Source organism: Pinus tabuliformis, chromosome 3_1 (assembly GCF_031772625.1).
Source record: "Pinus tabuliformis cultivar Carrire ecotype Pingquan chromosome 3_1, CPIR1, whole genome shotgun sequence".
Classification (NCBI taxonomy): domain Eukaryota; kingdom Viridiplantae; phylum Streptophyta; class Pinopsida; order Pinales; family Pinaceae; genus Pinus; species Pinus tabuliformis.
The window spans coordinates 152,324,881-152,396,969 of record NC_142301.1 but is presented as its reverse complement, the minus strand read 5'-3'; the positions used below and the strand labels follow the sequence as shown (position 1 = coordinate 152,396,969).

Genomic DNA, 72,089 nt, shown 5'->3' with positions numbered 1-72,089 from the left:
TTTTTAAAATCGTTAAAACGGAACTAAAAAGATGGTCCACTTACAGCTCTTTTTATGACCGTAAAAACATGAAAAGATTGCCGGATTTTTGTCGTTTCAAATTCGATATTGGTTATAAAATGACGTATCGTTGATCGCTTTTTTACTTTTTCGGATCAGAGGCACTAATTACGAAAAGTACTCCTTGGTTGTAATAATCAAGCAGTTCTCTCAAGTATTATTTTATACTTTTTTGAGCTTGGGAGACACAAATTTACGAAAAAGGTCAACCCTGGAGTCTTCTTAAGTTTTTCAGACTCTCTAAAATTGAAAAACGTCAAGTTTCTCCTATACTGGACTCGTTAAAATTTAACAGTAAAGGACCTGTTCAATTACAAACAGGAACGAACCACTCCTTCTTAGGGTTCGAATTTAAAATAAGTTGGACTCATCCAAAGGATGAGCTTATAATCAAGCAAATGTTATCCTCCTCAAGCTTGTCAAAAATAAAGAGGTACTTGCCAGAAATGGTGGGGGAAAAGAGAGAAAAATGAGCCTATTTGTCATACTTTGTAACCACTCTTGAACACGACAATTTTATTCACCTGGGTTGGGAAATCCTTTGCCTAACAGTTGATCAAACCATATTGAAATTCTTCAGCCGGTTTCTGGGTATTAAATTTGGTTTAATTGTCACCAAGCCATCTGTTGTGTCGTTATGTGTTCAGGAGGTCACTGACAATAAGCCATTCATCTGCAAAATATCTGTCATCCATCTTGATCATCCTTGAGTCAGTCCTTGCAACTAAATTTCTTCAACTTGATCTATGATTTCGTGCTGTGGGCTTGCCTACGACGGATCACTTTCTATCGACTTCATCTCATTATCTAGAAAGATGATCTAGAAATCATCAGTACCTTGGGATCTGCATGCCTCAATGGCAGGTTTCTCGCCTTTGACGACAGGTTGTATCATTGACCTTCGATCAAAGGATTCCGTGACATGTTCGACATCAACACATTTATTCACATCTCATGGATTGTACTGGGTACTTTGAGAGCCATTGACATCACTGGTGGTTTCTCTCACACTTGTTAACAGTTTACATCATTGACTAGTAATCAAGTGGTTTCTACCATGTTCGACTTCAACACATTCATTCGCATGGATAGAATCGTACTATTTTGGGAAGTAGAAATGAAGACCCTGGATCTAGTTTCCACAATCCAGGCTGCGAGGAATTTTGTATTCATTATATAATGGACTATTCATAAACAGATGGCTGCATCCATACTATGTCCACATGATTTTATACTTGTGATGTCTTACAAGATCATTCCTGTATCAGAGCAGTAGTTAGTTTTCTAAGTCAGTTTTGATCTGAGTATGGGAATGCCTACCTCAGCGATGATATGATCTCATATATATATCTTGCATTGAATATTTTTACAGGTTCCAACCGGGCTCTCCACAAGATGATCCTCGAAATGATAAAGTACTTCACTCTTCCTAAATGATAAATGAAATCCTCATCTATTACAGACTTAGCACTTTAGGGGGCAATCTGTTACACAAAAATATCATCACCATGATTATTTGTAGTCAGTATGAGTCTATCATCACTTGTACTGTCCTCCTAAGCAAGTCTCAGACCTCAGCTCTTCAAGTCAAGCTTTGAAAATAAGAGAAAGACATTGAAAATCAACAAAGCTCTGGTTCTGCACTTTCTCTCACTATTGTCTGCGGTCCCGCACCTTCTGTTTACAAAAACTGCGGACCTGCCCGCTCTGTCCCTAAAGGCGTGGGTGTGGACCCCTGTGAAAGTCAAAAAGGCGCAAGTTTATTCTAAAAAACTCACTTTGGGTTAATTCTAGATGATTCTAGAAGGAATTTTGACGTGGATTGGCCGCTCTTAGGTGGTTCATGCATCCCAAAAGAGAAGGAGCTAATCCCTTGATGAGAGGAGCTATCCCTTTGAAGGAGGGATTTATCCCTTTAAATGAGGACCTAGTAACTTCCCTCCATTTCACTATAAATTAAGGCATTGGGTTGGTTGCTAGGGAGGTTAGAAGCTGAACATTTTTAAGGGTAAATGCTGGTGGAATTAAGACTTCCTAGTTAATCTTGAGAAGAGAGATCACATACCTTTTTGGCTTCATCGGGAAGAGAGTGAAACTTGTCAAAGTAGAGGAGACTTCTTGCTGGACCCTGGGAGGAGCTTGTACAGCGTCAAGGCACAGGTTGTAAAGTTCTTCTTTGATTTGAATTAATACAATCAGATTCATTTTTCTCAACAAATTGTCTTATGTCATTTGTTTCATGAATTCCTTGACTTTCATGTTAAATATGTTTTATGATATTGGCTTTTCAGGTGCTATTTAATTTGTTTTCTTGTTTGTGTTTGTAGATTCGCGACAAGGGAGCTCATTTGGATCGAAGGAGCAAGGCTTCCACAAACTTGCGTTGGACCCAAGGTAGGCCTAAAACACTTGTTTGCCTTCGTTTATAAATGCATATTTAGAGAAAGATAGTTTTTGATTGGCTTGCTTGTCACTAGGTATCATTAGATTCTAGGAAGGTCTATCTTGTCCGCAAGATCGACTCATTCCGTGTGACAATATCTGTCATCCATCTTGACCATCCCTGAGTCAGTCCTTGCAACTAAATTTCTTCAACTTGATCTATGATTTCGTGTTGTGGGCTTGCCTACGACGGATCGCTTTCTATCGACTTCAGCTCATTATCTAGAAAGATGATCTAGAAATCGTCAGTACCTTGGGATCTACATGCCTCAATGGCAGGTTTCTCGCCTTTGACGACAGGTTGCATCATTGACCTTCGATCAAAGGATTCCTTGACATGTTCGACATCAACACATTTATTCCCATCTCATGGATTGTACTGGGTACTTTGAGAGCCATTGACATCACTGGTGGTTTCTCTCACACTTGTTAACACTTTACATCATTGACTGGTAATCAAGTGGTTTCTACCATGTTCGACTTCAACACATTCATTCGCATGGATAGAATCGTACTGTTTCGGGAAGTAGAAATGAAGACCCTGGATCAAAAATAAAGAGGTACTTGCCAGAAATGGTGGGGGAAAAGAGAGAAAAATGAGCCTGTTTGTCATACTTTATAACCACTCTTGAACACGACACTTTTATTCGCCTGGGTTGGGAAATCCTTTGCCTAACAGTTGATCAAACCATATTGAAAGTCTTCAGCCAGTTTCTGGGTATGTAAAAATGAAACTACTTTGAAGCATAGTTTTTCTCTGTTTCAAGCTTTTGTAAAAATGAAACCTATCTCGAGTCAATTTCAGTTATTTTCAAGACTCGTTAAACTCATGAAAATCCCGAGATTATTTTGCTATCTTTCATTATCGTAAAACAAATGAAAATGCCGAGTTCTTTCCATCTTTTACTACTCGTAAATTAAATTGAAAGTCGGCCATATGAGTACATTTTTATCATTTTTTCGAACTCGTTAAAACTTACGAAAAAGTGAAACCTTGGAGTTCTCTTTTAAGCCCTTTTCAGACTCTCAAAACATGAAAAGATCGCCGAGTTTTTCTTTTTAAACTCGTTAAAAAGGAACTAAAAATACGGTCCACTTACAGCTCTTTTTCTGACCATAAAAACATGAAAATATTGTCGAATTTTTGCCGTTTCAAATTCGATATTGGTTATAAAACGACGTGTCGTTGATTGCTTTTTTACTTTTTCAGATCAGAGGCACTAATTATGAAAAGTACTCCTTGGTCCTAATAATCAAGCGGTTCTCTCAAGTATTATTTTATACTTTTTCGGGCTTGGGAGACACAAATTTACGAAAAAGGTCAACCCTGGAGTCTTCTTAAGTTTTTTCAGACTCTCTAAAATTGAAAAACGCCGAGTTTCTCCTATACTGGACTCGTTAAAATTTAACAGTAAAGGACCTGTTCAATTACAAACAGGAACGAACCACTCCTTCTTAGGGTTCGAATTTAAACGAAGTTGGACTCATTCGAAGGATGAGCTTATAATCAAGCAAATGTTATCCTCCTCAGGCTTGTCAAAAATAAAGAGGTACTTGCCAGAAATGGTGGGGGAAAAGAGAGAAAAATGAGCCTGTTTGTCATACTTTGTAACCACTCTTGAACATGACACTTTTATTCACCTGGGTTGGGAAATCCTTTGCCTAACAGTTGATCAAACCATATTGAAAGTCTTCAGCCGGTTTCTGGGTATTAACTTTGGGTCAATTGTCACCAAGCCATCTGTTGTGTCGTTATGTGTTCAAGAGGTCACTGCCAATAAGCCATTCATCTACAAAATATCTGTCATCCATCTTGACCATCCCTGAGTCAGTCCTTGCAACTAAATTTCTTCAACTTGATCTATGATTTCATGTTGTGGGATTTCCTACGACGGATCGCTTTCTATGGACTTCAGCTCATTATCTAGAAAGATGATATAGAAATCGTCAGTACCTTGGGATCTACATGCCTCAATGGCAGGTTTCTCGCCTTTGACGACAGGTTGCATCATTGACCTTCGATCAAAGGATTCCGTGACATGTTTGACATCAACACATTTATTCACATCTAATGGATTGTACTAGGTACTTTGAGATCCATTGACATCACTGGTGGTTTCTCTCACACTTGTTAACAGTTTACATCATTGACTGGTAATCAAGTGGTTTCTACCATGTTCGACTTCAACGCATTCATTCGCATGGATAGAATCGTATTGTTTTGGGAAGTAGAAATGAAGACGTTGGATCTAGTTTCCACAATCCAGGCTGCGAGGAATTTTGTATTCATTATATAATGGACTATTCATAAACAGATGGTTGCGTCCATACTGTATCCACATGAGTCTATACTTGTGATGTCTTACAAGATCATTCCTGTATCAGAGCAGTAGTTAGTTTTCTAAGTCAGTTTTGATCTGAGTATGGGAATGCCTACCTCAACGATGATATGATCTCATATATATATCTTGCATTGAATATTTTTACAGGTTCCAACCGGGCTCTCCACAAGATGATCCTCGAAATGATAAAGTACTTCACTCTTCCTAAATGATAAATGAAATCATCATCTACTACAGACTTCGCACTTTAGGGGGCAATCTGTTACACAAAAATATCGTCACCATGATTATTTGCAGTCAGTATGAGTCTATCATCACTTGTACTATCCTCCTAAGCAAGTCTCAGACCTCAGCTCTTCAAGTCAAGCTTTGAAAATGAGAGAAAGACATTGAATATCAACAAAGCTCTGGTTCCGCACTTTCTCTCACTGTTGCCTGCGGTCCCGAACCTTCTGTTTACAAAAACTGCGGACCTGCCCGCTCTGTCCCTAAAGGTGTGGGTGCAGACCCCTGTGAAAGTCAAAAAGGCGCAAGTTTATTCTAAAAAACTCACTTTGGGTTAATTCTAGATGATTCTAGAAGGAATTTTGACATGGATTGGCCGCTCTTAGGTGGTTCATGTATCCCAAAAGAGAAGGAGCTAATCCCTTTATGAGAGGAGCTATCCCTTTGAATGAGGGATTTATCCCTTTGAAGGAGGACCTAGTAACTTCCCTCCATTGCACTATAAATTAAGGCATTGGGCTGGTTGCTAGCGAGGTTAGAAGCTGAACATTTTTAAGGGTAAATGCTGGTGGAATTAAGACTTCCTAGTTAAGCTTGGGAGGAGAGATCACATACCTTTTTGGCTTCATTGGGAAGAGAGTGAAACTTGTCAAAGTAGAGGAGACTTCTTGCTGGACCCTGGGAAGAGCTTGTACAGCGTCAAGGCATAGGTTGTAAAGTTCTTCTTTGATTTGAATTAATACAATCAGATTCATTTTTCTCAACAAATTGTCTTATGTCATTTGTTTCATGAGTTCCTTGACTTTCATGTTAAATATGTTTTATGATATTGGCTTTTCAGGTGCTATTTAATTTGTTTGCTTGTTTGTATTTGCAGATTCGCGACAAGGGAGCTCATTTGGATCGAAGGAGTGAGGCTTCCACAAACTTGCATTGGACCCAAGGTAGGCCTAAAACACTTGTTTGCCTTTGTTTATAAATGCATATTTAGAGAAAGATAGTTCTTGATTGGCTTGCTTGTCACTAGGTCTCATTAGATTCTAGGAAGGTCTATCTTGTCTGCAAGATCGACTCATTCCGTGTGACATAAGGTTAAAGAAGAAATTCTACAAACCTCTAGTAATAATTGTTTGCTTCAAACAATGAACATTTTGAAGCAATCTGAGTTTATAGCCGCACTAAAAGCTGGTCTCAATTTTGCTCATTTTGGTCATTTCCAAATTGGAATTCATCCACTACATAGAAAAGGTCAAGACGTTTCTATCTTCTCTTGTGTTTTTGATTACCGATGGAAAACTTTTCATAAAGCTTTAATTGGAGGATGTCAAGGAACATTAGCCTACGTCCAATTTCTTGGTCCTGTGTTCCTGATTTTTCTATTTCCTTAGATGATCCTAATGCCATCAATGCTCTAATGCTCGGCATCCAAACACATGGATATGATGATTTTGAAGATAATAGCAATAATGTTGCTATTCATTGGTGATGTGTCATCAAATTTTATAAGAAGACCACTCCTTATATTGTCCAACAAGTTTCTGAAACCTCTAAGTTCACTACTCTAATCACTCATGACTATGGCTTAAATCTTGTTGCTTGTCAAATGATATCTCGTCGAGATCTTAAACCGCCAATAGAATGGGTCACAAATTAGGCTTCTATTCATACTTCTCCCTGTCCACAGCCTATCACTGCTCAAACCTCTATTCGAGAAGATAATAGCCTTGTTTGAACTCGTTTCTTTCCCCAATCAAAGTGAGCACAGTCTGAGCATGGTGGACCTCCTCCTCCTCTTGTTATACAAAACCCTGTAAAATCTAAAATCGCGGTAAGACCACAAATGTCCTCTATTGCATCTATTCCTGAAGGATCACCAAGTCCTTCATATGATCTTACTTCTGGATATGTTATCAAATATGATTGCACAAACTCTTCAGTCTCAACATTTAAATATTGTTCCTCCTAGAACAATTAATATGCAATCAACATTCCAATTTCCACAATTTCCACAACCATCTGTATGTAATCATCCTCATTGTTCTCCTAACTTTTGTCAGCAAACTCCTAGTCTTCCAAAACCCCATGAAAAAGAAGAATGGGATAAAGACAGGAGAAGAATAAACATGATTCGTTTTGTTCCAAGTTCTGGAAATCAAACACAGGAATATACAAAGTGTACTCCTTTTTCATCTCATGAAGAAATTTTTCTTCAATTAGTAGGAAAATCTGCCACAAAAGGCTTATGATATCCAGAAGAAATCCCCAGCTACAGATTGAATCCTAGGAATAAGATTCCTACTAAAATACAACTTCCTTCTGATGAAGAAATCATTCAATTTCTTAAGATATACAAAGGAATAAGTCCTTATGATCCCTCAAATGAATGGTATAAGAAAATGTTTAACTTGGATCTATATAATCATCAACAAGAGTATAGATACTGTGAAGAAATGAAAACCTATTCAAAGAAATATAGGTCAACAATCAACAAAGTCAACAATGAAAATTGGAAGCTTGGATGGAACAAAATAACCAATGGATTTCTTTTTATGAATTCTATTATCCAAGTACAAATGAAGTAGAAATGGCTTTGATTAAAAATTTCAAGAATCTATCTTGTGAAGATATAAAAACAAAGATTAAGGAAAATCAAGTTGAAATTCCTGGACCTCTCATCATCCCTCACATAGATCATAAATATAAAAATATGTTGCAAAAATCAAATGTTCTGAAACATTTAATTCTATCAAGATGAAAGGGAAACTTTCGTTAGAACACATCTATCAAACCCTTAGAGTGAATATGATGCAAGGGTCAGCCTTACAGACAGAAGTTCCACAACACAAATGGGAATTAATAGATGGCACTATTCTTAGCACTGAGACAACAATTCCTCCTTGGAAAAATCTTGCTATAAAACAAGACAATAAGATTTTTAAGTCACTTCCACTTCTGTCTAACGAGTCTCATCTTTTAGACAGGGAATCGGTTGCCGCAACAAACTGGACAAACCTTGCTCTAGATAGTTTGATTTAACATCTAGAAAGAAAACATCAATTTGTAGCCAGAGAAAATAAAATGCTCCAAGAAATAATTGAAAAATTCTTCAAAAGGTATATTTTACTAGAGATCAATTACTATATGGAATAAAAACTCTTGGATCAAATGATTTGCATATTGCTAAAACTATTGATGTTTTAGAAAAAGGGATTAATGATAATTCCAAATGGATTGGCAAAGTACATTCGGTCGCAGATAAGAATCAGGATATGATGACAAGCTTAAAAACGTCACTTGAAGTAGTAAAGAAACAAGTTTGGGTTTTCTCTACTTTTGTTTAAAGTCTGAAAAGGAAAAACACTCTTGTTCCTACTTTTAAAGCTACTACTTATTTCTTAGATCTTCAAGATCAATTGCCTTTCCATGTTGTTACTACTACTCTTCAATAAAAAATGAAGAATCCTAGTGATATCATTTTTCCTAAACCAGAAACTACCTTTGTTTATGCTCCTATGGCTAATCTTGGCATGTTTTCCAGTCTAAACTCTTCAAGCCCTGGACATAAATTGACAGTTTCTAAGTGGTTGAAATTAGGAGATGATCCTGATAAGCCTTCTAGTTCTGATACAGAACTCAACAAATTTGAAGCAGCTCCCTTTGATCCTCCTACTCTAAAAGATTTAGAGTTTCTTGTGAATAATTTTTCTCCTACTGATAAAGAAACTTTTCAGATAGCAAAAGACATTCCTGATCTGATTTCATTTTCTAATGAAGAAGAACCCAAAGATACAACTGTACATAAAGTTACTGATAGAAGTTCTTGGAATTCTTCTTGGTCACCTGCTCCTGATAAAAGGGATGTCATGAAATCAGAATATCATAAATATTGGTCTGCCTCTTCCACATATTCATGGAGTATTGACAATTGTTCTGAAGCGGAAATATTGTCTACATTGAGTTCCATGTTGGTGCGCTACCGCACATATTTAGAAAATGACATTTCTTGAATAAATGCAACCAGGAAAATCATCAGTGGATTCAAAGGACTCCTTGATTCTTGGCTTAAAGCAGAAATTCATTATGATCATGTCCTCATTCCTTCTTGGGAAACATCTGTGGTAATGAACCCAAATAATACTACTTATATGTATCCACAGACTTCATTACCTATGAATAACATGATTGGTTGAATAATGCATGGCATTCTTGTCAATTTTTGTGGTTATCCTCAGATCAATAATGAACTTGTTGCAGTCACACTTACATCCATGAAGCTTACTAATATGCAACATTCTAATGAATATTTTATGGAATATCTCCATCATCTGCATACTCTTTCTTCTGACATGGTTCTAGATCCCAAATGGAAAGAAATCTTCATTGCTTCTTTACCAAATTAGGTAACTACTACCATTTTGAATAAGCTTCCTAGCAATATTGGTGCCTATAAATTTGGTGTTATAGGACAAGCTATTAAAGCCATCATTGTTGAACTCTGCTCTTGGATGAAAGTTGCTTGAGCTACCACCAGCTCCACTAAACCACATGGCTATCAAAAACTATGTAAACAATGACATTTACATGGCTCTAAAAGTTTAGGGGGATATGATCGTCGTCACTCTAAAACGAAAGCTTACTCTAAGAAAACTTTTAGATCCACAGAAAATAAAAAAATCATTCATAGAAGGCCTCCCAAAGAATACAAAAAAAAACACTCCAGTTTCATCAAACGCCAAACTTGAAGCAAATATTTTGCTTCCATTGCAATGAAAAAGGACATATTGCTCCAAATTTTCCAAAAGTGAAAAAAGAAAAACAACACTCTGGTAAGAAGAAACAATTTATCTATAAGAATAGATCTGGCAAGGTAAATATTATTGATCTCCCTTCTCGCTGTGAAGAATTAACAGATTCAGAAAATTATTATGATCTAAATGACCAGATACATGTTGTTTATGAAGAAGAAGATTCTAAAGTTGAATATTGCAAAGATCCACACTGTAATGAATGTTTTCAATAACTATGTGAATGCAGTGATCCTGACATTTGCAAATGTAATGCAATCAGGATGTCCTAACCACTATCAAATGAAATCTTAGATCATGATGAGATTTGTAGAAATTATTTTACACAAATGGTTAATGCTGATGATCAAAAACTCAAAGAAATGTATAAAGGATTGCTGATGACCCATCTTCAACAGTCCAAGTCACAACAATATCAAGAACAACAAAAGACACAGCTAAATCATCAACATAGCTATATTCCTTCTGCAGCTTTATTTTCAGTTGATGGTCTAACAAGACAATTTAGACAATAAACAATTGAAGATGATCTTCCTCAAACACTTCTTGCAATTAGTCAAGCTATCAAAGATCCCAGAAAAGAAGTCAAAGAGAATAGAAGGCTATGCATTGAAGCATATCAGGGGCACATTATACATTCTTTACATGCACAACCCACAAAAGGAGAATCTTCACAGACATAACAAAAAGAACCAAAAAGACAGCCTGATCCATATCATGATCCAATGAAAGGGATTTTCAAATATGAAGACTTTGAAATTCCAGATGAAGAATTTGAAGATCCTAGATTTGGGTTAGGAATGAATGAAATGAACACAGATTTAATGTACTATGTAAAAATGAAAATAAGAATTGGTTCTTCCATATAATGGTGGAAGGTTCTAATTGATACAGGTTCAAGATTGAATATAGTAAGCGGCACTTTAATTCCCTATCCTCAAAGACAAAAGATAAAGTGTCTAGGAGTTGTTACTACAAGTGGAGAAATCAAGACAATGGAAGAAGCTATAATAGATGTCTTCGTTTCTCAATCTGAAGGAATTCAAGTTCCTGCTCCATTAGTCACAGGGCTTGATTGTCTTGTGTACTTAGGAACTCCTTTCCTGAGCAATTTCAGAAGACATGGAAGCACTTATGATGAAAAATCACAGAAATGGGGATATTTTCTTCTCTTCAAAGGTATAGATTATTTCTATCCTTTTATTCATTCCAATTCTCCTAATAGATTGAGCAGAATTGACAGGTTATAGAATACCTTGGCAAATATGGAGAAGAAGAAAGAAATGTTCAAGATTGATGAAAATCTTCTGAAAGGAAAATTTGAAAAAGAAATAAGTGAGATCTCTCAGAAACTAAAATCTTGTTGTTCTAAAGATCCAAATACATTTTGGCATATTCATAAACATGAACTAGAATTTCCTTTCAGAAAGGAATTTCATGGAAAACTCAGAAGATCAAAAGAAATACCAATGAATTCTAAACAACTCAGGTATTGTAAAGAAGAAATAAAATCCTTACTGCAAAAAGGTTTGATCAAAAAATCTCGTAGCCCTATTGCTTGTTTTGGATTTTATGTCAACAAACACTCAGAGATTATTAGAGGAAAATCAAGGCTGGTAGTAAACTACAAGCCTATAAATAATATTCTTGATTATGATGCTTATCCCTTGCCAAAGCCCTGAGTGCTTTTGTCTCAGATATCACAGTGAAAAATCTTTTCCAAGTTTGATTTAAAGTCTGGTTTCTAGCAAGTAGGGATAAATGAAGAAGATAAGTGGAAAACAACTTTTTCAATACCAGAAGGACATTTTGAATGGAATATTATGCCCTTTGGACTAGTAAATGCTCCATCTGCCTTCCAAAGGATTATGGATGAAGCTTTTGAATGTATGGATGATTTCTTGAAGAAATATATTGATGATGTTCTAATTCATTTTGCAGATATTCCATCTCATATAAAGCATCTTAATATATTCTACACGAGAGTCAAAGGAAAAGGTATAGTTTTATCAGATTCAAAAATGAAGTTATTTCAAACTATGATAGATTTCTTGGGAAATGTGATTCAATATGGATCATATTACATTATGCAACATAGTCTTGATTTCATAGATAAATTTCCAGACAAAATCACTGATAAAACTCAACTACAAAGATTCTTTGGTAGTTTGAATTACATCTCCAAATTTCTTAGACATTGTGCCCAAGACAGAGTCTTATTGAATAAAAGATGGCAAAAAGATCCAATTCTGTGGACTGAGGATTTAACAGAGGCAGTCAGAAGAATTAAAGGAAAAATTAGGAATATTTCTCCTTTAAGCACAATCAATGAAGAATGGCCGAAAACCATCATTATAGATGTCAGTGATATTGGATAGGGTGCAATTTTCTGCCAACATGATCCTAATAAAAAGAAAATGGAATATGAAATTTTCCAGTATTCCTCCGGAATTTGGTCAAATACACAAAAAACATTGGTCCAGCCTAAAGAAAGGACTTAGAGTTGTCTGCCTTGGCATTGGCAAATTCAAAGATTTTGTGATCTATAAACATTTTACAGTCAAAATAGATTTCCAAGCCCTTAAGTTTGCTATCCATAAATGTGACTTTGAAGATGCAACAATGGTTAGATGGATAATGACATTGGCCCAGTATCGTTTTGATGTAGAGTTCATTTCTGGAGTTGAGAATTCCTTCACAGATCTTCTCAGCTGGGATTTTTTACAGAGAAATGATGTAAATAATCTCAGATGTAACGTCATAATAAGATTAGAAAATGAGATTCACATTGAATGTGTTGATGGTTCTCACACTTTGAATTTGCAGAAACCTCTACTCGATTATCAAGCAGATTGGTTTCCAATGAAAGAAATCAAATATCGGCATGGAACTGGACATCATTATTTCTCATGGGATGATCAAATGTAAAGAAATGATGAAGCTTTTGAAGCTTTAAGTTTTCTTCAAGATTTGAGAAATCTTGATTTCACATTACACAAAGATGCAGATGAAAATATAATCTACTGTGAAATCTACATTGATCGCTTCCTATTGCCACCCAACTTTCAGAACTCTAAAGATCATGAACGCCAAGGCAAATCTTGGTATACAGGTATGTGTTTTGAAAATAAAACTAACTCGTTTTTCTATAATGTGCAGTTTTCTTTTAGATATCATGGGATGCAAGTTACACAAATTGAAGAACAAGACCCCACACCTGAATGGTTTAAAGAATGGTGGAACATTTATGGTATCAGTCCTCTATGTTTTTTCCCATTCTCTCTCTGGCTATTACAACTTTCTGGATTTACAGAACCACAAGAACATCAATAAGGAATTTTATACAAAAGGATTTTGGATATCAGCAATATCACCAATTATCACATGCTTGCAGCACTCCGCGCTAATGGATCCTTTCATTGGTTTATTACACGAAATATTTTCTTCAGAAGATTCAGGGGAAATATGAATGGCTCTTCACATGACTATGAGTCATTTCATGCCATGACAGATCCAGATTTAAATCCTTTTGGCCCACTACTTTTTCAGGACAAAGTACCAGAATATGTTGAAGTACCAATTTGAGAATGTGAGGAAGATATTTACTCACAGTATTTTAATAATGACTCCTTGCCTAGGTTCAGAGAACATCATTATTCTCATGAACAACTAGAACATTTTGTCATTTTGTAATGTCTTTCTGTCCGACTTTGGTGGCAGACAGGTTTTTCGTAAGGTTCCCTGAAAAAGAATCTCTTACGCTGTAATCAATCCGACATATATAATTAAATAAAGGGATAAGAATAAATATAAAATATTTTATGATTGAATCACTGTGGGGATGTCCTCCGAGTTACCCGAAAGCAGGATTCTCTCATATCTGATGCAAGGATTTGATTTTGATGTAAAGTAAGATATTGTGCGAATGTCCTCCAGGTTACCCGAAAGCAGGATTCTCTCATATCTGATGTAAGGATTTGATTTTGATGTAAAGTAAGATTATCTCATATCTGATATGGAGGTATCACCAAAGCCAGAACTAGGAGGATCTATAAATAGATGAAGACTAGGGAAGAGAGGCATTCAGGTTTTGAGAAATTTAGAGAGCCTTTCTGCTGGAGAAGTAACTTTGTATTGCTTGAGAAGAAACTTTGTAATACTTGAGTTTTGAAGTTCATTAATAAAGATTCCTCAATTTCTGGAAATCTATGTCTCCTTTGTAGATTATTTTGGATTCTATTATTGAACTTGTATGAGCCTTATTAAGGTTGAAGAAGTTGCAAAGTCGCAAAAGTAGACCGTTGGGCCAAAGTTTGTGTTTCGGCACAAGGATATTGTTCAGAAGAATTGTCAGATATTGGAGCAGTTAAGCAGACCTAGTATTTATTATGCACTAATACTCTTGTTGGCAGATCTGCCACCAATAATCAAGCTAAATATGATGCAAGGATAGGTTTTTTAGTTGATGCCCTCGCTCATCACATCCTTCATCTTCATGTTCGTTTAGCTTCCTTGCTACCTATCATGCAATTGAATGGTGTGTATCATGTGCATAACCAAGTCCTATTTAGAAAATATCTATGAGTTAAGTTGTTGGTACGTGAATTTGCAATCACTACATTCATTCATATTCCTAGAGCCCAATATAAGGATATAGATGCCATTGTAGATAACATTCTAGATTGGAATTTATCACAAGTATACCACAAAATATAACCATAAGCAAAACACATGGTGAACCATCATCATCATATCAAAATGCATAATCATATTATGTATCATATAAGTGTTTGGAGCTCCATAAATCTAAATACATCCAGTACGCCCATAACATACTGGCGGGGCACATAGTGTTACAGGGAAAAGTGTCTATGCAGAACTGCTAATCCCACTAAGGTGTGGTAGCTACCTTAGAAACAAACAAAGTCCTTTATGAAAGATAAATGAGAGAAGAATAAAGGAGACCAACCTCTGTCTTGCGCTTGGTTCCTAGTTCGATTCCTCTATCTTCTGATAGTCCTTTGCTACTTGCTTCCTTGTACACCCAGCTTCATAGAGTACCTGTAGAATCAAAGTAGCATAACACTATACAAGAATGTGGATCTATTATCATAAACAATCTAGGATCAGATGTAAATTGACCATACAAATGCATGAAACATAAATGACACAAGAGTATGGAGCAAAATTTGAATAGCTTTATTAATAATCAAGAAAGAGCCAAGAGAGTTACAACCAGTTGTTCTGACCCAGCATCATCCTCTCAGCAAGTAAGCCCTTCTTCACCTCATGCAAAGCTTAGATCACCCAACACTATGATGTTGCCTCAAGAAACCAACAACATTTCCTTATAAGATGTAAAATTCCAGCCTCTAACCTCCGGATCTCTGGGATGAGAGATCTATATATAGATATTTGTAAGGTAGATGAGTCAGCTTGTGATTTGATTAGTGTCTTCCCTCTGATAGTTCTTGCTTCCACTTGGAGATTGATGATCTCTTACTCATTCTTGGCCAAATGCAGAATGGCAAGTGTCACAGGAGAACTTTCTGGAAGATTCCATGCTTCTCCACCTCGCGGATTGACACTGCCATTTGTCTCTTCTCGCCCATCGCACCCCATAGAAGGGCTTTTTGAAATTCAACGCACCCACTAAGTGTGCTTAGGTGAGATGCAATGCACTTTGCCTATGGTGCAGGTGAAATGATCCTGTTTTGACCAGTTCTGAGTAGTTTTTCATGGAGAACTTTTGGGAGAAGCTGTAATCAGTTGACCTTGTTCCTTTGGGGGTTGGAACAACACTTTTAGGGACTTAGGAGCCCTTGGTTTATGGAAATTTTATGCTTTGGGTTGCAGTGCCCAAAAATGTCTATAACAGTTTCCCCCTAAAGCATGAGGTCGTTAATCTTTTTTGATGCCGGGTGAAATGCTTTATCATGAGGGTCTGAAGTTCTTTCAAGCTGGGAGGAGACCTGTAATAAGATACAATACAATACATTATCTTCATAATATTTTCATGATCTAGCTGAGGCAGGCATTCCCATGCTCAGCTTTATAAATTCATTTTCATGTACATAGGACAGACAATCGTCTGAGTGTAGACTGATGATTCTGGTAGAGCCATCATCCCTTTGATTGGATGATTATCTGTGCAGCAATGATGTACATTTGATGTCTTTATTTCCCTGAATATATATCGCAGCCCGGATGGATGAAACTAGATCCGGGGTCTTCAATCTCGTTTGATCTTCACTCAAAGTACAAGTCGATCCATGTGAGAGATGTTCTGGAGTCGAGCATGGAAAGACATCGCCTGATTACCAGCCAATGTTGTAAGTTGTTAACAGGCGCGAGAGGAATCACCGATAATGATAATGACCCTCAAGGTACTGCAGTACAATTCACGTGGTGTGAATAAAGGACTTGGCATCGAACACCATGCAAAATCTTTCGATCGAATTCCATTGATGTAAACCTGTCGCCGGAAGTGAGAAACTTGCCATTGAGGCATGCAAACTTCAAAGTACTGAAAGGGGTGTCCCTAGATCGACTTCTTGGATAATGAGCTGATGTCGACAAGAAGCGATCCGTCATAGGAGGGCCTTAATGAATCCCACATCAATAACACGGAACGGAGCAAATGATTTTAATGGAGGTGAAAACGATCTGGTGATATAAGGTTCAGGGTGGCGGTCATGAAAGAATGGAGCGTAAATGTATTGCAGCGGGTGAGACACAGGTGAGTTCTCTGAGTGACTTCTCTTGAACATATCGGTGACACTGACGTGATGGATTGGTAGCATTAACCCCAAATTTGGATGGTGTGATGGGACCATGGTGATGTGACCAGTGAATGAAACAACCCAACCCGACTTGGATGCGGAGTGAAATTGTTATGTTCAAGAGCGACTTGCTACCAACAAAGTTTCTTCAAGTTTTCTTCCCAATTTTCCCCAGTCATTGCTGACCAGTACCTCTTTATTTTTGTCAAGCTTGAGGAGGATAACATACGCTTGTTCTATTATTTGCCCTTCGGGCAAACCCATCACTATGTTTTAACGAGCCTAGCAATAGTGAAACTCGTTCTTGTCTGCTATGGACAAGTTTGTCGCTATTAGGTTTTAACGAGTTTAACGACAAAGATAACTCGGTCCTTTTCAATTTTAGAGAGTCTAAAAAGGGACGTAAAGGAAACTCCAAAAATCCTTTTTTGTCATCTAATCCCTTAAGTCCGAAAAAGTATAAAACAATACAGAAGGGATGAATTTTCGATACTTTTTAACAATCCGAAAAAAACAAGCGCTCAATCTTTTTGTGTAATAATCCCTTAGGTCCAAAAAGATTAAAATCTAAAGGAGGGATAACACTTCTGGTCCCTTTAACGAGCTGGAGAGGCCAATGGCTCAGCAATCTTTTCATATTTTACGAGTCAGTTGAAAAGAGCTTAAAGGAGACTCGTCTTTGAGGAACGAGTGATAACTTCGAGTAGCAGCTGATTCCAGGTAAGGTTTGGAATTTTCCAATCACGGCAGTGTTACAAGGATGGCTAACAGGATCACTCTTCGCAGTTGTTCCTCAAAAGGGGTAAACAATCAAATGGAGGTGATGATGAGAACACGACCAAGGCTTTAAAGGCTGAAGTACTACATTCACGATGGTTATTTACCGGAAATTGGTTCATTTTTTAATGAGCTTAAATTCTAGGGGAAACATTTGCTCATTGCTAAGGTTTAATTTTTAACGAGCATGAAGTCCGCGTTAAAACTACTTGATGCGGGTTTATTTTTTAACGAGCTTGAACCCTGCAGTAACACTGCTCGTGATAAGTTTGCATGCCCCCAGCATAATAACGCAAATCGAGGTGCATGCCCCCCAAGCTTCATTGCAGTCAACTCAGTGGTTGGAATGAAGGTTTACCTTTGAGATTTGGAAAGGGGATTTGTTTCATTTTTTAATGAGGTTGACACTTTAAAAGAACTATCCTCATGACTCCTTGTTTCATTTTTTAACGAGGTCGACACGAGATAAGAACCACCCTCGAAATCCATCGTATTTACAGTATTTGATAGAAAATAAAAAACTGATGGATGATTAAGGTTGCTGGAATAATCTTCGTGGTAATCCGGAAGATGGGAGCGATGGTGGTAATCTTCCCATGGTGCCTCTCCTATCATCATTGTTTGAATGATTCCTTCGTCTGTAGAATGTACATGCAACCAAGGATCTGCAGAGGTGCCATATTCCTTAGACCTATCTATCCAAACACTCGATGAGTGTTGATTTGGGTTTGCCCCCCAAGCCAAGAAAATTGATTGCTACAATATTTCTAAAATGGCGATGATCCATGCTGACAAAATGTTTAGGAATCTTCTGAATCCGATAGATATAGAAGATTTCATATTGTAGGTTTCCATTATGGCCACTTTCGCCAGATTACTCGGAGGCGGTAGGGAAAAAGTACCCATTAAGGTAGGGTCTTTTAGGAGACCTACTCCAATATTTTCAAGTGAATGATTGCTTCCATGGATCATTGGAATGCTTCCCGTAACTTGTGAGCTGTTGGGGAGAAATGTTTGTTGGTCGACGATTGTAATTCCTCCTTGAAAGGGAAATGAAATCTTCCTAAAGTAGGTTGACACAACTGCGGCCATGGCATATATCCAGAGCCTTCCCAGTAGGATGTTGTAATTGAGGTTTCCATCGATTACTTCAACATCAATTTCTACTGTTTTGCCCCCTAGTTCAACTTGCAAGTTACTTAAAATCCCGTATGGAGTGTATGATCGTCCATCAAATGCTTTTAACATTGTTGATGATCGCGACAAGGGTGGTGAGCCTAAATTTTCCAGAAACTCATCGACATAATACATGTAGATGCCCCCCATCAATAATTGTTCGATGAACAGTTTTGCTGAGGGCTTTCACTTGAATAAGGAAAGCTAGTTGAGCTGGTAACTGAGGGTCATATCCTTTGTGATTAAAGGATACAAGATTGGAATCCGTTGGGTCAATCCCACCTATTACTGATAATAGATCCTGCTTTTGGGAGAGGCAATTTTGCGGTACCTCAAGTGTCGACATAGCGGACGACGATTGGACAGGGTCCTCTACTATATTATAATTATGTGCTACTTTTGCACGAGGATTAAATGTCGATTTGTGTACTACTCCCTTTGGCGACTTTATCATTGGTTCAGGAATGATGGGTGGCACAACTTTGGTCAAAGTTGTTGTCGAACTACTAGGTTGTTCATTAGCCTTGTTATTCGACAACTGTGGATTCCCGTAATCTTTATTCCTTAGCAAAGCATCATTTTGCTGTTTTGAAACGGACAGCATAAGTACTTGGGATCGGGAAGCATTTTCACTAGCAACCATATTTGTTCCTGGATTCGGAAACGGATCAGTTAATACTACCGAGGTTTTTTTATTCTTGAAGAATTTTCTAAGCTCAGCTTTATATGGACAATCTGATGTTCAATGATCCTCATCACATATAAAGCATGGATGATCTAGTTTCCTATTTCCAGAAGGGTTTACAGAAGATTTTTCAGGAGATGACTCCTCTTGTTTCTTCTTTTTCCCTTTCTTTTTCTTCTTGCCTCTTGGTTGCTTCAGTTGTATGCCCTTGTCGGTTGACACGGCATTTACCTCCGAGGCAAGAAGTTTTTCATTTGCATTTTGATCAGAAATCTTACGGGATTTCTTAGATGTAGCCTTTGTTGATTTCGTGTCTGTCGTACCAATCACGCCATCGCCGGCATGAGAGTCATTGTTCGATTTAGGATGAGGAGGTACGGAAAATTCCGGTCTGGGAGCATCAAGGATTTTATCGTAGAGCGTGCCAGACTGAGTATAAATCAAGTCTAAATATTGTGCACGAGCAATTACTTGCTCTTCAGTGACGACTCCTCCTTTTGCCACATCTTCTGTAATGGAAGGTAATAATGACTTAATAAACCATTCAGCTAAAAGCTGATCAGGAACATACGTTTTTACCATTCTACGACGACGTCGCCACTCATGAATATGATCAGATATGTGAGTGGCCGTTGTTTGCTTGAAATTGGTAAGAAGTTCTGTTCCCGTTTCGTACCTTATCGGTAACTGAAAATGGGTTAAAAAGGTTGTGGCTAGGGTACTGAAGTTGTCAAACGAAGCTCTGGGTAACTCGATATACCATTTTGCTATCGGACCAGTTAACATCCTCTGGAAAAGGCAGAGCCTAATCGAATCATCGTTTAGGGTGTTTAATGAACACCACAGATGAAATGTCATCACATGATTCGATGGGTCTTCACCCAGATTTCCATTAAACTTAGGAATATCTGACGGAAGTTTATGCGGAATCGCCGGCCACCAAGGGGCATAAGCAATTGGATCATTCGTCAGCCGGTTTAGATCTAGTAATTCTAGAGTTGCTACAAAGGGCAACTGTTGATTCAGATTTGGCGAAGCATACCCAGGATAAGATGGAATCGCCTGAGCAATGGGTCTTTGCATACCAGCATAATGTATTTGATGCTGGAAACTTTGACAAGGTTGATGGGCATAACCATTATAATATGGTTGTTGATAACTGCTTTGGAAATGCGGTTGCCCATTACTTACAAAGACTTGTTGCTCAGGTCCATGATATGATTGCTGGAATGGCGGTTGTTGAGTTTGAACCAGCCATGGTTGTTGGACCATTTGCTGTTGCCTAATACTGGATGATTGACCAAGATGAGGAGTCATAGTACTTGTTTGAGCCTGAGTCGCTCCAGATAAGGAGGCACTAACCTGAGGTTGTGATTGAGTTGTCGAGACAAGAGGCTGTTGTATTGCAACCTGAGAAACTTAGGGTTGACATACAACAGGTAGCGCTTGTACTTGCGACGCAGTCACCACAGCAGGTATAGTGGGAATATTCGACACAGGGTGGACTGGTTGCATTGAATATACAACCCTTGGTTGCTGAGGCAGTATTGGTACCCAACCGCTGGATGTAATTCTAGTTTGACCTGAACTTTGTTGTAAACTCCCATATGGTTGTTCTCCAGGAGAGAACAATGAAAAGGAATACTGCCCTCCATATGGTGGCAATCCAGTACTTAAAGGGTAGATTGGCCTTTGAAGACACATTGGATCAATTTGTTGAGTTTCAACATAAGAAATACTAGATGATAATCCGGATGAAGAAATAGAAACTGACCATGTCGTCGAAACAGTCCCTGATTGGACTCCGGCTTGTTGTCAATAACTTGCCGGGACAGATGGTATGCCGGCGAACATCGTTGGAGTAGCAGCAGGAGGCTCTGCCGCTGCTGCGTCGGATGACACAGTCATGGATGTTGATGGTTGTTCAGACATATCTAGTCTATCCAAAAGACTTTCTAGCGATTTCGATTGACTTTCTTCCACAATTGCGGATTACTCGATCAACTAAAAATCAGAGGGAAGTATGTTTCTGAATTAGATGAATTTTAGACGCTTTTACACAACTTGTGTTTTCAATTTTTAAGAGTAGAAAAAAAACAAAAGATGACTCTAGTTGCCTTTGATTTTTAATGAGCCTGAAGTGACAAGTGCTCAGATGGACCTTTTCCATTAAAGAGTTGAAAAGGAACGAAAGGGACTGCTCTGGAAATCTAGGCAGAGGGATTACCAAACCAATCGCAAAACTGCATAATATTTTTTATGATACGGTAGTCAATCTTCCCGAATCCTGTGTTCAGTGCATTGTGATCGATAGGGCGGCAGACACGGCTTCCTATGGATAAAGGATTAAGCCTATTGTGGTCTCCCAAAATATACTCGACGGTACGTGGGAGCACAAGTCTGTACTGGCACTTATCGTCTCAAAGTGGAGGAATCACGCAACCAACAGTGAGAACAATAGTTACCAGGCTTTACGACGCCGGAATACGTCTCTAGCCTAGACTTCTAGATGTTGTGCGTTAGGTTCCAAAGCATTGTTAGATTCATTAAATTTATTTTATAGTTGATCTTGCTTAAGAAATTTTCCTTTCAGGTTCACCGTGTGATGTAGATGTACAATTCCTAAAATGCAATCTAAGCTGATAAACAGTCTTTTTATCTTCTTTGTGCAATGAAAATCCTAGCTACTAAGGAAAGAGAGACAGTATTCTTTCACAAAGAGCATAGAGCACACATTATATGCACCGTCCTAAATCAAACCAATCAAACAGTCTAAATGCAAATGCACATGCATGTATTTGTTTTCAGCCTTCTTAATATGTGAATGATGAAAAGAAAGATAATGCGCAAATCTGAATTACTTTTCAAGCGACAATTACTAACAAGCTTCTTTTCAAAATCAAAATGAAGACAATGACAACGCTTTGCGATTTGGAAATGAAGACTTGCTTTCGACACTAGAAAAACTACTAATTCAGATCAAATACAATAGTAACAGGGTAATCGACTATCAAGAGCAATTAGACTCTCTTCTATGACTGAAACCGACACTTGAGACACTTTCAAATCAAGAAACGACAATACAATTACGTTACTTTTTTGCAAAGGAGAACTGAAAATGACACAACAAATACACAAAAACATTTACAGTTCTTTGCACAATGGAGGCGGAATATCAGCAAGGAAAGGGGTTTCAAACAGAGGTGTACTGACTACAAGCAGCAAAATTCTTGAATAGATCTGAAAAGAGTGAACAGAAACCAAAATTCAGGAACAATGTCTAGTCTGATCAGCACACTTGTAACACAATGAATTTGAAATGCAGCGCACCTACTACACTCAGGATGTGCGCTGAATTTCAGATTCACAAAACAGAGAGTGTGCTGGGCCAGAGACGAGACTTTGCTTGGGTTCCGGGTCACAGTTTGCAGTTCAATTCAGGGATTTTGGCCGAGCAAGTGGTAATCAGTAAATCAACAACAGGGGTAGATCTAAGGAGGTTACTAGAGCCACCACAAGGGCAATTAGAGAGTTTGTAAATCAGTTGTTTAATTCATAAACAAAACCCGGAGATTGACTGAAGCGGCATTTATCTACTTTGCATTTGCATAGCAAATGCAGTTCGAAAGCTACCTGGCTCGACTTCAAGCTCCGTCTGTAAGTTTATAAAGTAAACAAATGTAGATAAATAAACAACCTAGTCAGTCCCCAGCGGAGTCGCCATTTTGTTACAGGGAAAAGTGTCTATGCAGAACTGCTAATCCCACTAAGGTGTGGTAGCTACCTTAGAAACAAACAAAGTAAAACTACTTTCGTTTTCCTTTATGAAAGATAGATGAGAGAAGAATAAAGGAGACCAACCTCTATCTTGCGCTTGGTTCCTAGTTCGATTCCTTTCTCTTCTGATAGTCCTTTGCTACTTGCTTCCTTGTACACCCAGCTTCACAGAGTACCTGTAGAATCAAAGTAGCATAACACTATACAAGAATGTGGATCTATTATCATAAACAATCTAGGATCAGATGTAAATTGACCATACAAATGCATGAAACATAAATGACACAAGAGTATGGAGGAAAACTTGAATAGCTTTATTGATAATCAAGAAAGAGCCAAGAGAGTTACAACCAGTTGTTCTGACCCAGCATCATCCTCTCGGCAAGTAAGCCCTTCCTCACCTCATGCAAAGCTTAGATCACCCAACACTATGATGTTGCCTCAAGAAACCAATAGCAATTCCTTACAAGATGTAAAATTCCATCCTCTAACCTCCGGATCTCTGGGATGAGAGATCTATATATAGATATTTGTAAGGGAGATGAGTCAGCTTATGATTTGATTAGTGTCTTCCCTCTAATAGTTCTTGCTTCCACTTGGAGATTGATGATCTCTTACTCATTCTTGGTCGAATTCAAAATGGCAAGTGTCACAGGAGAAGTTTCTGGAAGATTCCATGCTTCTCCACCTCGTGGATTGACACTGCCATTTGTCTCTTCTCACCCATTGCACCCCATAGAAGGTTTTTTAAAATGCAACGCACCCACTGAGTGTGCTTAGGTGAGATGCAACGCACTTTGCCTATGGAGAAGGTGAAATGATCCTGTTTTGACCAGTTCTGAGTAGTTTTTCATGGAGAACTTCTGGGAGAAGCTGTAATCAGTTGACCTTGTTCCTTTGGGGGTTGGAACAACACTTTTAGGGACTTAGGAGCCCTTGGTTTATGGACATTTTATGCTTGGGGTTGCAGTGCCCAAAAATGTCTATAACACATAGGCCCCTAAATCTCCTTATCATCCTTTGGAGGATCTCATGCCAAGTTGGGCCAAGATGCGTGAATATCTTTTTTGAGCACTCAGAACACAGTGGTGCTCCACAAATTCCTCCTGCTAGGGGGCATCATTCCCACCTTTGCATACCATATCTACCCCCTCCATCACATATTTTTACGAGCAGTATCCCATGCTTGGGGGCATGATGGTTTTCCCCTCGCCATCTTCTCACATAAGTCTTGGTCTAAATCCCACTAGATCTAGGTATGGTTGACTATCCTCCCATTCCTTGGATAGTTTGTCCTACTAGACTTTCCGGAAAGAAATATGCACATCGCTTATCGTAGAATTTTGATACCATATCTTCAAATATTATACTCTATGTCCACATAGTCCCCATGTTTGACAGCGTCGGTGAAGATGATTCTAGACCTCCTATAGTAGTTCATTATCATTTTCCTCTTCCCTTAATTCTTCACTAGGAACCATTGTTCCAAGAAACATTAAGGCCATATTTAGAAAAGTAAGGCCACTTGCTTGAAAGTCACAGATCCTAATTCCGATGGTCACTTTTTCCGCTACGATCTCCGCAATATTTAGGGCCTTCTCCTCTTCTCCAATTGGAGGGAAAAAACCCTTTTTATAGGAAACCCCATAGTTTTTCTATCGTACACTGAAACCATACCATAACTCAGTTTGACGAACCATTAGCACCATTGGAAATATCTCATTGACATCTATAATGGGTCTTCCTCTGTTTTTTATGGTTTGACAGTTCACCAGGAAATCATTTTTCCAAGAAAGGTCACTTCGTCGCCTCTCAAAATTTAATTTTGTCATAAAATCCTCCTCTGAATACTTGTCGTACCATGCGTCGATTTTCATGATGAGTAACCATCATTTACTCGTGTTTTGATGGTCCCCACCAGGCCTATTCTATGTGGCAGCGTGATCGAGTCACCCTTGTGATGAGCCTCAGAAATGGGTAACTATATGGGCTCGTTCTGCCTATTATTTTCATTTAATCCACCATTCTCCATATTTTTGTGCATACTTTTGAATATATTTATGTTAATTGAGTGAATGGGGATAATCACTTTACCACAAAGTCTAATACGTGTTTATTACAGATTGTTGGACATTTTTGGACCAATACCAAGCATTTATGAGCAGATTGGCAGCCAAACTCGAAGAAACAAGGCTAAGGATTTATAGGAGGGGTGTCTCCTACACTAAATGACCCCTTCCTCGAGTTCTCCATCAACAACTCGGAGTTCAACAACCCACAAAAGATGATTTCAAGGGGCAGCCGAGTAGGTCTAGTGAAGTGGCTGTTATCTGCAGTTTTGGGCAGCTGAGTTCCTAAATTTTAGGAAGACTGTTGGGAGTCCTCACTTGTATAAATAAGAAATCTTAAATCCTTAGTAGGTTAGCCATTTTATAGTCTATTTTCGCACTTTAGTGCAGCCTTGTACTCAGCTCATTTTTTAGCTCCCTTTGCAGACAGTTTTGTGATGTAACTATTATTTTTTGATCAATGAAGATGAATCCAGCTTTGAACCAGCATTGATCATTCCTAGGGGGCTATACCTCTTGGGGTTGGGCCAAAACCAAGTGCCCAAAACCTCCTTTGTGTACTTATATGTGTTTTTCTTGCATTCATAGAATAATTTATGTTATTTAGGTTAAATCTTGCTTTGTTACTTAGGTTGTTTTTGATGATTAAGATAGTTGTTCTTGATTCAGGTTGATTAGATAATTTGATAACACAAAATATCCAAAAAAAGGCTACCAAGCAGGCCTTGATCTCCTTTCTCCCTCCTTGGGACCATGAATTGAGACCAAGGCACTCTTGCTACCACAAAAACACTGTTTTTCTTTCCAATGCAATTGCTAGTGTTAGATTTCCAGTTGAAGTTGCTATCAATTGTGTTTACATGATTAGATCTGTTATTGTTTAGTTTCCATAGCTTTCTAGCATAACTTCCTGTTCATAAAGTTTTGTTCAACACTTTTCTGGTTTCGAGGTCAGAATTAGGTCAAAATAGGTAAAACTCTGTTTTCTTAGCTTTTGCTTGGGTTAGTTTTGAAAAGACGTGTGTAGAGCACCTGTAAGACACTCCAGCTTATCCTTCCTCCATCATACAACTTGCTCCAATTCCTCTCTCAAGATTTCCTTCACTCATTCGCCATACTTTCCCAAACTACCCTAATTTCTACATTTTTGTGCAAAATTGCTTCCTTCACATTTGAACAAATGCAACCATCTCCTTCACTCTTGATCTTCATGTACAAGGTCCTAGAACCCTTAACATCTCTATCCATCCTTCATTTCCACTTTCCCACCATTTTTCCACCTTCAACCCTCTAAAAACCACTTTCGGCCTCTTCTTGTAGAACTTCCTGTAGATCCCCTACAGCCTCCTGTAGAAGTTCATGCAAGTGATTTTTCGAAATCTGATTGCAGTGGAAATCTCCAAAAGGGCACTAGGGACTCCTTAGGTCCTCTCCACACCATCCCAACCTCCTGCAAATGCCCACTCCATTTCCTTTCGCCAATAAACCTTTGATAGTCACAAATAGTTAAAACACAAGCATAATAATTCTACATAAAATTGCTCAAAAGTACAAAAAGATGTTTCTTCCATATTTTCCTTCAGAAGTAGCTTGAATACATGCATTTCACTTGTCAATAGTCAATGGCATCCATTTCAGTAGTTCCCATCCCTTTTCTTGCACAAGTAGAGTTAGTGGGTAAAACTAGGGTTTGCTAGGGTTTGTGTTTCCTTTCAGCTTTCATCTTCTTTCTGCAAGTAGACTAGCCTCTTTTGAGTTATCTTTCTTCCATCACAGTAAAAAGCTTCTTCTAAGAACTCATAGAAGTTTGCTTAAGCTCCTAGCGAACTTGTGCCAACTGATCAAGTGACAACCTGCAGTAAGAGCTAGTACTTGTGCATATAGCACCGTCGCTTCCAAGTTTGTTACGAAATATTGGGTTGATAAAAGTAAAGTAGGGAGTCCCAGGAGTTGCAGCATCATTTCTGCAATACTGGAGCTCACCACCTTGTTCAGAGCACCCACAATGAGTAACCCTTGCATTCTTGGAGTCTATTTCATGTCCCATTATATCATGTCACAGTATTCCATCCATATTTTCATACCTTTCATCTTGTGTTGCCCATTGTGGCCTACAATCATACTGTCCCAATCCCCTGTGGATTTGAGTCAATTGCTGCCAAGTCAGCCATCCACTTTATGCTCTAACAAGGGAAGTTGTCTGTTTGTCCCTCAGTCCCACTTTTCCCCACTATCCCTTGTGTCATTTTATCAATCACATTACTATTTTCCCTTGTGCCTTAGTTGAGGATCCCCATTGCCTCACCTATCGCGGGTCCTATTCTGTTGAAATCAGCTCATTTATTCCAGAAGAACGACCTAGAGGGTGGTGTATCTTAGTTCCAGCTTCCATTTTTGTTCGACACCTCTGTTGGGAACGAGTTCCCCCAAGAGGTAGTTTTGGGACAGAAAGCCCAAATTTTGTAATAAATATGTAAAGTCTCTGCATTTTGTGGTCACAGAGCACGTAGATGTCAAAGGGTTGTCCAACCTTGTTTTTTAAAGTCTCATGTATGTTGTAAAGATCTACCCATGGTCGACATACCATGGGATTGAATAAAAAGGGGAGTCTTGAAAGAGTCTAAGGGGAGAGTAATAGTAATAAGAATATTTTTTGGGGAAGAAGTCCTAAGTGTTCTCAGGGCTTAGCGTAGATAGAGGCTTTGCAGCTGAGTGCACAGAGGCCTAGGGTGGAAGTCCACAACTGAGTGCACTAACCCCTGCAGTTGTGTGTGTGGGGTGGATAGAGTCTGTACTGAACTTGAGATATCAATAAAGAGAAGTATTCCACAAATCACTGTGTAATTTGTCTACATTTAATGCATCTGATTATATTATGATACGATCTGAGTTTACATTATAATGCTTATTTAATCAGCGAATATATTCGTTTATATCTATTAATTGAACGCCAGCAACAATATAGGTTTATGCGAAGATACCTGTAAATGCATGGTAGATTAGGTAACATTTAAGATAACTTGGGAACTTATACAGTAACATGGCCACAGAGGCGCGTAAGTGCTTGGACCTAAGGTTGGGGCTGCGTGAATATCAGTACATCGCGGAGGTATTGAAGGACGGAAGAGAAGGAACATCAATAAGCCCTAAAAGCTTATCGATCTGCACAAAGGCAGGATCAGGAAGTGTGGATCAACATCATTACCATCTCAGGGTGCAGAAACTTGGTTCCTGCATCTCCCCATATTGCTTCGGGTGAGACTTCAGTCCGCGCTCTGTGGGCTGATGAGAAAGGGACAATGGTGTAGGGATTTGCTTTGCTGACTAACGCTAAACCTAGGTCAGGGCCCATCAAGCCAACAACCTCGAATTGAGCAGAGGGTCTCATTATTTCCCTTTGACTTGGTTGTTTAACATTCGTGATATATATACTTGATGGTCTAGTGATGCAGTAGATTGCACTAGTGATTCCCGGGTGTGAGTAAGATGTTTCAGACATCATGAGGGGGTGGCCCTTCAAGTATCCCCCCACATACCTAGATGCATTCCTATGATGCTATAACCTCAGATGCAGTTCTGCAAAGTTGATGGGTTTGGTTCCTACTAATTATAATGTTCATAACATGCATGTCTCCTTCAGATGATTCTTTCAGTTTTGAAGATCCCTTCCTTGCTCAACAACACTTCTCTAGTTGTTCTACCCTCCCTCCCACCCATTTCTTGAAGGAAGGGCCTTTGTATATCACGTACTAAGATATTATTGTATTCAGACCCCGCACATGTTTTTCCAGGTGCATTATGTATATGGGACGCATTGTATTATTTTCTGGCTTTGTTATGCCAGCATGTCATGTACCATTGAACATGTAATTCATTTCTCAGTTTATATTTCTAGGTGAACCATTATTTTTGTACTAAGTTATCTCGGTGGGTATGGGTATGCCTCCCCATCTCATAGAGGTCTGGTACCACAACATAAAAGGAGACTTTCATTAGTCTCACCCCCTCTGTCCCTATCCTCTTTCAATTGAACTTTATTGATCTCTCTCTCTCTCTCTCTCTCTCTCTCTCTCTCTCTCTCTTTGACTCCCTTGTGTTGTCTAATGGTTGTGCCTTTACGACGTACTTTGATCATATGTATTTCTCCTAACACTCGTACGTTGGGGGGCAATCTGTTATCACCAAAAAAATGATCATCCAGCCTAATTTAGTAGATGGATCGAAGTACACCATGTAAAGCCAATTTTATCATAATAAAATTTCTTTCACTGTGAGAAATTACTTAATAAACCACCTTTGTTAAGTAATTTATAGTTAAACACATGAAGAATAATTAAATAAATCATTATTTATTTGATTTTATTCTAGGAATAATTGCTTAAACCATTGTTCAATTATTATTCTTTGTCATATTTGACCCAATCATGAAAAATAAATAGATAAATAATTATTTATCTTATGTTTCTCTAAAAATAATTAATTAATCACTATTTAATTATTATTCTTTGTCAAATTTGACTATATCCCTTAAGAATAATTAAACAAAGCATTATTTGTTTATTATTCTTCAACTAATTCCTTGAGATGCTAAATAAATCATTTATTTATTTATTATTTCTAAATAAAAGTTTAAATACTTTTTCGCTCCTAACCAAATATAATAAAATATTCCAAGTGGTTATTCCAAGTGGTTATTCCAAGAATGAGATCAATAATATCTTATTATTTCTCATTATTCTAAGATAACTCAATATTTTGTGATAAATAGAAGGGTTTTCCATTCATTATTCACTTTTGATTATTTTAATTGTTGCACTCACTGTTGTAACTCTGATTATTTTCATTGTCGCATACCATATTTTTGTTGGGTTTACACATTATAGAGGAGAGAGACTCTTCACAAGCTAAAGACGTTTGAGGATAGCGAAGAACCCATCCTATAGAGGGGGACTAGTAACATCTATTTGTTCCCTTCACAGGTGTTATAATAAAAATATTCTTTGTATGTCTGGTTTCCATTGGATTATTGGAGTTATTACTCTTTCTTTTTGCTATTTAACTATTATTGTGGCATATATCCATACTTTGGCAGGTTTTGTTTCTATCAGTTGTTGCGGATCTAAAATTTTTAACAGCCATTTATATTGTTGAGATTGTTTGTCATCCACAATCTTAAGTGGGTTCCTTTCATACATCTTTGAGAAGAAAACACTACAATAGTGAGAGCTAGTTATGGAACATGGGGTTGGGACACATGAACTTTGATCATATTTTGAAGTAGATATAAGTCTTTCGTATTAATCACATCATTCGGATTTGGTCGACATTTTGAACCAACTAATGTGGTTCATCCTCGGGACCACATTAATTGGTTTGAAACATCAACCAAATCCTAATGATGTGATTAATCTGAAAGACTTATATCTACATTATGGATCACAAAAGTATTAGATCTAACATATTTTGAAGCTCAACAAAACAAAAGCTATAATGTATTTTCCAAAAATTTCAAAGTCAAGAAATACAATTTTGAAATCATGCCAAGTTGGAAATCCAGTTATATCGCCCTTCAAGACCAAAGAAAACTAATATACTAGGCCTCTATAAGTAGGCCATATAGAATTATGTGGACCCTTAAGAAATGAGACCCTAAGTTGTGAACAATACTTTATTCTAATTATTGATTATTTTACCAAGCTTACATTGGTTTCATTTTTAAGGGAGGAGTTTGAAGTGTTTGAAAAATTCAAGTCCTTAAAGCCCTGGCTGAAAACCAAATTGAATGCAAACTAAAGTGTCTAAGGTCACATAGGGGTGGGGAATTTACATCAAATGAATTTAATAGTTTTTGTGAAGAACATGGCATAAGAATACAACTCATAGTTTCTAATACTCCCCAACAAAATGGTGTGGCTGAAAGGAAAAACAAATCAATGTAGAAAATGGCAAGTGCAATGTTGGATGAAAGAAATATGCCAAATATTTTTGGGTTGAAGTTGTTTATACATCATTCCATAGTTTAAATAAAGAACATATTAGGCCTAATAGTGACAATACTCCCTACAAACTATGGTATAGAAAACCAACCTCAATAAATCACTTCAAAGTGTTAGGTAAACTTGACTCAAGGAAAGATTCAAAGTTGGATGGTTCTACAGTAGTGGTTTGTTGATAGCATAAGATGACCTCATCAACATTTGGGAAGGTCATATGGTCAGAGTCCCAAATCAGACTCTTATATGTTTAAATGATGGCTCCAAATGGTTCTATTGGGTGTAGTTGATCCCTCTCTCCTCATTGACTTGTTGTGTTACTGATTGATAATCAACAACTAGAAGAGAGAAACCAAATTAACCGTCTTGTAGTGCACTTGCAAGAAAAAAATCCTCCAGCTGAAATGAGGGCTCATCCAAGCCACACTATAGTTTTATCATGTCTAAGGGGACATATAAAATGAAAATGATAAAATCTAAATGCAATCTCACAACTCTTCTATTTATATATTCTCTTAGGATCAATGACTATCTCAACATGTGACATCATACTATCCAAGAAGACCTACTTTATGTGTCACTTTTGCCCTTATATATAGACAGAAAATTATATGTCCTATTGCTGACCTTTGATCTTGGTGTTCTTCACGCTCGCTAGTTCCTTTTAGGGTCCCCTACGATCTCCATGAGTCAAATATAAAAATATCCTCTTGGTTTTGGCCTGACACCTTTGGGTTCAAAACCCTCATGTTAGGTTCTTAGTCCACAAGTTCCCTTGTGATGCCAATTCCTCCAAAACCCTTTAGTTTAGGGTTTGGAGTATCTCTAAAGATATTAATCTTTGTACTCCCTCTTAGCAATGGAGATACTTCCAACACTAGGAAGTCTACACCAACATCATCACTGATAACACTAGCCCATCTGGATTCCATTACTGCAACATACTTTGTAGAATGAACCCTGCAATCTTGGTAGTGCCTCTCCCTCATCTTATCTGAACCTAAAAACTTAAATACTTCCATACGGTTTCTCCCTCTGAAGCTAGATTCTCTTTGAGTCTACACAATCTCCACTCGCTCAACCCGCTATTGATTTCATGTCCTACAAAGTAAGTCTGACCAGTGGTTGAACATGGGCCATCATCACCGCAACACAATCCTCCAAGAACTCATCATCCTAGATGTTGGGTATGTGTTATAGTCTTTCCATGACTGTCCCAGGAATAAATTATCTGGATTTCAGGGCAGCACCCCGAAAAAAAATTCTAGGTGGTTTTGCACATGCTTTTTGCATGATGGTTTTTTCCCATGGTATTTTGTAGATCCGATAAAAGGAATTATGGCTATGTTCTAATCCAAGGTTAATGGATTGGGGTTTTTGAATGCTTTGACATGTATATATATGTATTGTAACATTTAAAGGAATATAATGGAAAATCAATATGGAAGTCCTGGTTTTGGGATCCAGGGGAAAATCTCTATGTATATTGGTTTTATGCTCTCGCCATTATATTTTTTTTGGTTTGAAAAATTCGTTTGCAGGTAATTTCTGTACAGGGTAAAATCTAGAATGGATCAAACAAAACTCATGCAAATTCCTCTAATCTTGGATATGCAACATCATGATCCAATGAATAAACTAGCATGCCAATATGCAGTCCATCACATGAAGTAATCTTGATCATACCAATCTCTTCCATTCCAAAACAATCCTTGAGTTGTCCCAACAATCCATGGAAAATAATTGGAATTCCATGATCAACAATCTTGCCTACAACAAAATGTTGTTCACTAGGCTCACCACCAACCCACCAGACCTCCCAACCAATCTGACTACCAAGCCAGTCAAGACCACATTTCCATGTCTTCAATTGAACCCTTTGCTCCATGATCTAGACAATCACAACTCCCTTTCAGTTGCTTCTATTCACACTCTGATTCACTGGCCCTTGAAATTAGCTTTGATCCCATGTTATTTTTCCATGATACTATATTTTAGATTAGAATTTTATAATCACTTACACTACCAATCTAAGTATCACACCAAACTAATTTCCACAATGAAAAAAATCACAATAGTAAATCAACATGTGCATACTATAGACAACGTTTCTACAAATTTTAGTTGTCGAACTTTTTTATATTAACCAAAAGATAATACAAATTTCTAGGGCTCTTGTTCTAGGGATAATGACCCTCATACATCCATTGATACAAAGAGGGACTTGATGTCAAAAATTATGAAAATCAAACTTCCCAAACAAGATATATTGACCGCTTAACTGATATAGTCAACTTCACAATTTTCTTGGTCGTAACTTGAACACACCTGCCTGGTCCTTTGACTCCTAATCTGCATGAACACAACTCTACCTCTATCAATGAACCAACTCCATTAGGACATTTAACACAACTCCAATTGCGCTCTAGCGAACCATTAGTCCTTCAACGCATCAAAACATCAAGACTCCTATCGAGTTGTTTAGAACACTATTTGTGAACAACTCTCAACGGCCCACTACTACTTATGAGCTCCTTTGGGACTTCTTTCCCAACTAGTGGCTCCTTCGTCCTTTAAGGAAAAAACTCTTAGGTACTTTCTGCCCACTATTATCTTCGTGTGCTTCTTGATGAAGATAAAATTAGGGCATAGAGGGTTGCCACCTATCGTTCCAATATGTCCATCTCCCACAATGAACTTGGGCTAGTGTGATCTGCTCCCTTGACCTCCTTTCTTCTTCCTTCAAGAATCAATCATGAGCTTGAATTTTTTTCCCCCTTCTAGCGACTCATTTGTCTTTCAATTACCTACATTTAGGGCTTGGATCAAGCCACTAAAACCCTCCTAATTCATATTCTTTAGGTTTCTCCAAAAACTATCCAAAATGAACTCTACATCCTCTAGCACCAAAAACAATTAAACCACATCAACACATACCTATTTTTCTTGCTCCTATACTAGTGTACACAATTGTAGCTTTGGATTCTTGGTTAGGGCTTATAATAGTCCTTTTTCAGCCCTCTCCAAATGATGCAATAACCCTCTAACAATTGTAACCTTCCCTCCTTCTCAAGTCTAGACGGTCTTCCCTTTAGACAAGGATCACAAACTTCCTTAAGGCTACCCAAACAAGGATCAACCTCCCTACAATCATAACAGATCTCTGCAGCACTTGAAACAAAGATATTTTCCACACAAAACCTCACCAAAATCATCCCAGGTCTTCTTTTGAAGATTCAACCTATCTACTCCAACACTCAACCCTCCCAAACAATCTTAGAAAGGTCACAAACAAGCTCCTCTCCTCCTTCGCTAGGGCTCCTAAGCTCTGTGGCCACTTCAGAAGATATGATATTATGTTTTTGTTGCACATGGATGTTCTAATCAACTATGCAAACCTTGGACCTCCATCTTGCACTCTTCTCCTCTTAAGGATGTCCAATTTCAACCCTTGAAACACATTATATCCTGGATTTTACTTTCTGAGGAATTCAACCTCGTCTAGGGCACATCAGTCCTACATCAAAACAATGATTTCTCACCTCCAACTATATCCCTTTAATAAAACTTTTTCCGGAGATAAATGTGGCCTTATTTAGGGAGCCTAGTATACTATTTAGCCTCCCTAAACAAGATTTCTTCCCACCTACAATTACCACAGAACTATTAGGCCTTCTACAAAGAATGTGTCACTATTTTTTGCCCAAAATAACCACCCAAAAATTAACTTATCCTCCTCCTAGGTTCGCTACCTATTCCTTGTTCAAACTCGGCTGAAACAACCTTGAGAATGAAAACCAAACTAGTCCTCCTTGTCTAATTTGTTTGGCCTCCTAAAGTTGTGGCTAGGTCTAAGATAGTCAACCCTCTTCTCCTTGTCCTATACATGTGAAATAAGTGTGATGTGGATTCTCCTTTGAGCTCTCATAACTCTTCTATTTATATGTTCTCTTAGGCTCAATGACTAGCCCAACAAGTGACATCATACTAGCCAATCTACCTACTTTATGTGCCACTTTTACCCTTTCATATAAACAAAAAAATATATCTCCTATTGTAGACCTCTGATTTTGGTGTTCTTCTTGTCCCCTAGTTCCTTTTAGGGTCCTCTATGATCTTCAAGTGTCAAACAGCAAAATCTCCTCATGGTTTTTGTTCCCATGCCTTTGGGTACAAAACCCACAGCTTGGGTTCTTATCCCACAAGTTCCCTTGTGATGCCAATTCCTCCAAAACCCTCTATCCTAAGGTTTGGAGTACCTCCCATGCTAAAAACATGAAAACATACTTACACATTTTCTTAGTGAAGAATGTATAGAATGTGAAATTCTACGAGCCTTCCCAACAAAATCAGGAAGAGGAACAAATCCTACATTATATAGAGGATTTGGCACCAGATTCTTATATAGAGTTGACAAAATATATAGTTTTTTAAACAAGTTCCAATAGTGCAAGACGAGCGAAACATTACCATTGTTAGATTGGTTGAAAGGACAACCTCCAACAAAGGCTAAATAGTACACTTGAGAAGAGGTGGACAAAACATTTCTTCACTTCTTCTATAAAATATTTTAGGGACAAAAAGCATCCAAAAATATGGAGATGTAATTTGGATTGTGTCATTATATTTTTTTTCATCCATGTTGATGCTTTTGGAGTGGAAAAATTTGAGGAATCACTTCATAATTCCATTTTTACCTATGAGACCGTATTTGTCAAGTTAGTGTTGGAAACCTTTCGAGATCAGTTTGAAGAATCAAATGATGTGTTTTTGGAGTAAAACTTTACTTCTTAAGAAACACACAATTTTGTGATATTCTACACATAGAGACCTTTCAATGGCTGCAAGAATGACCTCAATTAGATTCTAAATGCAAAAGTTATGGCACTTGAAATTTGACCTTGTTTAGACCACCATAATTTGAATGGTTTCCATGTTAGCCTCCACTACCCATGGAAAGGGAGCTAGCCACAAGACCATTATGAATAATACTTTATAATATTTCATATTGTAACTCTAGTTAAGAGTTGAAGGAGTCAAATTTAACCATTATTATGCTATCAGACAATGTTATAACTAGGCGACAAGGAGAAAAGGGGATTTCATTCTATTCAAGTGCATTTTGTTCAATAGATGTTTTGAGAGAGGAAAGGAAGAGAGAAAATAGAGAGGATTTGTGCCTTATATCATCCTACAGGTCACAACCTCACTTCTTTTTAATTACATCCATTTCCTATCCAAAGAAGGAGAGAAAAGAAACCTCACCTTCCAACTACATTTTCTCAAGCAATATTTTCTAGGTTATGTCTTGTGTTAATTTATGGTTTGTGAGATTTATTTTTTTATTATTTGTTTTGTTGTTATTTATTACACACATATTTAATAGATAGTAATTTATATATCTAGAAATATAAGGAGACATCATCCCTCATAGTGTAGATTTTAGATTTTAAGACTAATTTTATCGGATTTGTTATTATGAACTATCCAATAGAATATCCATGATAATTTGTGGATGAATTTTAGACTTACATGATGTTGGACTTAATATTAATGAAGGGCTTGTCATGGGACCTCTCAAGTCTATTATAACAGTTCCCCAAGTTTTCAAAGATCAATAAACTAGTAAGGGGTAACTACATGCCAAATCAATGGGTAATAACACCAACCTCCCTCCTATTTGTCCTCATCATGTTCGGGCCAAAACATCAGTAAAGCAAAGCACATTTGCATTTAGAAAAGCTATAATTTTCAATGAGTACAATTTTCACTATAACATATTTTAAAACAAATTCCATACACCCATCGATGAAGTAAAGTCATTAATATATAAATTAGACAAATATTTAATACTTATAAATACAAAAGCATATGTAAAGAAATTGATCTAAAAATAGACAAAAATAATAAATAATATACCATAAAAACTCCATAAGGAAAAAGAAAAAAAAAAGAATAAGCATAAAAAATGATTCAATCACTAGAGCTCGCACTTTGCTAGTTACATGCTAAATTTGAACGTTAAAAAGATGTTTTTCAAGGAAATAATCTCTTGAACACTTATAATTAAAGTAAAAGATAAAATAAAATAAAATTGCACAATTATATATTATTCTCAAATAATAATTATAAATTAAAAATAATATTGAAAGTAATTTTAAAACCAAATTAGTATACTAAAATAATATTGAAATTATTTTTAAAAAAATAGTACACTAGCAAAAGTTAAACTTCTTAGACATTCTAATTTAAGAATAAATTATAATGATAAATATTTTTTTTTTGACAAGTTCGGTTGCTATGTATTAATCTGAAAAAAGAAGAGGGAGGCAGCTTGCCGTACATATAGTGCTTCTTGAGCATTGTGGATCCAAGGAATTACAAAAAATTCCCTTTCCTTGATCCTGATTCTAGTGTTCCTACCTATGAGGCATCTTTCACTACTATAGATTCTTACAAACTGAAAACACCAAAATTTACAACTGCAACACATGGCTAATCAATTTCTATGTGACTAATCTTCCGTGCTGTAGAGTCTTCCGGGCTTGGGTCTGGCTCGTTCGGTTTTGCACTGGAGGAGGATGACGCTTCTTTGAACTTTTTCTCCATCATATACTTGAGGACGGTGATTGATTCTTCGGCATGAGCACATCTGTTGCTCAGATTGTTGAACTGCTCGTGCAAAGAGTGAACTCTATGTAGGAATAGATTCATCTCGGCTCGGTATTTTTCATGTAAAATTCTACATTGTTCATCGAGTTTTGCTTCCAGATTCCGAACTTGATCTGCATGCCTAGTTTCCATACTGCGGACATGATCTTCCAGGGTCCTCTGTTGCGCGCGCACTTCCTCAAATTCTGCCTGCAGGTCACGGCAGTGGAAGCACTGTTCTGGACGCTCCATTGGTACTGAGATCTGCCTATTTGCTATGATCACCTCTCTGATGCGGGGGCGCTGGACTTGCTCCTTGTCTCTAGTGGCTTCCGCTGAATACTCAGTAGTCTTATGGTCGGCACCTCTGGCAGAAGGGGGATAAACTGAAGCGGTTCTGAAGCTATGATCACTGCCACAATAGGCTTCTCCGAACTGAAGGATCCTGAAGCTCAAGATAGATATAAATAACGCATACATGCTGTGGAGGCGGGAACAAACCCGTATGCGGTTTCCAAAATTGGTCCACACAGCCCAAAGCAAATCCTGATAGGCACATGAGATCTGTCTGGCGGGACGATTTCCTCCTGCAGTTCGCCTGATTCCCACGCTCTGGGCAGATCTCCCAATCCAAATTCTGATCAAATTCCTATCAACCATACCTGTTCTGTCCCTTGCACTGATTGTTTGCCGGTAGTCATAGATGCTTTCAGCAGCGGTACAATGAGCTTTGACTGAATGCGTGTGGTTCATGGGAGCGGTTGGAAAGAGGAGGTGTTATTGCAGTACATGTTGCCCTTGGAGCGCTCACATGCCTTGTTGGCAAACATGTCAGCCTCCTTATTCAGTCCACGGAGGATATGGTAGTAACGGACTTCTTGCATGGAGTCGTGGAGGATTTGGTTCCTGTAGTTGATCTGTTGCAGGAGGATATTCGGTGTGCTTTGCCGTTTCACCATGAGCCTGATGATGATTGTTGAATCCCCGAAGAATACTGTTGTTCTTATCCCGATCTTGATCAGCTGAAGGAGCCCTTGATACAAAGCTAATCCTTCTGCCCTGTTATTGGATATTTCTCCCAATCCCCATTCGAAATGAAGAATTTTTTCGCCATTCGCATTGCAGATTAGGCCTCCTGCCCCTGCTTGGCCAGGATTAGATTTCGATGCGCCATCAAAGAACAGTAAGAACCTGTTGCAGTTTCTCAGCCAAGTTGCGAACTCCTCCTCCTTTAATCTCAGCTTCCATGTCCTGTTTGTCTCTTTCGTTTGCACCCTCCTTTGGCTTATCTCCTGAGCACTGATTATGTTTTCTTGCACATGGCTAATCAGACTTCTCTCTTCGACGCTGCAGTTGGCGACCTCTATCTTGCCTTTGGTATGGGCCGTGATTGTTTCTACCGCTAAGATCCTAGCTTTATGGCACATAACTCTGATATTGCAATTTTTCCCTTGAAAGATCTTGCCGTTGCGTGCTAACCAGATTCGCCATAGGAGAGTTATTGCCATGGTGTTCCAAATCCTTTGGGCTAATTTACTCTGTTTTCCTTTCCACGGACAGTTTTTTTTCCAGCTAAAGAGAGTGTCTGCAATAGATGCCTTAGGCTCCCATGGAGCATTCCCGAGAGATGCCATCGTCCTCCAGCATTCTTCAGCTACAGGGCAATCTATGAACAGATGTTGAAGTGTCTCTTCTGAGCTGCAGCAATTTGGACATCGAGAGGGTCCCATTATACCTCTTTTCATTAGATTTTCTGCTGTTAGAACCTTCCCTTTTAAAAGTAGCCAAAGAAAGAATTTAATTTTGGGGGGTGCTTCTGCTCTCCATACCAGCTTCCATTGACTCCAAACATCCTGTGGGAAGATGTTATCGCATAAGCAATGGTACCCAGCCTTGGTCGTGTACTGAGTTCCAGTTGGATCCCAACGGTAGCCATCTTGCTTGCCTTTTTGCGTTGGGGCTTTGCTGTGAAGGAGGTTCTTGAGAGCAAAAAAGCTGGTCTCAAGCTCTTTGGGGTATTCCGGGAGTTCCCAACCTATCCATGCTTGAGTAGAATTTTCCCATTGTGATATTTGGGACAGATATACTATTTCTCTACTGCTGAGCCAGTTTATTGCAGGGATTGCCTCCGAATGTGATCCGATTGGGTGCTGTCCAAGAATTCTATCTGTGGAGAAATTGACACTGCTCCCTCCTCCAGGAACCTTTGAAATATTTTGAGTCATGAAGGGTATGGCTTTCTTGCAGAGCTGCCATATTTTTGTGCTATCTCTGTTGGGAATGCTGGTATTCAAAAGTTGCTGCCTCGCACTGTTCAGATATTTAGCCTCTAAGACCTTCTTCCACCAAGCTGTGGGACCAGTGATCATTCTCCAAATTATTTTAGCTCCAAGAGCTAAATTCAGAATTTTTGGTGATCTTATTCCTAGCCCGCTTTTTTCCTGAGATTGGATGACATTCTTCCAACTAACAAGGTTGAACTTTCTTTTTTCCGTTTTGCCTCCTTGCCAGAGGAAATGCCTGAGATTTTTTTCCATTTTCTGATGAAAGGTTGCAGGTGCTTGACATAAAGAGAGACGGTAAATGGGCAGAGAGGCCAAGCCTGATTTCAGAAGAACAAGTCTTCCAGCTGGGTTCAGCCACATGGTGCCCCATTGTTGAATTTTTCTCTTTATTTTGTCGAGGATTTCATTCCAGGTGTCAGATTTCAGTGGTCCCAAACTTACTGGCATTCCAAGGTAAGTGAAATGGTTCCAATTGAGCTTGTAGGAGACTCCTAGAATGCTAGCAATGCTATGGATGGTATGGTTGGGAGTGTTCCAACCATAGATACAACTTTTTAACTGATTAACTTTCCCTCCTGAGTATTCCATAAATTGGTCTAAAATCTTCTTGAAGCGCCTTGCAATGGTGATGGACGCTCCTCCTATCAGGAGGGTATCATCTGCAAATTGGGAGTGATTAATATTTTTTGTGCCATGCTCAAATTTGATACCAGTGATAAGGCCTATTCTTCGGTTAAAATCAAGGGTTTGGCTAAGGGACTCAGCCATGAGGATAAACAGGTAGGGAGACAGAGGACAGCCTTGCCTAAGGCCTCGAGAGGATTTGAAAGCAGCACACGGTCTTCCGTTAATCAGAGGGGATATCCAAGGTTCCGAAATACAAGCTTTGATCATTGAAATAAAGGAGGGGTCAAAGCCCATTCTATGGAGGACAGAGAACAGAAAGGAATGCCGGACCCTGTCAAAGGCATTGGCAAGGTCCAGCTTGAGGACAAATCCTTTCTCCTTTCTACTAAGACTGGAGTGAATGGCCTCTTGAACAAGTAGAATAGAGTCAGAGATGTGCCTATTCGGGAGGAATCCCCCTTGGTTTTCAGAAATCAAAGATGAGAGATGAGGTTTGAGCCTGGATGAAAGGATTTTAGTGATGATTTTGTAAGATGAGTTGCATAAAGAAATAGGCCGAAATCTTGAAAAGGAGGAAGGTCTGTTCTCTTTAGGAATTAAAGCAAGATGGGTTGAGTTGGTGAATCCCCCCATTTTGCCTTTCTTTAGAACCCAGCGTATCATCTTTAAGAGGTCTTTCTTGATCATTTGCCAATATTCTCTATAAAAACTGATTGGAAACCCATCAGGTCCAGGGGCCTTGTCTGGGTGTAGACTCCAAACTGCATTTTGAACTTCTTCCTCTTCGACTTCCTTCTTGAGACTATTGTTCATTTCATGGGTGACTTCCTTGTTCATGTGCTGTAAAAAACTTGAGTAATCCTCTTCACTTTTGTCCTCAGTCAAAAGATTTTTGAAGTGATTTGTGGCTCCTTCTTTTATCGCTTCCTGAGTGTGATAGTTGTTCCCCTCATTATCTTTTATTGTATTCATAGTGTTTCGGACCTTTCAAACTGTTGCCTGCTTATGAAAATAGGAGGTATTTTTATCTCCCTCCTGCAGCCAGAGCTGTCTTGACTTCAGCCTCCATTTTATTTCTTCATCCTTTGTAGCTTGCCGCAGCTGAGAATATAATTTTGTTTCCCTCTCTTTGGCTTGTTGGGACAGCCCTATGGCTTCTATGTGTTGCTGTACATCCTCTAAATCTTGTTTGATTTTTTTCTTGCTCAACTCGGGCTCTTGATAGTTGCTCTTTGCCCATTCTTTTAGAGCCTGTCTTGTTCTCCTTAATTTTGTTTCCCATATGAAAGTTGGGGAGCCTTCAACATGTTGGGACCAAGCCTGCCAAACCACTTCCTTTGCTGCTGAGATTCGGTTCCAAATGGGGCAATATTTGAAGGGAATCGGTCCTAGCTGGCAGTGACTTTGCAAAGTAAGCGTGATTGGATAATGATCAGAGGCGGAGACATTGAGGATGTTCGACTGGCCAGTGGTGAAAGTAGATAAATAAGCAGTACTTATGAGAAATCTATCAAGACGTTCCATAATATTGCCAACTCCTATTCGTCTATTGCTCCAGGTGTACCTTCGGTTCTTGGGTCTGATATCGACCAGATCTTGCTCCTGCATTATATTTTCAAGTCGATTCCTGAAGGGGTCAAGGTTGAAATTTCCCCCTCTTTTTTCATTGGAATGCAAAACCAAGTTTAGATCCCCTGCAAGAATGAGGTTGTTGTCCTGCTCTTCATCTATATCTGTTTCCAAAGTGTTCCAACACTCTTCTTTCTCTCTATAATGATTCGGGGCGTATATATTGTAAATCTTTACTGCTGTTCCATCTATCTTGTTCTCTAGATCAACACAGATCCAATGCTGGTGTATGCTGGAGGAGTGGCAATTCCATTTATTGCAGTCCCACATTGTTAAAATGCCACCTGAGGCTCCTCTTGCTTCACTTGCGCACCCACTGTAACGCTTTTGCTGGCTAATGAATTTATTAGTTTCAGATTGGTCCTGCTTTGTTTCTTGAATCAGAACTATTTCAGGATTTTCACTTTGAATTAGATCCTTGAGGGCTGCTGTCTTGGAGGGGTGCCCTAATCCCCTACTGTTCCAAGAAAGAATTTTCATCATGATTTACTGCTTACATGGAGAGGTGCCCGCCTCTCTTTGCCTTTGTTGTTATTTTCTTTGTCCGAGAGTCCAAGAATAAAGGATTCTATAGGAGTCTGGGAACCCATGGCGATATCTTTCTGGGTGCTTTCTTCTCTATGCTGCTTGGCCGATTTCCTGCCCGGCCCATGCTTTTTGGGGATATCACTGGGAGCTCCGTGCTCCTTTGAGGAGCTTCTAGTAACCCGAGCAGAAGGGTTATCAGGGGAGGGCTGAGTAGATTGGGGGGGGAGGAGTGGAGGGGAGGTTCAGAGAAGGGGATTTCAGGCTCAGGACCTTCCTCAGATAGGGATGCAAAGGGATTAGAAGATGGAGGAATGGAAGGGTCAGAGGTCCGGAGGGGAGATGAAGGGTGCAGAATGGGGGACTGTTGGGAGGAAGAGGAAGGATGGGAGGGGGGAGGATGATGAAGGGGAGGGGGTTGATGAGATGGGCCAGGGACATCAGAATCCATAGGTTTGGGAGGGAGGGATGATTTCTTTCTTTTAACAGTTTCCCATTGCCCTTCTTGCTCTTCAGATTCTACATTAACTATTTTAGGGCATCTATTTGCAAAATGTCCATATTCGTGACATACCTTGCATTTGAAGGGGATCTGTTCGTAGTCCAGCTGCTGAATATGGCACCAGTCATCCCCTTTCAGTTTGATTGCTTCCGGCAGTCCACGGCCCAAATCGACCTCAACACAGATCCGCGCATAAGCCTGCATGTTATCTTTGGGTTCGCTTCTATCGATATATTTTCCCACCGCGTTTCCTATTGCTTTAACCGAATCATCCCCCCAGCAGTGAAGAGGAAGATGGGGCAATCTGACCCAGACAGGAACTGCATTCGGAATGTCTAACTCTGGATCGAAATCCGGGGTCCATTTGTTGAGATAGAGGCCCCTAGAATCCATAAAATAGGGCCTGTTTCTGAAAATAAGGTCTTTATCCTCCTTGGTTTCAAAGTGGAAGGTGAAATATCCTCTGCCACAGAATCTTATTGATATTTTGCCTTGAATCTTGTCCGACCAGTTTCGCTCGACCCATCGTTGCACTGTTTTTGGAGAAGGCCATAGTCCTGTAAATTGCCCGATTAACCCTTTCTCAGCAAGGGAGAGGGCTGCCATGCGAGGGATGGTCGGAGGTAGAAGAACTTCTTGTAAAACATCCAGTTTCTTTACAAACTTAGATGCTGCAGGTCTAGGTCTCTGTGGAGGGAGAGATTTAACCAGTGATGAAAATGCTTGTAGCAGCTCCGGATCCCCACCAGGCGGATCCGGAGGTTCCATGGCGCGGGATCTTCAGGCAGCAGTCGGCAGCGATCAGTCTCGGCTCGCGCGCGCAGCAGCGGGAGCAGCATCAATACTATAATGATAAATATTAATAACAAGACTTTTAATAAATAAAAATTATAATGATAAATATTAATAAAAAGACTTTTAATAAATAAAAACATATAATTTTGAATAGTTGTAAAATTGAAATTAATATTATTTCAAAAAAATACTTATGTGAATGAAAAATGGAATTATTAGATTGAGAACATGCCCCTTGGGGGGCTGGGGGGACCGCTTAGTTGTCCTTACCACACCCCTCAGATAGATAGCTTACTGGTAGAATCTCACCTGACCTGATGCCATTGAAAGGTTTGACAATTTGTCTTTGTATACGATATTCTTCGCTCATTTTTTCAATCTAATTATCGCATTAATTATTCATCGGACAAGGTGTGAAGCTCGCCCAACCTTGATTTGCCATGCTTTTCCTTCCCCCCCCCCCTCCTTTCAGAATCATATTTGTATTGTAGGCACCCTCTTCATTATTCTAGGCAGCGGTACCATCAATCATTCTGTCCAGCTATCCAGCAAGCAGCAAGTTCGAAGCAGGTCCACTGTGTCCTATCGTTTCTTCAAATCCCTAGGTATTCATAGCGTAAGTAAACAAGCATGGCTCAATGTCTTCTGATGGGAACATGGGGGAACTCATCTCAATCTATATCGTTTTGTGTGTTGATTACAATGGGTGGGATGTCAAGCCAGATCAATCTACTACTGGTGGGTTCAATGCTCTTGTTTCGTGAAGCACCATAATCGTGGGTCTAGTCACAGGTTCTAGCATTATGGGTTTGACCCTCCTGCCCGGGGTAATTCAACCAGCAGCTTGCCAGTAACTAACGAGGCAGGTCCACATCGGCTACACATTACAATACAATGAACACTTATGTGCACACACATATGCACCCATAATCCATTTGTGCACTCCCAGGCTTGCTATCAGTGTTAGCCTATAACTTGGGAAACCATCGAAGAACACAAGCAGAGGGAATCCTCAAGAACCAAAATCAGCCATGAAAATGGAGATTCTTTAGGGAAGGAATCCATTATAGCTTTCGTAGAGAGGGACACAACCATGCCTTTTCTGGTGAGCTCCTTGCCTTTTCAGGTAAGCTCATGCTGTCCTTCACTACACCTTTCATGTGGCTCTTAGTTCCTACCTTTCCTGCGCTTCTTAAAACACTATCAAATATTTATACCAACTAATAATTTTTTAAAGAAAAGTTTGATGTTTAAAAAAACAACTCAACTCAATTGATACATTCTTTAGAGGGATTACTGATCTATTATAACAACAAATCAGTTCAAATGATTGATATTATATACACAATTTAGATTTTTACTAAATATTTTTATGGTTAGAGCAATAGTTTAAAAAATAAATTTTTAATTTTAAAATACAAAAATACGGTATATAATTCGTTTCAATATATTTATATGGAGAAAGATTTTTTTTAAATAAATTGAAAATTACTTTAATGGGTCACAAGGGATCATTTAGTAATTTAAGATGCGAGTTTTAACTCTAATACTAGGGGTTTTTAATGATTAGAAGGCATGTATGTTTTTTGATAGACGAAGATTCTGGAATTGTTTTAGAGTATAATTGGAATTGCTTTAGGCATAGAAATCATTCTCCAAAAATGAGTGATGAGGGTTAAGTGTGTAGAGGAACAATTTATCCATGTGTAAAGGGAGGCTTACCAGCCAAGCCATTGTTGGTCTGACTCTAGTTATTCCGTGAGTTGGGTGGAGGAAGTTTAATGCAACGACATTGCAAAACTTCATTTAGGACACTTGGTCTAGGTGCAGTTTTGTAGCTAGGTGTGTTACAGGGAAAAGTGTCTACACAGAACTACTTATCCCACTAAGGTGTGGTAGCTACATTAGAAACAAACAAAGTAAAGCTACTTTCGTTTTTCCTTTATGAAATATAGATGAGAGAAGAACAAAGGAGACCAACCTCTGTCTTGCGCTTATCTCCTAGTTCGATTCCTCTCTCTTCTGATAGTCCTTCGCTACTTGCTTCCTTGTACACCTAGCTTCACAGAGTACCTGTAGAATCAGAGTAGCGTGACACTATACAAGAACGTGGATCTATAATCATAAACAATTTAGGATCAGATGTAAATTGACCATACAAATGCATAAAACATAAATGACACAAGAGTATGGAGGAAAACTTGAATAGCTTTTATTGATAATCAAGAAAGAGCCAAGGGAGTTACAACCAGTTGTTCTGACACAGCATCATCCTCTCAGCAAGTAAGCCCTTCTTCACCTCATACAAAGCTTAGATCACCCAACACTATGATGTTGTCTCAAGAAACCAACAGCAATTCCTTACAAGATGCAAAATTCTAGCCTCTGGATCTCTGGGATGAGGGATCCATATATAGATATCTGTAAGGGAGATGAGTCAGCTTGTGATTTGATTAGTGTATTCCTTCTAATAGTTCTTGTTTCCACTTGGAGATTGATGATCTCTTACTCATCCTTGGTCGAATTCAGAGAGGCAAGTGTCACAGGAGAAGTTTCTGGAAGATTCCATGCCTCTCCACCTCGCGGATTGACACTGCCATTTGTCACTTCTCGCCCATCGCACCCCATAGAAGCACTTTTTGAAATGCAAAGCACCCACAAAGTGTACTTAGGTGAGATGCAATGCACTTTGCCTATGAGGCAGGTGAAATGATCCTGTTTTGACCAGTTCTGAGCAGGTTTTCATGGAGAACTTCTGGGAGAAGCTGTAATCAGTTGACCTTGTTCCTTTAGGGGGTAGAACAACACTTTTAGGGACTTAGGAGCCCTTGTTTTATGGACATTTTATGCTTCGGGTTGCAGTGCCCAAAAACGTCTATAACAGTTGCCCCCTAAAGCATGAGTTCGTTAATCTTTTTTGATGTCGGGTGAAATGCTTTATTATGAGGATCCGAAGTTCTTTCAAGCTGGGAGGAGACCTGTAATAAGATACAATACAATACATTATCTTCATAATTTTTTCATGATCTAGTTGAGGCGGGCATTCCCATGCTTAGCTTTATAAATTCATTTTCATGTACATAGGACAGACAATCGTCTGAGTGTAGACTGATGATTCTGGTAGAGCCATCATCCCTTGGATTGGATGATTATCTGTGCAGCAATGATGTACATTTGATGTCTTTATTTCCCTGAATATATATCGCAACCCGGATGGATGAAACTAGATCTGGGGTCTTCGAGCTCGTTCGATCTTCACTCAAAGTAAAAGTCTATCCATGTGAGAGATTTTCTGGAGTCGAACATGGAAAGACATCGCCTGATTACCAGCCAATGATGTAAGTTGTTAACAGGCGCGAGAGGAATCACCAATAATGATAATGACCCTCAAGGTACTGCAGTACAATTCACGTGGTGTGAATAAGGGACTTGGCATCGAACACCACGCAAAATCTTTCGGTCGAAGGCCATTGATGTAAACCTGTCGTCGGAAGTGAGAAACTTGCCATTGAGGCATGCAAGCTTCAAAGTACTGAACGGGGTGTTCCTAGATCGACTTCTTGGATAATGAGCTGATGTCGACAAGAAGCGATCCATCATAGGAGGGCCTTAATGAATCCCACATCAATGACACGGAACGGAGCAAATGATTTTAATGGAGGTGAAAACGATCTGGTGATATAAGGTTCAGGGTGGTGGTCATGAAAGAATGGAGTGTAAATGTATTGTAGCGGGTGAGACACAGGTGAATTCTCTGAATGACTTCTCTTGAACATATCGGCGACACTGACGTGATGGATTGGTAGCATTAACCCCAAATGTGGATGGTGTGATGGGATCGGTGAATGAAACAACCCAACCCGACTTGGATGCGGAGTGAAAGTGTCATGTTCAAGAGCGACTTGCTACCAACAAAGTTTCTTCAAGTTTTCTTCCCAATTTTTCCCCAGTCATTGCTGACCAGTACCTCTTTATTTTTTTCAAGCTTGAGGAGGATAACATATGCTTGTTCTATAATTTTCCCTTCGGGCAAACCCATCGCTATGTTTTAACGAGCCTAGCGATAGTGAAACTCGTTCTTGTCTGCTATGGACAAGTTTGTCGCTATTAGGTTTTAACGAGTTTAACGACACAGATAACTCGGTCCTTTTCAATTTTAGAGAGTCTGAAAAGGGACGTAAAGGAAACTCCAAAATTCCTTTTTCGTCATCTAATCCCTTAAGTCCGAAAAAGTATAAAACAATACAGAAGGGATGAATTTTCGATACTTTTAACGAGCCGAAGAAAACAAGCGCTCAATCTTTTTGTGTAATAATCCCTCAGGTCCAAAAAGATTAAAATATAAAGGAGAGATAGCACTTCCGGTCCCTTTAACGAGCTGGAGAGGCCAATGGCTCGGCAATCTTTTCATATTTTACGAGTCAGTTGAAAAGAGCTTAAAGGAGACTCGTCTTTTGAGGAACGAGTGATAAAATTGGGTAGCAGCTGATTCCAGGTAAGGTTTGGAATTTTCCAATCACGGCAGTGTTACAAGGATGGCTAGAGGGATCACTCTTCGGAGTTGTTCCTCAAAAGGGGTAAATAATCAAATGGAGGTGAATGGTCGGCCAATACAAAGTGGAGGTGATGATGGGAACACGACCAAGGCTTTAAAGGCTGAAGTACTACATTCACGATGGTTATTTACCGGGAAATAGTTCATTTTTTAATGAGCTTAAACACAGGGAGAAACATTTGCTCATGACTTATGTTTATTTTTAACGAGCTTGAACTATGTGCTAAAACTGCTCGATGCGGGTTTATTTTTTAACGAGTTTGAACCCTGCAGTAACACTGCTCGTGGCGGGTTTATTTTTTAATGAGCTTGAACCCTGCAGTAACACTGCTCGTGGCAGGTTTTATTTTTTAATGAGCTTGAACCCTGCGGTAACACTGCTCGTGATAAGCTTGCATGCCCCCAACATAATAATGCAAATCGAGGTGCATGCCCCCCAAGCTTCATTGCATTCATCTTGGTGGTTGGAATGAAGGTTTACCTTCGAGATCTTCGAAAGACTCGACTTTGATTTTACGAGATCGTAATCAAAGACTCGATTTTGAAAGGGAGTCGTTTCATTTTTTAATGAGGTTGACACAGTAAAAGAACTATCCTCATAATCCACCGTATTTGTAGTATTTGACAGAAAATCAAAAACTGAAGGATGATTAAGGTCATTGGAATAATCTTCGTTGTAATCCGGGAGATTGGAATGATGGTGGTGATCTTCCCATGGTGCCTCTCCTAACATCATTGACTGATTGATTCCTTTGTCTGTAGAATGTACATGCGACCAAGGATCTGAAGAGGTACCATATTCCTTAGACCTATCTATCCAAACACTCGATGAGCATTGATTTGGGTTTGCCCCCCAAGCCAAGAAAATTGATTGTTACAATATTTCTAAAATGGCGATGATCCATGTTGACAAAATGTTTAGGAATCTTCTGAATCCATTAGATATAGAAGATTTCATATTGCGGGTTTCCATTGTGGCAACTTCCACCAGATTCCTCAGAGGCGGTAGGGCAAAAGTACCCATTAAGGCAGGGTCTTTTAGGAGACGTACTCCGATATTTTGATGCGAATGATTGCTTCCATGGATCATTGGAATGCTTCCCGTAACTTGTGAACTATTGGGGAGAAATGTTTGTTGGTCGAAAATTGTAATTCCTCCTTGAAAGGGAAATGCAATCTTCCTGAAGTAGGTCGACACAACTGCGGCCATGGCATATATCCAGGGCCTTCCCAGTAGGATGTTGTAATCGAGGTTTCTGTCGATTACTTCAACATCAATTTCTACTATTTTTCCCCCCAGTTCAACTTGCAAGTTACTTAAAATCCCGTATGGAGTGTATGATCGTCCATCAAATGCTTTTAACATCGTTGACGATCTCGAAAAGGGTGGTGAACCTAGATTTTTCCAGCAAATCATCGACATAATACATGTAGATGCCCCCTCATCAATAATTGTTCGATGAACAGTTTTGTTGAGGGCTTTCACTTGAATAAGGAAAGCTAGTTGAGCTGGTAACTAAGGGTCATATCCTTTACGATCAAAGGCCACAAGATTGGAATCCATTGGGCCAATCCCACCTATTGTTGATAATAAAGCTTGCTTTTGGGAGGGGCAATTTTGCGGTACCTCAAGTGTTGACATAGCGGACAGCGATTGGGCCAGGTCCTCTATTATATTATAATTCTGTGCTACTTTTGCACGAGGATTAAATGTCAATTTGTGTACTACTTCCTTTGGTGACTTTATCATTGGTTCAGGAATGATGGGTGGCACAACTTCGGTCAAAGTTGTTGTCGAACTACTAGGTTGTTCATTAGCCTTGTTATTCGATAGCTATGGATTCCCATAATCTTTATTCCTTGTCAAAGCATCATTTTTCTGCTTTGAGATAGACAACATAAGCACTTGGGATCGGGAAGTATTTTGATTAGCAACCAGTTTGGTTCCCGGGTTTGGAAACGGATCAGTCAATACTGCTGAGGTTTTTGAACTCTTAAAGAGTTTCTTAACTTCAGCTTTATGTGGACAATCTCTCGTCCGATGATCCTCATCGCATATATGACACCCCGTAGGGGGTTTCCTTTGCCCAGAAGGGTTTGCAGAAGCTTTTTTAGGAGATGACTCCTCCTGTTTCTTCTTCTTCCCTTTCTTTTTCTTCTTACCCCCTGGTTGCTTGGTTTCTTTGCCTTTATCTATTGATATGGCATTTACTTCCGAGGCAAGAAGTTCCTCTTTTTCATTTTGACTGGAAATCTTACGGGCCTTTTTAGATGTAGCCTTTGTCGATTTCGTGTCTGTTGTGCCAATCACGCCATCGACAGCATGAGAGTCATTGTTTGATTTAGGAGGAGGAGGGACTGAGAATTCCGGTCTAGGAGTGTCAGGTATTTTATCGTAGAGCGTGCCAGACTGAGTATAAATCAAGTCTAAATATTGTGCATGAGCAATGACTTGCTCTTCGGTGACGACTCCCCCTTTTGCCACATCTTCTGTAATAGAAGGCAATAATGACTTAATAAACCATTCAGCTAAAAGTTGATCATGAACATACGTTTTTACCATTCTACGACGACGTTGCCACTCATGTATATGATCAAATATGTGAGTGGTCGTTGTTTGTTTGAAATTGGTAAGAAGTTCCGTTCCCGTTTCGTACCTTATTGGTAACTGAAAATGGGTTAAAAAGGTTATGGCTAGGGTACTGAAGTTGTCAAATGAAGCTCTAGGCAATTCGATATACCATTTTGTTGCCGGACCAATTAACGTCCTCTAAAAAAGGTGAAGCCTAATCGAATCATCATTTAGGGTGTTTGATGAACACCACAGATGAAAGGTCATCACATGATTTGACGAGTTTTCACCCGGATTTCCATTAAATTTAGGAATATCTGACGGAAGTTTATGCGGAATCACTGGCCACCAAGGGGAATAAGCAATTGGATCATTCATCAGCCGGTTTAGATCTGGTAATTATAGAGTTGCTACAAATGGCAACTGTTGATTCATGTTAGGCGAAGCATATCCAGGATAAGATGGAATCGCCTGAGCAGTGGGTCTTTGCATACTAGCATAATGTATTTGATGCTGGTAACTTTGATAAGGTTGATGGGCATAACCATTATAATATGGTTGTTGATAACCGCTTTGGAAATGCGGTTGCCCATTACTTACAAAGACTTGTTGCTCAGGTCCTTGATATGATTGCTGGAATGGCGGTTGTTGAGATTGAATCAGCCATGGTTGTTGGACCATTTGCTATTGCCCAATACTGGGTGATTGACCAAGATGAGGAGTCATAGTGATTTTTTGAGCCTGAGTCGCTCCAGATAAGGAGGCACTAACCTGAGGTTGTGATTGAGTCGTCGAGACAAGAGGCTGTTGTATTACAACCTGAGAAACTTAGGGTTGACATATAACAGGTAGCGCTTGTACTTGCAACGCCGTCACCATAGCAGGTATAGTGGGAATATTCGACACAAGGTGGACTGGTTGCATTGAATATACAACCCATGGTTGCTAAGGCAGTATTAGTACCCAACCACTGGATGTAATTCCAGTTTGACCTGAACATTGTTGTAAACTCCCATATGGTTGTTCTCCGGGAGGGAACAATGAAAAGGCATACTGCCCTCCATATGGTGGCAATCCAGTACTTAAAGGGTAGATTGGCCTTTGAAGACACATTGGATACTTTTGTTGAGTTTTAACATAAGAAATACCAGATGATAATCCGGATGAAGAAATAGGAACTGACCATGTTGTCGAAACAGTCCTTGATTGGACTCCGGCTTGTTGTTGATAACTTGCCGGGACAGATGGTACACCAGTGAACATCGTTGGAGTAGCAGCAGGAGGCTCTGCTGCTGCTGCGTCGGATGACACAGTCCTGGATGTCGACGGTTGTTCAGACATATCTAGTCTATCCAAAAGATTTTCTAGCGATTTCGATTGACTTTCTTCCATGATTGCGGATTACTCGATCAACTAAAAATCAAGGGGAAATATGTTTCCGAATTAGATGAATTTTAGACTCTTTGACACAACTTGTTTTTTCAATTTTTAAGAGTTGAGAAAAAACAAAAGATGACTCTAGTCGCCTTCGATTTTTAATGAGCTTGAAGTGACAAGTGCTCAGATGGACCTTTTCCGTTAAGGAGTCTCAAAAGGAACGAAAGGGACTTCTCTAGAAATCTAGGCAGAGGGATTACCAAACCAATCGCAAAACTGCAGAATACTTTTTACGGTACGGCAGTCAATCTTCCTGAATGTTGTGTTCAGTGCATTGCGATCGATAGGGCGGTAGACACGGCTTCCTATGGATAAAGGATTAAGCCTATTGTGGTCTCCCAAAATATACTCGACGGTACGTGGGAGCACAAGTCCGTACTGGCACTTATCGTCTCAAAGTGGAGGAACCACCCAACCAACAGTGAGAACAACAGTTACCAGGCTTTACGACGCCAGAATACGTCTCTAGCCTAGACTTCTAGATGTTGTGTGTTAGGTTTCAAAGCATTGTTAAATTCATTAAATTTATTTTATAGTTGATCTTGCTTAAGAAATTTGCCTTTCAGGTTCACCGCGTGATGTAGATGTACAATTCCTAAAATGCAATCTAAGATGATAAACAGTCTTTTATCTTCTTTGTGCAATGAAAATCCTAGCTACTAAGGAAAGAGAGATAGTATTCTTTCACAAAGAGCAAAGAGCACACACTATATGCACTGTCCTAAATCAAACCAATCAAATAGTCTAAATGTAAATGCACATGCATGTATTTGTTTTCGGCTTTCTTAATATGTGAATGATAAAAAGAAAGCTAATGCGCAAATCTGAATTTCTTTTCAAGCGACAATTACTAACAAGTTTCTTTTCAAAATAAAAAATGAAGACAATCACAACACTTTGCGATTTAGAAATGAATACTTGCTTTCGACACTAGAAAAACTACAAATTCAGATCAAATACAATAGTAACAGGGTAATCGACTATCAAGAGCAATCAGACTCTCTTCTACGACTGAAAACGACACTTACGACACTTTCAAATCGAGAAACGACAGTACAACTACGTTACTTTTTTGCAAAGGAGAACTGAAAATGACTCAACAAATACACAAAAACATTTACAGTTCTTTGCACAATGGAGGCAGAATAACAGCAAGGAAAAGGGGTTTCAAACAGAGATATACTGACTACAGGCAGCAAAATTCATGAATAGAACTGAAAAGAATGAACACAGAAACCAAAACTGAAGAACAATGCCTAGTCTGATCAGCGCACCTGTAACACAGTGAACTTGAAATGCAGCGCACCTACTACACTCGGGAAGTGCGCTGAATTTTAGATTCACAGAACAGAGCCTGCGCTGGGCCAGAGATGAGACTTTGCTTGGGTTCTGGGTCACAGTTTGCAGTTCAGTTCAGGGGTTTTGGCCGAGCAAATGGTAATTAGTAAATCAACAATCAGGGGTAGATCTAAGGAGGTTACTAGAGCTACCACAAGGGGCAATCAGAGAGTTTGTAAATCAGTTGTTTATTTTATGAACAAAACCCGGAGATTGACTGAAGCGGCATTTATCTACTTTGCATTTGCATAGCAAATGTAGTTCGAAAGCTACCTGGCTTGACTTCAGGCTCTGTCTGTAAGTTTATAAAATAAACAACAACGAAGATAAACAAACAACCTAATTCGTCCCCAGTGGAGTCGCCATTTTGTTACAGGGAAAAGTGTCTACACAGAACTGCTTATCCCACTAAGGTGTGGTAGCTACCTTAGAAACAAACAAAGTAAAGCTACTTTCGTTTTTCCTTTATGAAATATAGATGAGAGAAGAACAAAGGAGACCAACCTCTGTCTTGCGCTTATCTCCTAGTTCGATTCCTCTCTCTTCTGATAGTCCTTCGCTACTTGCTTCCTTGTACACCCAGCTTCACAGAGTACCTGTAGAATCAGAGTAGCATGACACTATACAAGAACGTGGATCTATAATCATAAACAATTTAGGATCAGATGTAAATTGACCATACCAATGCATAAAACATAGATGACACAAGAGTATGGAGGAAAACTTGAATAGCTTTTATTAATAATCAAGAAAGAGCCAAGGGAGTTACAACCAGTTGTTCAGACCCAGCATCATCCTCTCAGCATGTAAGCCCTTCTTCACCTCATACAAAGCTTAGATCACCCAACACTATGATGTTGTCTCAAGAAACCAACAGCAATTCCTTACAAGATGCAAAATTCCAGCCTCTGGATCTCTAGGATGAGGGATCCATATATAGATATCTGTAAGGGAGATGAGTCAGCTTGTGATTTGATTAGTGTCTTCCCTCTGATAGTTCTTGCTTCCACTTGGAGATTGATGATCTCTTACTCATCCTTGGTCGAATTCAGAGAGGCAAGTGTCACAGGAGAAGTTTCTGGAAGATTCCATGCCTCTCCACCTCGCGGATTGACACTGCCATTTGTCACTTCTCGCCCATTGCACCCCATAGAAGGGATTTTTGAAATGCAACGCACCCACAGAGTGTACTTAGGTGAGATTCAACGCACTTTGCCTATGGAGCAGGTGAAATGATCCTGTTTTGACCAGTTCTGAGCAGTTTTTCATGGAGAACTTCTGGGAGAAGCTGTAATCAGTTGACCTTGTTCCTTTAGGGGGTAGAACAAAACTTTTAGGGACTTAGGAGCCCTTGGTTTATGGACATTTTATGCTTGGGGTTGCAGTGCCCAAAAATGTCTATAACAAGGTGGAGCTTAGAAAGGGGTGGGTGCAAAGTGGCTTACTTAAAATGGTCTACATCTTGCCTTGCTCCTAGGCGTTTCCGCTTCAATTCTTAACTCGTAATTTTTCCTATTGAGGCTTTGAATTATCTTTGTGTATGGTTTACATTGTTGGGCTCTAGCCCAACCATATTTATTTCTATGTTTGGTGCTTAATGTTTCTAATGGGAGGGTTTTGTGTAAAAATTTTGCGTTTGCTTTTGTGCTTAGCTTGTCCTTGGGAGATTCAACCCTTGTGCATGCAAAGAGTGTGGCGTTTCTCATGGCCAATGTTCTATAGAATTGGGATGGTTGTTCAAGGTGTTGTAACCACTAGGGCATCAGTGTAGTGGTAGTGTATGGAGTCTTGTGTGGGGACTACGTGTGGTTGGGTCCCATAAAACTCTAGCTCTTTTAGTGTATGTGAGGGGGGTGTTCTTGGGTCTGAAGTGGCATAGTGGTCAATCAATATTTCAAGTAAGCCAACATTGGGGGTGGCCACTTGAAGCATTTCTCAGCGGGGAGCAGGCGTGGTGGGTGGGAGTTCTTGTTAGTTTGGAGTGAAGTGTTAGTTGGGGGTGTTATGCAGCAATAGAGAGGGCATGCATGTAGAGGAGCTAGTTTGTGGGGAGAAGGAGCATGACATGCAATGGACTGAGGGATATAGGGGAGGTGGTTGAGCAGCTTTAGGCTCAATGTCAAGGTCAAGTTGACCTTCCCCTCCTTTTGACCTCATTGAGGCACAATTCTGACAACTTACCTTGAGGATGTAACAATTAGTTCAAGCTCACCATGATGACCAGAATGAACTGATTGCCTTCATGAAAGATTTGCAGCATAACTAGTGGCACATGCTAGATAGATTGGCCTCCCTTTGTCATGGAAAATCTAGGATCGAGAAGACCAGCTAAAGGGGTGGTTCAGGCATATGGAGGTACATATACATGAAGTCTTTCAGTAATCACAGCTCCATGGGAACGAAAGGGATGCCCCTAATCTCGGTAATGTTGCTGAATAGCTATGGAAATTGAAGGATTTTAGGCATTAGGACTCTTTTGGTTTTTATGTGGTACTTGTATGAAATTGAAATCCAATAGGAATGAGACCAGAGGCATTTTGCATGAAAGCTTATCATGTTGTAATCTTTTGAGGACTTAACACAAAAACTTTGTCTTAAAAAATTAATAATAATTTGAAAATTTAATAATATAATAATTGATATATTGAAATTATTGCTACAAAGAATGTGATAAAATTTCTTTTATATCTTTAATATATGTCGATTTAATATATCATTTTATATTAACATATGTTAGGCCCCTATAATACTAGTGATTCCCCCATTACTATTGTCATTGTATCCCTTATTGTTATTATTGTGCCCCTATTGTCCCCATATTATTATTAGTATGCCCCATAGAAACCCACTATTGTTATTTTTGTGCCCTTATGTTATTACTATTATGTCAGCTTGATTATATTATGACGCCTTAGACTCCTATATATAGAAGGGAGGTTTAGTCATTTGAATCATCCAATAATTGTTCATTTGTGTAATGTAAAGGAGGTTGTCCCCTCGAAGAGGCTTATTTATAAGGCGTTCATCTATATTTTCTATCTTTTTGTGAGCTGGTTTCATAACATTTGGTATGAGAGCTTTGGATTCTAGGGTTTCGCTGCTCTAAACAAGTCATTGTGGAATTTTAGCTATAACGATTTTTCTCCAACGTTTCAGAAGCTACAAAAAAACCCCATTTGAGCCGAAATCATGGGGAAGCTCAGGCCTGAATTTCAGATCCTGTTTCTCTATATGTTCGGTGATATAGGCCAAGACATTTAGTGTTTCTGCAGGCTCCTCAATTACATCCCAAACAAGTGACCTGGGAAAAATCGTCATAACTGTCTCTCTGAGCATCAGATTGAAATTTCATAAGAAGTTTCAAAAATAGGACGACCTGTAGTTTTCGGTGTATCAAATTCAGGTACTAAGGTCGAAAGAGTGACACGTGGCACGTCGTACAAATTCACTGTACTGAAATAGTTTATAATCAGGTCACCGTGGGAGATTTGACATAAATATTCCTTGGAGAATCCAATATTGATCAGACTTGCGGCGTTAGAAAGAGAACTCAGAGGGCTACCACAAGACAAGATTTCAGATATTCGAGATCCACAGTTACATAGATACAACATATTCAACATTGAGCTCTTACAAGGTAAAAAAAAATGTGTGTAGTTTTTTTTTTTTTTAATTTTGCATAAGATTGGTTTGAAGGAATTCAGAAAGAATAGTGAAGAATTATTAGCATTAATTAATGCCCCGAAGAAAGAAAATGGAAATACCTAGTAAGCAACTTGAAAGCTCTAGCATGACTCGTGAAGAAGAGGAAGAAATGCAACATGATATATCAAAATTACAAGACCAAGTACAACAAATTTCTTTCTCACTAAAGGTAAATGAAGCCAATATGAATGGCGTGGAAGCTAATGTGAATGGCATGCACGTTAAGATGGAAGCAAATATGGATGGCATGGAAGCTAAGATGAATGAAATGGATGCTAAGATGAATGACATGGACGATAAGATGGAAGAATTGAAGACAAATTTGAATAAGTTGCTACAAGAAATGGTCGCTAATGGTGAAATGGTAGTAAAGGAAACTCATTATGAGAACAAAAGAAATGTTAATCATGAATTCATAGACTGTAATGTTGGATTGAAGACCCACCATGTTCCAAAAATTGATATGAGGAAGTTGGATGGCAAGGATCCCAGAACATGGATACAACAATGGAGCAATTTTTCGATCTCCATAATGTGCAAAACACATGAAAGGTAGGTATTGAAACTTTATATTTGAAACCAAATCAGTTTGTATGGTATCGATGGCTTTGCTCTCGTAAACAAATTGTCATTTGGGAAATTTTTATGGAGTAAATGATAGCACATTATGAGGATACAAAAAGCAACACCTTTTTTATCCAATTGATAAATCTAAAACAAAAGGGTGCAATGATGGAGCACATTGAGGACTTCAAAAAATTGAACATAAGGGTAAAAGATATTCCAGAGGAGCATAGGATTGATGTGTTCATAGGGGCTTTAAAGGATAATATCCAACATGAGGTTCGCCTTTCAAAACCTAATTCATTGGAGAAGGTATTCAGGTTAGAAAGAAAAATGGAAAGAAAAATTATGGCAACCAGGAAGCCTACCACAAGCTACAAGGTTGACACCACAACAGTTGGAAGAGAAAAGAGCGAAAGGGCTTTGTTACAGTTGTGATAGCAAATACACTAAAGGTTATAAGTGTGCTGAGAAGAAATTATTCTACATAGATTGTGAAGAGGAGGAAGAAAAGGAACAATAAATGTCAAAAGAAGAGGATATACTGCAGGAAAAAACCTATATAAAGAATAAATAAATCCAACCATATCTTGTAATGCATGGGTTGGAATTACCACTCCTCAAACTATCAAGATAGAAGGACATATCAAGAAGAAAAAGGCAATAATGTTGATTGATTCGGGAAGCACCCATAATTTTATTCATTGTAAGATAGCAAAGGAATTGAATTGCTTCCTATATCCAACATTAGAGTGTCAAGTGATGGTTGCAAGTGGAGGAACCATAAATTGCTCTGGAAAGTGCCATAATATCAAGCTATCCATGGGAGAATATGTATTGAATATCCCAATGCTTTCCATTCCAATGGGTGGTGCTGATGTTGTATTAGGAGTCCAATGGCTACAATCCTTGGGTACAATAGCTTTTAATTTTCAAGAACTTTTCATGAAATTTTGTGTGGAAGGAAGTTGAATTAAGGGGTATTATAGGGAAACAGGGAAATATGATCAAATCTAACGGTATGACAAAGCTTCTAAAGAAGAAACAATGAGGTGTAATTACACAATTATGTTCGCTAGAGGTTCCCACATCGAAATCATCTATTTCTCCAAATCTCCAAAAAGTCTTGGATAATCATTCCAAGGTATTTGAGACTCCCAAAGGTCTCCCACCTATTTGTGAACATGATCATGCTATTCATTTGATTCCAGGAAGTGTTCCTCCAAACATCAGGTTGTACAAATATCCCTATGCCCAAGAGAGTGAAATTGAAAGTATGGTTGCAGAAATGCTAGAGGATGGTATAATTCAACCTAGTCAAAGTTCTTTCTCTTCTCTAGTAGTATTGGTGCACAAGAAGGATGGATCATGGTGCATGTGTCCGGATTATAGGGAGCTCAACAAGCTCACTATTAAAGATAAATTTCCCATTCCTGTCATTGATGAATTATTGGATGAATTGCATGGATCAGTTTACTTCACCAAGTTGGATCTTCGTTCAGGATATCATCAAATAAAAATTAAGACTGAAAACCTTCCGAAAACAACATTCAAAACTCATGAGGGTCATTAAGGATTTTTGGTCATGCTTTTTGGCCTTACCAATGCACCTTCTACATTTCAAGGTTTGATGAATTCCATTTTCAAAGCCTTCCTTAGAAACTTTGTGTTAGTATTTTTTGATGATATACTAATCTACAGCAAGTCTTGGAAGGATCATGTTGAACATGTTGAAAGGGTCCTCAAAATATTGGAGGAGAAACAATTATATGCAAAAATATCCAAATGTTTCTTTGGAGTACAAGAGGTGGAATATCTGGGTCATATTGTATCTCATGTAGGTGTTAAGGGCGACCCTAGAAAAATTAAAGCCATTAAGGAATGAAAAATCCCCACATCCATAAAACATCTGCGAGGATTTCTCAGGTTGACAAGGTATTATCGCAAGTTTGTTAAGAATTATGGGAGAATAGCGGCACCTCTAACAACATTATTAAAGAAAGATGCATTTTCACGGACTCCAGAAGCAACAAAGGCCTTCAAACATCTTAAAGAGGCAATATGCCAAGCATCAGCCTTAGCTACGTCAGACTTCACAAAAACCTTTATTGTGGAATGCGATGCTTCAAGAAATGGAATTGGTGCGGTTTTAATGCAAGATGAAAGACCCATTTCTTTCGAAATTCGTCTGGAAATTATTTACACAAAGCTATTTATGAGAAGGAAATGTTGGCAATACTACATGCACTTAAGAAATGGCGACCCTACCTAATGGGAAGACACTTTAAGGTAAAAATGGATCATGATAGTCTTAAATACTTTTTAGAACAAAGATTATCCTCTGAAGAGCAACAAAAATGGGTCACAAAGATGTTGGGTTATGATTTTGAAATCATCTACAAAAAAGGTAAGCAAAATGTTGTGGCTGATGCACTCTCAAGAAAGGATGAGGATGTGGAAGCATTGTTGTGTGCCATTTCTATTATCCGACCAGATTAGATAAATGAAGCAAGGGAGGAATGGAAGAATGACGAAGAAGTGTGGGCACTCATTCGAAAGATACAACAAGATCCCATTACATCTGATACATTTAGCTGGAAAAATGATTCATTATGGTACAAAGATCACTTATACCTATGTAGGAATTCCCAAATCAAACAAAATATTCTTATGGAATTGCACACTTCTCCCTTAGAAGGGCACTCAGGATTTTTAAAAGCTTACCATAGGGTTAAGAAGGAATTTTTTTGGGATGGCCTTAAATCGGATATTCAAAAGTTTGTGGTGGAATGTTTTTTTGCCAACAAAATAAATTTGAAACAATTAAGACCCCAACTTTATTAAAACCTTTATCCATTCCAAGCCAACGTTGGGAGGAAGTTTCAATGGATTTTATCACAGGTTTACCCAAGTCCAAGGGAAAGAGTGTCATCATGGTGGTAGTTGATAGACTTACCAAGTATGCACACTATTAGTGTCAGTATCTTCATCCCTCCGTCAGAGATCAAATCCTCTTGTTGCATTGTATATTAGGTGTCCCGCTCAGTCATCTGCATTCCATTATGCGCATGGATCATCTGAAGATAGTGGCTTCTCCTACAGTTTCCCTCATGTTATTTACTTGCTGGTTCATGTTTTTTCATCAAAAAGTGTATACAGTCACCTTTTTGTCTTAAAGATTGCAGAAGTATTTACTAGGGTTTTATTGTCATTAGGTCTAGGGTTTCATTAGGGTTTCATCAAAAAGTGTTTCAAAGTGTCCAATAACAACCAGCAGGCCATGAGGAGGTTCCAGTCTCAATAAATTTTATAATCAAGTATTCAGAGATGTGTCTTTCCTCAAAACTCTGTTTTGAGGAAAAACAGAGTATTTTTGCTTTTATTGTACAAATTTATGTAATTTTATCCGTTCATCTATAAATTGCTTCACCTACAAACCTGGTCGCTTTCCCTAGCCCCAGTAGCTCCAACCCCCTACAAAACAAACAAAGCACAGGTCATTTAGTTCATCACAAGCTCAAAGAAGTGAAAAAGTTCAAGAATAGAGTTTTAAAATAAAGTCAAATTCAAAACATTGTAAAAGTGGGTTTTATCAAACAAAAATTTGAAAGCTCCATATATAAGTCATGTCTCCAAATTTGAAAAGTTCATTTGCACTCATGGAAGCAAAGCAAAGTCGTTTTGGGGGTGAGCAAGGCAAAGTTGGAGAAAATTGCCAAAAAACAGAGGTGCGACGCACTAGACAGGTGGCGCGACGCACATATCAGGTGCGGCGCATAGAACCACAACATCCAGTTCAAATTAACACAGGCACGACGACACAAAGGGCGCGGCGCGTTGGGTTTGGTGCGCGGTGCACACAGCCAGCAAGCTCGAAAACTTCAACATTCATTCCAAATCACCCAAAACGCGTGGATTGTCATTGGTACAAGTAGGTTGGGCTTCTATCATTGCTTTTCATCCAATATTGGTGCTTGTTTGATGGTGGTTGTCTTATGGTGTTGAATACAAAAATCAAACCCTACCAAAGAAAACAGTGCTAGAGTTTTGTATTAATCGTTGGCTGCCAAGTTATTCCTCCCCACCTCACATTCCCTTACTCCATTTTTCCCTTGATTTCCCTATTCCCTAAATTCATATACCCCTAAATTCACTAATCCCATACCCCAATTTCCATTTCCCAAAATCTCAAACACAAACTCCCAAACCCTAGTCCTATACAAAAATTCCTATATCATCCCCTAAACCCTTTCATTCCCTAAAACCCTACATCTAGCATCAAACCCTACCCTCATCAGTCCCACTCATCCATGGCACTCAAAAACATGAAGGCAAAACCGGCAAGCTGCCAAGAGGAGGAAAATCAAATTGACCACACTTGAGCAAGAAATTCAAGCTAATCGTTAATCTTGGCTTGAGAGGACAAACTTGCACTTGGGAAAGGATGCTAGAGAAGGCCAACAACGCAAAAACTATGTTGAGGCACATGGCCCATCATTACTTGGCGAGAAACAAGGTGTGCCAAGCTAGAATCAGGAGCTTGAAGGCAAAATTGAAGAGAGCATCAAGGAGGCGAAAGGAGCATGAAGGATTTCAGATATTGGCTCAGGCTTCCTTGGCCCAACACAATGCTTGATGAAGAAGACTTAGCCCAAATTTCAAAAAATTTGGGACACTTTTTTGCATTTTTGAAGATTTTGGATTAAAACGCAGAATTTTTCGCCCTACGCGCCGCGCCACCTGGCGCTCACTTTTGATGGGAGCCTCCAAATGATAAAAACTCAACATTTTTGGATTTTTCATGGAAAAATATGCTTGCCTACCAATGGCCAAGAAATTTTGACAGGTTTTGAGCCCTCAAAAAGGTCAAAAACACTAAAAAAATGACCTCATTGCCCCTATTTTGACACACAGGAAGCAGTGTTGGGAGAACTGACTTTTGGAGGGGCAAATGGAGGTCAAATTGAAAAATTCCACTTGTGTTGGAAAGTAGATAGGCATACCTTTCCAACAAGAACACTTGGAACTAATTTGGACACCGAGAAGGCCTCCAAAAGTGGGTCCAAACAGGCGCTACGCATAGAGAATCATGTGTGGCGCATAGAGGAAATTTTGCTAGTTTGACCAAGTATTACTCTGTTTTTCACCCAGCTTCGGCTAGTTTGACTTTTTCACTTTCTTAATGGAAAATTTGTGATGTAATGTAATGTACATTGATGGATCATGACGTAAATGTGTCAAATGTTCACTTATAGAGGTAGATTCATCAGTTTAAAAGTTGTTTGAAACTGAATGAATTAGTTCCCTTGATTCTAGAGGCATGCTATTCTGTTGCCTAATTTCTAGTTCTCAGTTTAGAATTAGTTGAAACAGCTCCTAAACATGTGAGCTCGACCCCGAGAGGCTAGGATGAGCTATGGTTGTCTATATTATGTTGTTTTTCAATCATTAGCATGGTTGGACTTTTGAGAAAGCCTTGAGCTTCATTGTACATTCATATCAGCATTTTGGCTAAGGAATTGAGACGAGGGTTTGCAGCACTCTTGGGATCCATGTGGCAATTTGTCTTGGTACAGTTATTTCCTTTGTAATTGCGAATTTATTTATGTGATTATATGCCATTATCTCTCTTATTTATTCTCAGCTAAATCAAACAAGAGTGTAAGTAGAATCCATTGAAATTGCAGTGCTCTACTTGAGGTTTGCTTTAGTCTTTGATGTTTTCAGCTGTTTGGAGAGGATCCATGAGTTTTCTTGCCCTCTTCAACTCCTCACCTGTCTAATCCCTCCATCTCATTCGATTTGAAGTGCCAAAAACAATTGCCTACCTTGCCCCATTGAGATCTCTGCAAGACTGAGCCTCAATCCCCGCACCCAAAATCTACCTTTCCATCTGAGCCAATAAAAACATCATTTTATTCAATCAAACTCTCTTGCACATATACCTAGCCTAAGATCAGTATTTCTATCAATCATCTCAAGCCCTCATCGATCATAATTTGCTGAGATTGACCTGGAGAGAGCCCTCTCCCGACCTGGTAGGGCTAGCTACTAGGTTAAGCGTGGTTTGATGTTGGACCTGGATTCTACCTTTCTCAGCCTGAGGTAAATCTAGGCTCTAACACACACTTTTGTACATTATCACATCCATTTAAAGCCAGTACAATTTCTACTGCATTTATGGAAACAATTCAAAAGCTACATGGAAACCCAAAGATTATTGTAAGCGACACAGATCCCATTTTCACTGAAATTTTTGGACATAATTATTTTCTTGTCCCTGTACTCAGTTAGCTCATAGCTCATCTTATCATACTCAATTTGATGGGAAAACTGAGATAGTAAACAAATGTTTGGAAGGATATCTCGGTTTCTTTGTATTTGATACACAGACACAATGGGTCAGATGGTTGCCTCTGGCTGAATGGTGGTATAACACTTCCTTCCATACTGAAGCAAAAATGACCCCATTTATGGCACTTTATGGATATCATCCACCATCCATCACATCATATTTAAGAGAAAATTCTAAGGTTTAAGCAGTGGAACATCACATCGAGCATCAACAACAAGTTCTCCAACTCTTAAAGGATAACTTCGCGTTGGCATAGAATAGAATGAAACAACAAGCAGATAAACATTGCAGCGAAAGAAGTTTTGATGTAGGTGACTGGGTATTCCTACGGCTACAACCATATAAACAAATGTCCCTCAAGTAAGCTAAGAAGGATAATAAATTATCACCAAAGTATTATGGTCCGTACAAGGTGTTACAAAAGATTGGTACTATGGCATACCACTTGGAGCTTCTTGCAGCTTCCCGAGTGCACCCAATTTTCCATGTTTCATGTTTAAAGAAGGTTATAGGTGACAAGCTCCGAGTTCAAACAATATTGCCAGAACTTGATGAGGAAGGAAAAATCATATTGGAACCGGAAACAGTCACACAAACAAGAACTCGCCAATTATGAAATGTATCTCATCAAGTGGAAGAATTTATCTGTTAAAGATTCCACATGGGAGGATGAGAATTTTATACAGAAGCATCCAGAACTAATTAAGCTGGACAACGCTTTTCGGAAGGAGAGGGGCATGTTAGGCCCTTATAATACTAGTGATTCCCCCATTACTATTGTCATTGTATCCTTTATTGTTATTATTGTGCCCCTATTGTCCCCATATTGTTATTAGTATGCCCCATAGAAACCCACTATTGTTATTTTTGTGTCCTTATGTTATTATTGTTATGTGTGCTTGATTATATTATGACCCCTTAGACTCGTATATATAGAAGAGAAGTTTAGTTATTTGAATCATCCAAGAATTGTTCATTTGTGTAATGTAAAGGAGGTTGCATAAGGGGTTTATTTATCATTTTATATTTTTGTGAGCTCATTTCATAACAACTATTTATTAGATATTTTTATTTATTTTTCTTAATTAATTTATTCTAGTAAAAATGGTGAGATATTTATAACCTAAGTGAGGTTACACATATAAATAAATATTTAAAAAAAAAATACAAAATATTATACTATAAAAAAAAATAATCATAATATAATAAAAAAATCATAATAATCTACTATTAAAAATATATGTGAATCTTTATTATAAGCATAATATAATAAAAAAATCATAATAATTTACTATTAAAAAATATATGAAGCATTATGAAGCATTTGATCAAATAAATAAATATATAAGAAAAATACCTCATATCCAATATCACTAAAACATTTCAAAAATTAAATGGTTGCACTTAGTTTTAAATTTTTTCTAAGTATTTAAAATATCTAAATATATGTATTTGTATGTTTAATATTAAATTATCTTTTCAATTTTTTTTTTTTAATAAATAAAGAAAAGTATATTGAACTTTATCAAGTCATGTAGGTGAGGTGAAAATGAATGTGACATCATGTCTCTCTCTACCTACATATAACATATTTATTATTTATTATTTATGTAAGATGAGACGAAATGTCCATAAATTTGTGTCCCTTTATACGATACATATTGTACGTTTTAGCTTTTGAGATGGAGCCATTCTTACGTTGACAGCTACCCATAAATGGCCAAATTTAATGGCCCTGCAAATTAGGTCGTCATACTCGGCTGCCTCTCAACGAAGTTCTATAAGGAAGTGAATTTATTTTTCAATTCCAACCAACAATAGGTCATACTCATACTCAGCTGCCTCTCAACAAAGTTCTATGAGGAAGTGAATTTAGTTTTCAATTACACCCAACAATAGGTCATACTCATACTCAGCTGCCTCTCAACAAAGTTCTATGAGGAAGTGAATTGTTTTCTAATTTCACCCAACAATAGAGTGTTCGAGTAATGCCACTTTTGTTAAAGTGATATTTTCTTTACAAGGTGGTTGATGTTTAAATATGTTGAAGTTACGTTTTCTTTACATGTCTCATTGATGTTTCAACTTTTGGCTTTTTTATGGGGCAAAAAACACTTCATTTCAGTGGGTACTGGTAATATGATACCCTCTGTTTTAGTTCGTACAATAAAGTTTTTGCGCCGAATGGTCACTTGCTACTTTGTACTCAACAAATACTGAAAATACTACCACAAGTCTTATCAATATGTAGTGAAACCCTACATGTCATATCAGTATGTGATGGAAAAACTGCAAGTTATGGAACATGGTGAACAATGCGAATCTTTCATCTGTGTTTTTGCATATAAAGTAGCTAATGATAATAACCTGGCACCGGCAGCAGTTAATAAATTTGACAGTCCCGCATGAAAAGGCCAAAGCTATCATCGCCAGTGATGGGTTGATGGCCAGTGTACTGTACATGTGGGGCAATGTCGAATTAGGGACCCATTCCTTGAGCGATCATTTGATTCTGTCGCATCAATTATTCACAACAGTATGTTTCTCCACGCTCAGATCCCTCTCACCGCTTCACATGAGGAAAGCAATGTTCGTTTTAGTCTCCCGGCTCATACGTTCTTCCACATGAACCAACGAGCTAACAACTGTGAAACAGATACACGGAGTTAAGCGGTAGCAAGTAAAGCACTCTGAAGTCGGCATGATAACAAACTGCCAGCAATAGGTATTATATGTTGTCTGAAACACTGAATATTGAATATTTAGAATTAGGGTTTCGTATTAGGGTTTTCCTGGATTGAATGAATTCCTCCGATGTCCTTAAGTTCTTTTAATTATGTTCCCGTGTTGCTAATAAATAGATGTTGCTTCTCTTCTTGGTCTGCAACTGGATAATTCCAAAGGGATTGCATTGATTCATCTCAGACAAAAATGAAAAGCTGATGAATCATGCAATCCCTTCGGAATCTTCCCACAGACCGAATGGACGATCAGTATTTATTTCATTTGAAACGATGGGAAATACCCTGAAGAGTTGGCTGTTTAGGCGTGCTCAAGCTCAGCTATATCTTGGCCAGGTAAAATCTTGAACCCACTATTTCAGTGCAATGGAATTTTTTTGTTTAGATTTTCGATTTTGCAGTACTGAGAGGAGGAAATCCATGTTAATCCAAATTTAGAAAATTCTACATAGCGTTTCAATCTGTGTTGCACAAAACTTCTAGGAACCTGGCGTCTGGGGACTTACCAGTACTTGAAAAGTGGAAACTCAGCAGAAATTAGGCCTAGACTAGATCATAATGTAATAATTTATGAGAGTTAATACATACTCGCTTTGTTTTTCTAAATTGTTATCTATAATTGCTATCTCTTTTTCTTATAAAATATTTTTCCCTTTTTTCCCTCTTTTTCTTATAATTTATGTTATTTACTTATTTATAAATTTAATTTATATATTTAAACATCTACCCACAAAAGAATTTTCTGCGTTTCCATTTTTGAGAGGTAACATTTCTAAACGTTTTCGGAAACTCCAAAACTTTTCCAGGCTTAGTGCACCTTTGGTTTCAATATATTTAAAATTTCTTAGATTTCAATATATTTAAAAGGTCTTAGATGAGTGTAAATACTGTTACCCTTTCTTAAAAAAATAAATTAAATGTCTTAGATTTTAATATATTTAAAATGTCTTAGATGAGTGGAAATACTGTTACCTTCTTAAAAAAGAGTAAATTGAAAATTAATATGGATATACTAACTTTTGATGTATTGATTTTAATTTATTCATATTTATTTCACCAGCACAAACAAGGTGTTTGAAGGTTTATCTCACAAAATCATGAATGGTGAAGCACCTAGTTTCTGTTTGTGCAATAAACCTTGTATGATGTTTAGGTTTATCTCACAAAATCATGAATGGTGAAGCACCTGGTTTTTGTTAGTGCAATCAACCTTGTATGATCTTTTTTTCAAAAGGAAATTTGAATATCTTAATAAAGTATATTGATAGTCAATATGGATCTAGATTCATAAATTCATGATTGATCTAAGGAATGTAAATACATCCATTCTAATTTATTCCACACGCTTAAACGACGTGTTGGAAGATATATCCTACAGGTTCAAATCTAATGCTCTTGCTTTTGGTCAGTGCAATCAACAGTTCAGAAATACCATCGTATTTCTTTGGCAAAATCATATCTTCTATCCTTTTTATTTATGACTGGTTTATCATATCAGTGACAATTTCTGAGTATGGGTGCTTATATCTAACTGTGCGTGAGTTCTTGGTTTTATAGGATTGTTTTCCCCTAAGACAGTTTCGTTTGAAAAGGCTAAGGATTACATCTCACATAATGATTATATATTTGTTACATTTTACCTAATGATTATATATTTGTTACTTTGCATGGCAATTTAAAGTATCATGTTGATGTCTATATGAACAAAGAGTATGGAACATTTCTGTGTAGTCCATTAACTAATTCTTATTTAATTTTCAGTTAAAACCTTAGTTAACAAGGTCAGGTAGCCATAGGCATTTATATGTTTATCAAAGTATTTAAATTGATTTGCTGATCAAAATATTTAAATTGATTTGTGATCATATTATTATTTACAAAAATAAATTTGTAAATTTAAAATATTAGTTAACAAGAGAAAGTAGCCATAGGGATCTATATGCTTACCAAGTATTTAAATTGATTTGTGATTACATTATCATTTAAAAAAATAAATTTGGAAATAAATTTATAGACTAACAGTTACAAATTAAGTGGCTGATGAGAATTTATACTTATTTATAGTGAGAATAAGCATGATTAAGCAGGATTATTTAAACTAGATTGAACTCCCCAACATCCACTATCCATGTTATTTTGATAGTGAGAACAATTATATACCAACTTCCCTCTTGAAATTATATATCTGGCTCTCAATCAATTTTATATCTTGTTATTATCTATCAGCAACTATCCATGTTATTTGGACTGTGATAACACCTATATACTAATTTCTACCATTTTCTCTCTTCAAAGTCTATATCTGGTCTTTATCATTTCTTTATCATGTTATTAATAAAATAAAAATCTAGTTTCATCTATTTAAATTAGGGAGGGAGTTCATTAAGTGGTAGGAAGGTGGTAGGTTAGCACTTGCCATAATTGTTTTTATAGGTTTAAATTAGACTATCCATGTTATTTGGACTGTGATAACACCTATATACTAATTTCTACCATTTTCTCTCTTCAAAGTCTATATCTGGTCTTTATCATTTCTTTATCATGTTATTAATAAAATAAAAATCTAGTTTCATCTATTTAAATTAGGGAGGGAGTTCATTAAGTGGTAGGAAGGTGGTAGGTTAGCACTTTCCATAATTGTTTTTATAGGTTTAAATTAGATAGGAATGAACAATATATACATTAAAAAATTATAAATATAGAAAACACATCAAATACCAAGTATGTATCAGATATTTCTTCATAAATTAAATAGTGTACATCAAATAATTCTTCATAAATAAATCTTATAATTAATTGTGTTTCATTTATTTTAGTTACATTAATACATTAATTTTAAAATTCTTGAAAACCCATACTCTAGGCTAAAAGTCACAAAAATAGATTTAATAATGATAAGCTGTTTTAATGATACAAATAAGTTAATATTGAAAATTTTATCAAATATGAAAAATATTATGAAAATATATCAATATTTTTATTTTTTATTGAGCTAAGAGACTTATTTTACAGTCCACTATGAGGGGATGTGTAAGTTTGTCCATTTTTCCATGCCCCTTTAAAATAAAAATAAAAAATAAAAATTATATTCTAAATACAAAAATAATTTAGGCTACAATTTAAAAAAAATTATGTTTCAAAGTAATTAAAAGTAAAAAAAGTGTGAATAAGATGTTTAAATACTTTTCAAAAATATTTCAACAAGAGATTTAAATAAACTAGATCTATGTTAAGTAATTTATATATAGGAAAAAAAATATTTATGGTTAAATTTTTATTTGGTCCTATATATACTCTATTTAGCATTAAAAAATATATTGAACAATCCAAAAATAACATATTGTATTTTACACTCTAAAAAAATTTACATGTGAAAAAATTTAATCAACTAAACCCATATTAAATCATTACTTAAAATGAATCTATACTAATAATAAACTTAAAATAATATTACTCTTAAAAAAAATCTAACACATTCAATTACAAAACTTACTTTAACTCCTTTTAAATGGAAAACAATATCAAGTTAAATATATAGAACTCCCTAACCAAATGGTCCATGTATAACGTCGAAGTTCTTTGATTATTTGCTTTCAAAACTCCCTAACCAAATGCTCCATTTATAACCCACAGCTTCTTTGATTATTTGTTTACATTGGCCCACATTAATTTTTTAAAATTTTATTTTAACAAGATTTCCTGTTCTATCTGAAAGGTTTTTAGCACATTCTGTATGGGTATAGATCGTGAAGCAGAAACTATACACTGGTATTTCACAAGATATCCACTTTACTGAAAATCTATTACATAGTTCTCCTTTTATATTTCCATATTCTTGGTTTCACACTATAATCCTCAATATAGTTTATTTATGTGGTAAAGGAGTTTTCAATAGGGAAGCTCGGCCTGAGTTGAACAATTTGAAGAGGCAATATTTGGTTAATTTTAAGATTTGAGTTATTAGTATCACACTTCCAAGCTTTTTTGGGGGACATAAACTATTATCCTAATTAATACTATTATCAAAATTTTCGAATCTCCATTCTTAAAATCTTCTTAACTTTCCCTAATTGCAATAAGAAACTTCACATCTTTCAAGTATGCTGCTGGAAATATGGGAATTTATGGGACCAAATAATTTTTTTATCCTTTCAGATATTTTTATATTTTCCGAGCATGCTTTTTATCTTTATCATTATTGTCATTGTGATATCTTTGACTTCTACCACAGCATGTTTCATGTGTTTTCCATTGTATATATCGTTTTGTAGAGCTTTCAAGATGATTAATTTTTTTGTTCTTCAAGTGGTCTATGTTAGGGAAGATTTTAGTTAAGCCCAAGTACCAATTACTTATGTTTTATCCTGAAAGGATCCAATTATTTTAATTAATATTGTTTTTAAATTTTTATTTCCAAAAAAAATCTTTTATAATGATGTTAAAGTAATTTTTTAAATTATTTTAGAATAGTGAGAAAATAAGTACTATTATTGATATTGATGTGATACTTAGTGTTTTTTTTTTTATAAAATTTAAAAGTTACTTTTAATATTACTATTTTATAATCTAACATACTACTTTAAAACTTAAAATTTATTTTGTAATTTATATTATTGGGTTTACTAATTGCTTTGTATTATATGTTGAAAGGTTGAATGTAATTATATATATTTTT

General features: G+C 37.9%; 1 protein-coding gene across 1 annotated transcript; it reads right to left on the bottom strand.

The window, feature by feature from the left end:
* Positions 1-41,683: 41,683 nt before the first annotated feature.
* On the bottom strand, positions 41,684-44,120 carry LOC149186246 (uncharacterized). The gene is made up of 2 exons (XM_089409275.1): positions 43,861-44,120; positions 41,684-42,779 (listed from the first exon to the last, which is right to left on the bottom strand). The coding sequence occupies exons 1-2, from the start codon at positions 44,118-44,120 to the stop codon at positions 41,684-41,686; spliced, it is 1,356 nt and encodes a 451-aa protein (XP_089265401.1).
* Between the last annotated feature and the right edge of the window lie 27,969 nt (positions 44,121-72,089).

What these genes read in the sequence shown, in the direction of transcription:
- LOC149186246 (XM_089409275.1), bottom strand. Translation starts at nt 44,120, where the DNA reads ATGGAACCTCCGGATCCGCCTGGTGGGGATCCGGAGCTGCTACAAGCA. An exon ending in CGATGGGTCGAGCGAAACTG is followed by an intron (nt 42,780 to 43,860) that starts GTCGGACAAGAT and finishes TTGGAACAGTAG; the next exon opens with GGGATTAGGGCACCCCTCCA.